Source organism: Acinonyx jubatus, chromosome D4 (assembly GCF_027475565.1).
Source record: "Acinonyx jubatus isolate Ajub_Pintada_27869175 chromosome D4, VMU_Ajub_asm_v1.0, whole genome shotgun sequence".
Taxonomy (NCBI): domain Eukaryota; kingdom Metazoa; phylum Chordata; class Mammalia; order Carnivora; family Felidae; genus Acinonyx; species Acinonyx jubatus.
Window position 1 is genome coordinate 32,179,674 of NC_069391.1, and position 72,089 is coordinate 32,251,762.

Below are 72,089 nucleotides of genomic sequence, written 5' to 3' on the forward strand. Positions count from 1 at the left end.
ATCTATTTAATTGTAAATAGTCACATGTGGCTAGAGGTTGCCATTTGGATCACACCGATCTAGAGTAACTGCAACAAGGGATCCTTTGGGAAAGGGTTTTTGAAGACTGCATTGGAGGATTTACTGAGGCAATGTAATATAATAGAGGGCCTTGAAAACCATGCATTGGCTAATAGGGAGTCATTATAGTGTTCCGAGCTGGAGAGTGACATGATCACAAGTATGTCAGAGTTAAGAAACTATTCTGACTTTGGAGGATGGGAAGAGGAGAAAGTTTAAACCCAGTTGATACCAGGACTGATATATGAGACCTATTAAGTTTTACATACTTTCTAGTCAGTGTTGACATTTTAGGGTGACTTTGTTTCTCTCTGTGCTCTGGGCATAATTAGTATACAGGTATCTCAGATATTCACATAGCCCTTCTGATTGGCTTCTTAGCACTACTGGATACTTCCTGTATCTTTTTTTTAAATATAATTTATTGGCTAACATACAGTGTGTACAGTGTGCTCTTGGTTTGGGGGATAGATTCTGTATAAAATGTATTAGGATCTGGTTTAGAATTTTCCTAGCATTTTTATGCCTTTTCTTTCAAATTTTAACTTAAAGCAAGTGATTGTAAGGGCTATGAGGGCACAGGCCACATTACTCACTCTTGTATTTCCAGTTCCTTGAAAAATAGTTGGCATAGTTTAACTGCTCAATAAGTATTGTATAAGATCATGTCTTATTAGGTTGATGAAGAACCTTGTGGTTCTGTTAAGATTTCCTCATACCTTTCCAAAAGCCCATTGTCAACCACAGTCCCGAACAGACTCTCACACCCCTCCCTCTTATGTAGCCAAATGTTCACCCCCTACAATTGCTTGTCTTTCAGGGTCACACCTTTCAATTGGAATAAGTGGGCCCTCTAGTCTCTTAGTTTTTATCCAGTACTTCAAGGTGACAAGAGAGATATCCGTAGGCTTTTGGATGCTTTATGGATCTATAAACATGTGTAGTAGTTGGTGTATTTGGGAAGTCTTGTCATCTCTGTGACATCTCTTGACCATATACTCCTCACACCCTGTCGATCCAGGCTACCTCCCCCTGACTCAGCAGAGGCAAGTCAACCTTGGGTATGGAATGCTTCTCCTAGGCAGCTATCACTGATATCTTTGTACTGCTAGTACATAAAAATCCTTCTTTTTGGGGGTTGAAAAACTAGTTGACCACTCATTTTGGCACTATTCTATATTATAATTTTATTATTTCCTATGCATATATCTTGTTCTTTCTTCTCTCCTCACTATAGTATAAGTTCCTTAAACACAGATGTAGAAGAAAACAAAGACCACCCAAATGAGAATGAGCAAAGGCTATTTATTCAGAGTTTGCTGTACTAAGGGAGTCAGCCACCATCACTTGGGTTGAGCAGAGATTCAAAGGCAGGCAGCAGAGTGGAAAAGTTTTATTAGTGGGAAATAGGGAATGCTTCAAGTGTGCCCAGATTGGAGGCCATTGGCATAGGGAAGCTGGAGGTAGACTAAAGGCAGAGCATTCTATGTGATTGGTTAGGAGTGTGTATATGGCTTTCTTTGTTTGGTCCTAAATTGGACACCAGAATAAAAAATAGGGAAGCTGTCAGTTATTAGTCAATTTCCACCATGTGGGGCTGATTGCTGTAGAAGTCATTGTTTGGCTTACTTGACTATCGATTATAGATAGTGGATTGCCTTCCTGGATTGATGGCTGCAGACAGTGGGTCAGAGTTCTGTTTTCATATATAGTCTGGCCGTTGTCCCTTTGTATATTCAGTCTCTCACAGGGACCCTGTCTTATGCTTATGTTACACCTGGCCTTCCCCCATGTTCTTCTGGTTCTCTGGTGTTTATTACATGCCCAGACACAAAACAGGTGTATGGCAAACTTTGGTTGAGTGATGGGGCTGCACATCAGGTAGAAATGAACACTGAACTATGAGTTGGCTTGGGTAAGTCACTCAGTTCTATTCCAGTAGATTCCATCGCATTCACATTTATAGTATCCCTGTGATATGTCAACCCCTAAAAGACATGCTGATGGCTCAAAGAAGGATGAGACAAAATCCCTGCCCTCAAGCAGTCCTTGACACATCCCTCTTAAACTTTAGGTTTTCGTCTATAAAATGGCAACAATAATTGCATCAAGCTGTTGGGAGGGTATAATCAGATAAAGTACATGAAGGCATGCAGTACATTGGAAAGGGTTATATACTGTGAGGAAGTTTTGCTATTTTAAATGTCTAACAATTGTCTTTCTGAAAGGACAAAGTAGCTTCAGAAGATGATGCACCTTGGTAAACTTTTCCTCCATTTTCTAGAAGTATAATTTATGATATAACCACTCCATGTACAGAGAACCTCTGCATTTCTTTTTCTAGATTTTTACTGAGGGATCTGGGTATAATTATACCTCTGTCTTTTCGGGGGGTGATACAGTTTCAAAAGCCTGTTTAAAGGATTTCTAGTTGCCAAGCTGTCCTGTGAACTGGCCAATACGATTCCTTGAATCATCGCCCAGTGCGGACCCAATTTATATTTGGAATTTCATGCCATCTTGAAGGAACATCATCCAGTGCCAGGGTCTTCTTTGAGCTAATTGGGCTTTGGCAATGATGTCATTCCACGGTGGGCGTTTGTCGAGACTATGGCAGTGATAACGCAAGTCTCATTTTCGGCAGCGTGTGCCCATGTGTGCAAAAGGCTGCTCCCCTCCCTCACATGCAATCACTCCTCCTGCTGCAGCTTCACTTCTGGTCCCTTTCTGAAGATGAGAGATCAGTAGGCTATTTATACCCCATGGCTAGAAACATTCCTCTCCTTCTAGTCTATGTGCAACTACTTCTCCTGTTATTAGTATGGCTTAAAATGAAATTAGGAAGAGTAACCATCAAACTTACCGAACTTTTGATAAGCAGGAAACAGTCTTAGAATCACAGAGGGAAGTTCTCTCCTAGGGTTAAAATTATAGGTGTTGGAATCAAGCAGCTCTGCTTTGAATGGCTGCCCAGCCACTTGGAGCTGTGTATTGGACAAGGTTGTTAACCTACACTAGCCTCAGTTTCCTCACCAGTAAAAGGAGGGTAATGCTTTTTGTCTCATAGGCTTGTGGGTGAAATGTAAGCCAGATTTATGGTTGTTCCCCTATGTCTGCTGACTTTGCTGACCTCAGACTTTCTTTCTATCCTGTGAAATAATCTTCAGGTCCCATGAACAATGGGGAATAGGGAAGAATTTTCTGGTGATTTTCCAAGGAAGATGGAGAAGGTTTCATTACATGCCTCACTGTGGGTTTTCGCAATCCCTAAGATCCTTCCAGAACACTGTCCTTAGCCTCTACTCTAGTATTTCTGAACAATTCAGTTCTGCCCCAGACTTGCACACCATTGCAGCCCACAGCCATCTTGCTACTCAGTGGTTCAAAACCCTGCCGTTAAGTGAACACCTGACTGTCTGTCAGAAGCAACTTTAGCACTCATCCCTTGTTACTTAAGTATGTCTTTTGGGGTCTCATCTCTCACTCACATCATTTATCAAAATATTCCTTGCAGTAATATTCAAGTTTTCCCCCTCAGAGGCATCCTAAAGGAGAATATAAAAACAACTTCCCTCATTTTGCTGCCTTAGTTGTATATTACATAATGCATACAAAACACTTAATGCCAGGTAGAAGTACTCACAAACACAGTAGTACTCAGTGAACAGAAGTTCATTGTTTAGGCCAAGTGAAAGCAAGGTAGTGACATACACAGCTTTGATATATTTGGAACAACTGCTACATTTAAAAATTATATCTTGTAGTTGTTTCTTAATTATTTACATTCTATTAGAAAAGGTATCAGCGATTCTAATTTGAAATGCCCAAGGCATCAAAGGCAATAAGGGTGTGTCCCTGCAGACTTACAGCTTGGTAAGCCATCATCATCATCTTTTTTTTCCTTGTACAGTCAGGTTAAATGACTTTCCTAAGTTTACATCAGCCTCTAAATTGCAAAGGTATGGGCTATGATGTGGTTTTGTTAAAGAAAATAAATACTTGACTGCCATTCTGTTTTCTCCAACAGGGAAGTTGTATGGACCCCAACCCACAATGTCCCATGGTCTCTCAGTGTCCCTCAGAGAGTACTCACTGATGTTCCCAGCTGCTTTAGTCTCTTCTTTCTGGCTCTTAGCAAGTCTGTTTGGACTTCTTTCTACCACTGTGTGGTTTGTCAGCTGTTCTGCTCTCCTGGTGACTTTTTATCCATTTAACAACAGAATATGTGCTCTGGGCCAGACACTCAGGCAGAGGCTGGGAAAACAGAGGAGAGAAAACACAGCTCTCAGGTGAACCCAACTATGTCACATGGAGTAGTGAGCCATACAGCACTGGATGAGCTAGTGTTCAAAGCAGGGCAGGATGGGAGAGATTCATTTCGCCTAGGAAGCAGGGAACCAGGGAAGGTTTCAGGAGCTCTGATGTTTGATGTTCCTCTAGGCTTTGAGGAACAAGAAGAGATTTTTCTAGGTCATGAAACAGATGATGACCATCATTCCAGACTTTTTGGGTGTAACAGCCAAAATCAAACTTCAAGGGGTAAAGGAAACTCAAGGGAATAGAAGTAAGACCTTTTATTACATCATCTCTTCCCATGTGGAGACCCCGTTCAGCACCAAAGGGCTTTGTATTTTCCTTTAATAAGGAAGACCATTCCCTTATAAATAAAAGGTTTTTTTCCTTTTATACAGAGAGGTTAAATGACTTGTCCAAGTTTGTATACTGAGTAGGTAACAGAATCTAAACCCATGCCTACCGCAGGATTTAATCTCTAGTTTGCGGTCAATAGCCAATATTTATTGCATGAACAATGAATGAATGAATGAATGAATGAATGAATGAATGAAAAAACCCAGGTCTCCTGACTCCCATATAGTATGATTTCTGCTACTTGGCATTTATTGCTGTTGTCATTTGGTTACACACTAGCTGATTATTATCACCATCCCAGCAACATCCCAAGGGATATACCTTGAGATCTTTGTGGTTCCCCAAATTCATGAAAACATCTATAACACATAGATTTTTCTTAATATGAACATTTAACATAGGGCAGGGAATCCACCAAACAGTTTTAAAAATTGCTTTCCATTCTTTCTGCCCCCAGTCTTACTACTACCTTTCAATCTCTCCTGCCTACAGCCATCAGGGGCTTGGCTTAAGTGTACCTTGAACTATACCCCTCATATGCTTTCCATGTGGCCTGTCTGTGGTTCCAGGCCAAAGTGCTTCTCCAGCCCAGGGTTAGAGCCTCCAACCTGCCTTCTCATCCTTTCCTTTTACTTAATTTATTCTTGCATTAATTCGACAAGTATTTATGGAGCTCTTCTTAAGACTCAGACCCTGTGCACTGACAATCCACGGGTAAAGAGAAAAGACACTGTCTCACCTCATGGTGCCCACTATCCAGTGGAAGAAACAGTAGAAAATGAAAGTTGTATTATGTTATGGTTTATATTATGTCATGGCAGTTTCGCTAAGTGCCACAAAAGGGAAGTATAGGGTGGTGAGGTTGTTTAGCAGGGGAATCTAATTTGTTTAGGAGGGTCAGGAGCACCTTCCCTAAGTGCCACCTTTGGGGCGGGGTAGGAAATAGCTCAGCAAAGAGACGGGGGACAGTGGGGGCATTCCTGGCAGAGGGCACAGACTGGGTAAAGGCCCTGAAGTAGAACAGAAGTTGATTTTCCCAAAGAGATTTAGAAAGGGCTGTGTGGCTTGTAACAGCTTGGTTCAGCTACAGCTTTGTGACGGTTTCCTACTACACTGGGAGCAAAATCCAAAGTCCTTATTCTCATAAATCAGACCGCACGTGGCCCAGAACCATACTGCAGCTCAGCTCCCTCTCCCACTGGCTTCATTTTTCTATTCTTCAAAAATGACAAACAGTTCATTCTCTGGGCAACTGAGTTTTTTCTCCCTTCTACCTATACCACACGCATAGCACATATCTTCATAGCTCACTCCCTCATTTCATTTGAGTTTGCACTAAAATGTTATCAAAGGGGCCTTCTCTGCTCCCTCTTCCTGTGACAGTGACCCTCCCTTGCTCTCTGTCCTGTTACTCCGCATGTTATTCCTCATCACACCTACCACCGCCCGGCATATCTTTTTTATCTGTTAATGATCTGCGTCTCTCCCCTAGCTTGTAAGCGTCGTGATGAAAGCTACCTTTTTGGACTACTATATCCTCAGCATCTAGAACAGTGCCTGACTCACAGTTGGCACTCAGTAAATAAATAAATACGTAAAACAGCTGAAGGGGAAGGGTGATACAGGACCAGATTGGTGAGAAAGCCAGGAGCCAGTCCCTTTGACACATACCATATACTTTCATGCCTCTGACTTGCTCATGCTTTTCCCTCTGCCTGCAATGCTCTTCCCCACCCCCTTCCACCATCATCTGCCCCATTGGAAGTCCCGTTGACATAGCCGTTGCCTGAACGTCCACATGGCATTTAATTTCTCTTTGGATTCTAGTGAGTGGGATATATGTTTGACTCCTGTCCTCAAATAGACAGCTCCCTTTGGATAAGACCATATTGGGTTCATGCCTGTCCCTGGTCCAGCATACAGTTTGGCGCAGAGTAGGCACCCAGAAAAGTCTTTGCTTACTTGGATGGCAGGTGGGCAATAATCTAGGAGAGCTAATAATCCAGGTCAGGAATTATAATAAGGTCAGGTTGTTGGGCCAAAGCATGGCCGGATTTGAAGGAACATACAGTTAAAAGTATGAACTCAGAGACTTGGTGCCTTGGGTTTTGAATCTAGCTTTGTCAGTTACTAGTGATTTACTTAAACCCTAAAAGCCTTCATTTTCTTATTTGTAGAATGCGCATAATAAGAGTACCTCTCTCATAAAATCATTACAAAATTGACATTAATCACAGTATGGAAGTATTCAGAACAGTACAAGGAATATAGTGAATACTATATACATGTGTTTTTTAAAAACATAAATAAAAAGCCTAGGATACTGTCTACAGGCAAGAGACCTCAAAATCCAGGGGAGGTCTGACCTTGGTAGAGGGGCGGCATTTGGAGATTTACCTGGGAACCCTGGATGGACAGTTGGAGGCAAGGAGCTCTCGGGAGCCAAAGTCCAATCCACGCCCGTGCTCTAGTCTGTTGTTTTACAGAAGGGGAGACTGAGTCCAGGAAGCGTCTTCCCCAAGCTCCCACTGTGGCACAGGAATGGTGACAACTCAAGTGATCCCCAGTCCAGTGCTCCCCCTTCTACTTCCCCACCATCAGTGGGAGCTAATAACTGGCATCCTAGGTCCCAGTTTATTATTTATTTTCTTGTTTATTTCCTTGCTTGTTTCTCAGAGCACTTGAGGAAGCTTATAGAAAGGACTAGAAGGCAAACTATCAATTAAAAACAAAATTAGGACTAGGAAACATACATTAAAATAAGAGGCCAGAAGGAGGAAAGAGAATGGAATGGTCGGAAGGAGGAAGGAGATGAGGAAGGAGAGAGCGATGATGACAGATTACAAGGGTCTATGCAGTTGTTGTTCTTTTTAAGATTTTTAAAAATCTTTATTTATTTTTGAGAGAGACAGAGACAGAGCGGGGGAGGAGCAGAGAGAGAGGGAGACACAGAATCTAAAGTAGGCTCCAGGCTCCGAGCTGCCAGCACAGAGCCCGATGTGGGGCTCAAACCCATGGACCGTGAGATCATGACCTGAGACAAAGTTGGATGCCCAACCGACAGAGCCACCCAGGCGCCCCAATGCGGTTTTTATTTTTATGTGCAAATTAAGTTCTGAGCTTCCTAACGGCCAATGTGAAAAGAGGCACAGGGTCAGTTATATGGAAAAGAAGACCCAAGTGTTTTCCTAGTTCTTAGCCCTGAGAGAAGTCCCTTATTTATGCCAGGCTTTTTAGGATGATATTGCAAACAAACTTTTTCTTCTGATGATCTCCATTCTTCTGTCCTGGAGCTGTCTTGGCTGATGGGTTGTCCAGATTTCTTCCCTAAGGTGGTTATGAATTCTGAATTTGCTTAAAAAATCTTATATCCTCATTCTGACTCTGCTGTGATTATGGGGTTCCCCTGGTCAGCCAAGAACTACATTTGTGATTCAACCTCTTAGAATTTATGGTTCTTGAAAACCTTAAAGGTCATCAAGTCTAACATCCCCATTCCACTCACCTTCTGATGTTTGAATCTTCTCTGCAACAACTCCATCAAGTGGCCATCCCGATTTTTCTTGAATGCCCCCAGTGGCAGGGAGCTCACTACCTTAAAATGCATCTCATTTCATCTGTCCATGAAGTTTTGTTTCTATTGACTTGACATCTGAATCCTGGCCATACTTACTGAAAGTGACATTTCATTACCGAGGAAAGAAATCAAGTCAAATGGCCAGCAAGAAGAAACTCTGGGAATCCTGAGCTTCCTTAGAAGTAGACTTTTGTTCAAATAAAGTGTTAAAATTAAAGCAGTATATATCTGAGTGGGGCCAATTGGCATTAACTCATCACAGCATATGGTGTGCTTCCTTTTATATGCATGTTTAGCAGCTAGTGGGTACCAAACCTCACACAGCTCTCAATTGCTAGCACTAATGAAGGATCTGTTTGCTTTGGGGGATAAAGATGGTATCACTGATTCACAGTTGTTTTTCCAGGAGTGATGAACAGATTTCGTTTCCTCATCCCCACTCTCTTGCTTGGTCCTTTCTCGTCCCCACTACCGCTACCCTTCTTCAGACCTCACTGTCTCTTGCCAGAACTGTTCACTTGCCTCCGACTGGCCTCCCTGCCTTAGTTCCGGCCCTCTTCGGTCCAAGATCACACTACCAGAGGAATCTTCATCAAGCACAGATTTGCCGTATCACTTCCAGCTTGAAATCCTTCAGTGGCTCCTGTTAGCTCCTTCGCGGAATCCAAGTTTTCTTAGCATATAAGGTAGGCCAGGCAGGGCAGGGGGTCGGCTGAGGCCATAAAATAGGACAAAGTTAACTGTCCCTCGTTCAGGGACACTTGTGCCCCCAAAGTAGTATAAGGCCTTCTGGAACAATAGCTTACATTTGTAGAACTTTACAATATCGACTCTCTTCACTGACAAAAATTAATTTTATCGCCAGTGGGCAGAAGAAGAAACAGATTCTCCCAATGCTACCGGTAGTAGTCGTGCTACTACCGATAGCAATAATAATCGAATATTTTTATGGCTCTTCTTATGTGCCAGGTTCTGCCTCTAAGCACTTTCTTATTTCATTTAGTCCTCACAACAAGACGACAGCACTTGCACAGCCCCTGAGAGTCCGTGTCTCCTTGAATTTTGTGCCCTGGTGCCTCACTTACCTCTCCCCCACCCCCCACCCACTCCCAGCCCTGGTAGGACTCGTGCGTCAGCGACACATGGAACAGGCTTCTGGGGCAGCTGCTGGGGCAAATCTCAGACGGGAAGTTTGGTTTGAGCGGAGGTTCAGCCTCACTGCTGGTGGTCAGGTAAGAAGGCCCAGCCCAGAGCTTTGCAGTCAGGGTCAGAGAGCCATGAGGCCGTTCTCACGGCAAGTAGCATGGTGGAGAGGAAGATGCAGGGCTGGGATCCCACCCATATGTCCCGCTGGTGAGGGCCACACGCAGCATTTTGTTTCTGGACTTCAGTTTCCTCCTCTGCGTGGACAGTGTTAATGTTCCCTGTCTCCTTCCCAGGCTCGGTTTGATCGTGGCAGTCAAGGCGTCTGATTAGCAGTAAAGTGAAGTATGGAAGGCAGTGGGGAATCCAAGTGGGTAAGAGGAGCCCGGGGTCAAGCGTAGCCCCACCACTGACTCACTCAGAGAGTGCAGGACTTCCCCTTTCTGGGGCAAGACTTCATATCTCACTAAGGTAGTCGAAAGATCTCAGCTTGACAAAGGCAGCTGCACTTGGTGTCCACATGCTCAGAACAGCTGCCATCCCGCCATCCTAGCCCCATGGGCAGCGCGGCCAAGAGCGGCCTGGCCTTTCAATCCGAGCCCCAGCTCTGCCCTCTTGGCAGACACTTCTTCCAGCTCAGCCACAGTGAAATGTCTCCTTCCATACAGACCCGGGGCTGTGCCCCTGCCTGCCTGCCTATCCCATCCCCCTCACTTCCTACGTAGCTTAAAACAAGCCACTTCCTCAAGGCTCGGAGGCCCACCTTAGGAAGTGTGAGATCCATGTTGATAACTAGCTAGGAGGCTAATTGAAAATATTTTGGGGTTTGCATGTTAGCTCTGTCAAATCAAGTAAAAAATCATTCTTATCTATCATAACCAGCAGTTATGCAAGTCTGCCAATGGCATTAATTAAAGCACTTTCTTACTTCTCGGAGCATTTATCTTAAATGAGGAACAGGAACATTCAGAGGTCTATTTTATTCTCTCCAGGAGCCATAGCCCCATTTGAATTAATGCCGAATGGGAAGAGTCTATCCCGGGGGGCAGGGGGAATTTGGTTCCTTGCAGGCAGATATTTGAGTTCTGTATTTATAGAGCACTGTATGTTTACCAGGTGTCTGCTTAGATGGGATAGGATGTCCCCCAAGTGACCCTTCCCACTTCCCATATCAACACTTGAGCCTTTGACCCCATGTGGTGGGCAGAGTGAATGCTGTCTGCAGAACAATTTTATATCCATTACCCTTTTTGATCTTCACAACAGTTCTCTGTTCTTGGTTATTATCCCTGTGTTACAGATGAAAAAACTTAAATTTGCTTGCTGTAAGATAGGATCAAACAAAATTTTTGTGAAGGGTCAGATAGTAAATATTTTAGGCCTTGTGGACTGGAAGGTCTCAGTCACAACTCTCAACTTTACCATCGCAGCATGAAAGCAGAGATAGACACTAAATAAACAAAAGCCATGGCTGTGTTCCAATAAAACTTTATTTACAAAAAGAGATGGTGGGCCATACTTTTCTGATCTCTGGTATAAAGCACTCAGGATGTTGGGGGGGGGGGTGGGGAGAAGCCACCTTTGGTCAACAGAAAACCTTGATGAGGATATTTGTTATAAACTCAATAAATATTACTGAGCAGCTACTTTGTGTCCAGCCCTGTAAGGGATACATAGATGAATCACAGGATTTACCTATGAGAAGTTCATGGTATGGTGGGGGAACTCACATCACTATCGTGTACGTCCCAGAATGCTCGGGGCCATTACAGAAGGCAGATGGGATTCAGAATTCACAGCACCAGGAATATCAAGGATCTTTCTGGAGGAAAACATGTTAGCTGGGCTTTGAAGAACAACTTGAGTGGAACCTAAAAGCCTTCTTTATGGGGCTGGGGGAGGCACACTTGTTGGAAGGTCAGCGTGATCATGTTCCCCCTCCTCATTCTGCTCCTTTAACCACTAGAGACCAGCCATGTTCAAAGTCAGTGCCCAAATGAGAGCCCTTGTAGGACAGGTGGGGCGGTAAAGGCCCCTGAAGGTCTGGGCTCAGGATGGTGCTCAAGGGCTATGGGAAGGACAGATCCTAATTAGGCCATGCAAGAGCCAGCTGGAGGGAGGCAGGTAGTTATGGGCAGCAGAGAAAGAGAAGTTGGGGTAGAAGACATCCCATGGCACTGAGTCACAGGGAGGGGCTGAGGCTCTGTGGAAGCTTAGGTTGCAAGTCATAACACTGTGGCTGCATCCCTGACTCCGGGTCCTGTGCCAGGAGGACTTCCCCATGCCACTTACAAGCCAATGACCTCGCTTTGGGCTAGTGCCTGGGGTGCTTTGAGATCACAAGGCACATCCATTGCCATTATCTGCTCATCTTCACAGCAAATCCTACAAGGTTCGTACTACCACTCCCATTTCATAGGTAGAGAAACTGAGGCTCAGAATGATGCATTGCTGTGCCCATGCATTTGAAGCTAGATCTGTGTGACCTTGAAGCCAGTACTTTTCTCAGTGTTCTGTTCTGTGCCATAGTACATGTGCCAGGTGTTAGAGATGGAAGAGTAAGAGAGTGGGAAAATACAGGTCAGAATCCCAACGAGGAAAACCTCTCGAGGGGACTTAGGGCTCAAAAGAGAGCTATGGCAGGAGACAAATTCCCGCCCGACTGCAAGTGCTGGGCTCCCATGGAGCAAGCTTTTATTCTTGCCCAGTCTGCTGGAGGGACAGAGAGTGTTCAGGCCCAGGCTGTCTCCTTCAGCCTCCAAGCACGTCCTCCCCCCGCCTCCCCATCCATGTGGCCGCCAGCTGGTGGGCTTGAGAGTGCTTCCCGGCTCTGCCCCCTTTGCTTCCAGCCTTTACTCAGCCTGGTCTCTCTGGCTTCTAGCTCTTTCTAACCATTGGCTTTGGATTAATTATTTCTTTGGGCGGTTTTTCAGAGTTCAGCTGTCAGAGTATCCACAACCAGGCCTCAGTGTTGATTACTGAGGACCGCCTACCCAGGCCTCACATTTGTGTTGAGCCCCTGGTATCTATTTTTAACCTCATCTCGAATCAGGGTTATGCACAGTCTCTGTGAGGCACCGCCAAGCCTTGGAGAAGACTCACGTCGCGCAACTGAAAATTCTGTCTGTTTCTGAGACTGGATCCCTGATGGCATGGTAAATACATTGATAATTTCTGTGATTGTCTTTGGAGAGTAAACAAACATGCATGGCATTGTTCACGTGGTTGAAAAGCCATAATTTTTTAAAAACAAATATTTCAGAGATACTGCGGCTTATTTGGCCCCATTTTTGCATTTCCTCCTTTTTAGTTAAAGCTCTGAAATCCTTAAAGATGGAAATGCCCTGGAATTCTCTAGACCCGTGAGGAGCCCTGGTGCCCCAACAGCCCAGTTTTTTGGGAATAGGAATCGGATGGAGAATTCTGCCTCTTGCCTTCTGTCCAGATCTTGGTTAACAGAACAGTTCCCAGCTCAGTCTCTAGTCAGTGCTTCTGCCCACACCGCCACTGCCTTCATCTGTCTTCTTCATCTCTCTTGGACTGTTATTTAAACATTCTGGAACATGATCCTTCTGTCACCAGTTTCTTCCCATGCACTCCATTTTCCACACTGCTCTTACAGTGAAATCTCTATAAAAAGCACATCTGATCATGCCCTCCCTGGCTGAGAACCATCAGTACCTTGGTTTTATTCCCAGCTTAGTTGGGGTGGGAGGGGGGGTCTTTGCTGCTGTCATTGCCCAACATGACTTCTCTTACATAGGAATGCCCACAGGGGACAGCACCCTTCAGTCCCAGAGAAGAGAGGCATTCAAGGTCACTCCACTCGGGGTGGGGGGGGGGGCTTCCCCTCCCTTCCCCCTTCCAGTTTCACCAGACCCATCAGCCAGACAGTGGGGTCATTGTATGAGGCTCTTTCCCAGATCCCGGGGGGGGGGGGGGGGGAGGGATGTACAGCATCAAGATACAAAATCCAGATACTTCTTGTTTGATCCCACACAAGAAAAGGCCCGAGGTCCTCCTAGAGAAGATGTCTGACTTTCTGCTGATGGGTTCCTCTCTCTCAGGTTCTCTTTCCCCACCTGGTTTCCTCTTCAGTTCTCTAGTGTGGTGTCCTCACTGCAGACCTTTGCCCAAGGGGCAGTTCTTCCTCTCTGATTTTGCAAACTTGAGTGACACCTCAGGTTTCAGCTTGTCCCAGAGTGATAGATGAGGGTGGCTATCATCCCCCAGGGTAACTGAGCCCCTTCACATTAGTATATGAGCATATATTGAACTTGCCCATTTTGGAAACCTAGATGTCCTCACTATTGTGTCTGGGTTTTGCCGAGCAAGCCTGGCTTTCATTGAAGAGAAGCCAGGCTGGCTGTAAGTGGCTGCTTTCTTTGCAACTCATGAAGGGTAGAATGGCTTGGATCCGTATCTGATAGAAAGGGGAAACAGAAGGGTGACCGGTTTCCCGACACAGTGAACATCTGGCCATCTTTATTAGCTTCTGAGGGTTGCTATGACAAGTTACTGCACACTTGGTGGCTTAAAACACCAGAGACATACTCTCTCACAGTTTGGAAAGCTGGAAGTCTGAAATCAAGGCTGGCAGGGCCATGTTCCCCCTGAGGGCTCTAGGAGAAAACCCTTCCTTGCCTCTTCCAGCTCCTCGTGGCTCCACATGTTCCTCGGGCATGGCAGCATCCCTCGGCCTGCCTCTTCACATGGCCTTCTCCTCTGTGGGGCTTTCCCTTCTCTCCTGTCTCACCTCTCCCTTGGCCTTTCCCTCATAAGGGTACCTGTCATTAATCCCAGGATAATCCAGGACGACCTCATTTGGAGGCCCTTAACTTAATTAAATCGGCAAGGACCGCTTTTCTAAATAAGATCATATTCATGGATTCTACGTGTTAGGATGTGGACGTATAGTTTGAGGTGAGGCACCATTCACGTCCCTTCATAATTGTGCTTTTACTTTGGTATTTGTCCCTCTACCCTTGATCCTCGATGGTCCTTCACAATCATGTTTTCCTCCCTTTGCAAACTCGTTTTGTCCTTAAAGTATGAGCTCAAACATCACCTTGTACGTAAAGCCTGCCTTGACTCCCGAAGGCACCATCGCGTGTTCTGGCCTTGGGAACCCTGGGGCGTGTTGCTCACTTGCCTGGAAGGTAATTTCCAGCCTGAGTCTGGGAAGTGAAGCTTGGCAGGCGAGTGCACACTGCTGGGCAGGAGAGAGCCAGAGTGTGAGGGAGGGTACAGAGGGCAATCAAGGAGATTACTCTACAGGTATCCTCCCCCCCATTTCTAACCCTAGCCAGAGTCTGCTTCGAAAAGGGATCAAATGCACCAGAGAAGGAGGAGGGAGCTGAAGTTGCAGAGGTCATGAAAAAATCCTACCCTGTCTAAATCTCTCCTTCTTTTCATACAAACTCAGAAATTTCTGATATGGAAACAACCCAATTGTCCATCAGGGGGGTGACTGGATAACAAAAATGTGATATATATATAAGCACACACACATTTACACACACATACAGTGGAATATTCCATATTCCAGCCATAGAAAAGAAGGAAATCCTGCCATCTGGGACAAGGATGAACCTGGAGGACATTATGCTAAGTCAAATAAGCCAGGCACAGAGAGACAAACAATGTATGATCTCACTTATATGTGGAATCATAAAAGAAAAGTTGAACTCACAGAAACAGAGACTAGAACGGTGGTGGCCAGGAGCTGGGGATTGTGGAAAACAGGGAGATGGTGGTCGGTGTTGATTTGCAACCTCAGGAGCTGCTCATGAAATTTGAAACTGGGTGCTGTACACTGAGGGCAAGCAGAGGCCAAAGAAAGAGGCAGGCCACTCCAGTTTGGTAGGTGGAAGTTTTAATGAGCAAGGGAACTTACAAATGAGGCTTCACTTGGATGACTATGAGATGAGTAGATCTCTACACTGGCCCACAAGAATCTTAAACGTTGACACAGAGGACTTAACAAGGTTTAATCAGGTATACCATCCAGATGGTCTTAACAACTCATTGCTCTCTTAAGGCTGTGTCCTTGAAAATGGTCAATGTGTGGAAACAGTGGGCAGAATGTACAGTGGGAGGGGTCAAGAGCCTCTGATTACCCGTTACAGGTGGTCATATCTTCTCAATGACTTCCTCCAACAGTCAAAGGGTACAAACTTCCAGTTACAAGGTGATTGAGATCCGGGGATTTAATGTGCACCCTGGTGACTATAGTTAATAATACTGTATGGTATACTTGAAATTTGCTAAGAAAGTAAATCGTAAGTGTTCTTACCACCCATAAAAAAAAAATGGCAACAATGTGAGGTGGTGGATGTGTTAATTAGCTTGATCATGGTAATCATCCCACAACATATACATGTTTCATCTCATCACATTATACTCCTTAAATGTATACAGTTTTATTTGCCAGTTGTTTCTCAATAAAGCAAGGGGAAAATAAGAACTTCCTTTACGAGGAATAAGGTCTTTCCCTTCCCACCAAAGGTAAGCCAGAAGAAATAATGGCCCTGTCTCACGTAGTTTCCATCTGTGCCTTCTCCAGCTAGCTATAAGGGAGGTGGGAGGCAGAAAATGGCTGTGGCAAAGGAGCAGACTACAGACACCAAAGATATCCAGAATGATGGTCAGTCCTGCTCACCCTCAACTCTCAGGGCCAAAGGAAAGAAGCAACTTCCTTTTGTAGAATGGACAGTGAATTAGGCAACACTGGTTTTCATGCCCCAGTTGCCCATGACCTTCCCTTCTCTGGGCTTCTCTTCTATCCCTAGTAAAATGAGATGGTGAATTAGGTGAGCTATGAGAACTCAGTGGTTCTAGGAGGAGCTGTCATCAAGGACTGCTTTGTTCTTTCGGGATTGACCAGAACACTTATACAAAGCTGTCTCAGCACATGAATCTATAAGATCACAACAGCGGAAATCTCCACTGTCCACACATTTTTGGTAATCACTGGAGAGTTAACAAACATTTGATGGATGCAAGGACAGCGCCAGCCTTTGAAAGACACTAAGGACAAAGAGACTACTCTGGCTGTCAAAGGCCTTATGATCTAATTTAAGGGTACATATCTTTAAGAGTTATCATAATACTGGTCAGACAGTGATGTACACTATGATAGAGCAAGCTAAGAGAAATCCAGGCAGACTTCAGGGAGGAGGTGACATTGTAGCTGGGTTTAAGTGTGAGTAGGAAGTGGGCATGCAGCAAAGGAGAAAAGGAAGGAAGGGCATCCGGGCAGAGAGACCAGTCTTGACAGAATTCTGGTGGTTTAAAGTAAATGGGCTGATGCACCTAGCTATGAGTGATGCCAAGAAGTGAGCCCCAAGAGATAGATTCGAGTCAGAATCAATTATAATGCATTTCATTGCCACTAACCAAAATCAGTTCAAACTTGCTTAAACATTAAAAGGGATTTATTCATTTAGGTAACTGGGAAGTCCAGGAGTAGGGCAGATCTCAGAATTGGTTTATTTCAGTGGCCCAAGAATGTGCTTTAAAATCTGTCTTCTTTCTGTCTTTCTCCTCTGCTTCTGCAGGATCAGCTTAATTCCAAGCTGGTGCCTCTCCAGCCAAAAGATGGTTGTCAATGAACTCTTCCCAGGGTTATGTTCTCCCTTGGGGATAAGCCTTCAATCCAGGAATAGAGAGAGAAGATTGTTTCTGGGAGCTCTCTTAGAAGATTAAGGTAGTTTCTTTTACAGAAGCCTCAAGCAAATGTCTAATTTAATTTCACCAACCTGAATTAGGTCATATGTTCATTCCTGAATTTATATCTATGGCTAGAGGTAGGGGCTATGCTCATTGCCATAGGCCAACCAATCACAAGCATGATCCATAGGTTGAGACTAGAGGCAGCATCCTCCAAATCCAGTGTATTACAAGGTTAACAAAAATCAGGGTAGTCCAAAAGAAGGGGAAATAGATGTTGGAAGGTGCCATAGACATTGTAGACTCCTCAGACCGCTTTGCAGTTACCTGTTTTACGTGTGGCTAAGGATCTGCCAACAGGAGGATGAAATGAACAACAGAAGGTGTTGACTGTGTGGACAGATTGGCTCCTCTGACAGGCATGATGCTGGGGGCATCTGCTTCTTCTGGGGCAACTGTGGTGGAACTTCTAGGTCCATTTATACTAGAAACGTCCTAGGAAACATTTGGGAGTTTCTCCTCACAGTGTGGCTCCTGTGTTTGTTATTTCTGATTATAGTGGGATCCAAACCTGGTTCTTGGGCCTTCCTGGAGATTCTGTGAGATACCTAATATCCTTTCACACATCCCTTTCTGCTCATTTGCAACTAAGAATGCAGAATATTATTACTGACTTCCTCTATAGAGTTGGCTGTCAGGAAGTGACTTTTCTGGAAAGGAATGCAGCCTTTACCCTTTAATGTGTAGAACAACCCATCGATGAGTTTCTAATGGGAAAGTAGTAATGATAGGACAAGATCTTATTCCTCTTTTTTTTTTAAATTTTTTAAATATTTATTTATTTTTGAGAGAGACAGAGACAGAATGTGAGTGGGTTAGGGGCAGAGAGAGAGGGAGACACAGAATCTGAAGCAGGCTCCAGGCTCTGAGCTGTCAGCACAGAGCCTGACTTGGGGCTCAATCTCATGAACTGTGAGATCATGACCTGAGCTGAAGTCAAGAGCTGGATGCCCAACCAACTGAGGCACCCAGGTGCCTCCCCTCTTCTTATTTTTAAAGTAAACTGTTAAGCAAAATCTGACACAGTTAATTGCCTCCTTTTTCTTGATTACTTTCTTCTGGCTCATTATGTGACATTTTCCTTGTGTTCCTCCAACCACAACTGCCCACTCTCCCTTACTATTCTTTGCTGGTCTCTCCTCCACCACTGAACCTCTGGACACTGGGAGTGCCCTATGGCTCTTCTCTGCCCTCTTCATCCCTTCTCCTTAGGAATTCCATGGCTTCAAATAACAGGTATATATGTCCATGACACTTAAATTTATATAGTTACCCCCATTTTCTATTTACCTGTGGATATGTGTATCTAGCCATTGACTTGACATTTCACTTACATGTGTAATGGATATTTAACATGTAACATATTCAAAGGAAAATACTTGTTTTTTTCCCAACTTAGTTTCCTTCATTGCCCCCATTCAAAATGGCACTGCCATCCACTCTGTTGCTCAAGCCCCAACCCAAGAATCATCCTTGATTATTTTTTCCTGTTTCCCCATGTCAAATCTATCAGCAAGTACTGTGAGCTCTACCTCCAAAATGTGTCCTGAGCCCACCTGTTTATTCTCTTCTCCCACGACCACACCGGCATGTATTTCACTTCACTTGCCTCAGCTCTGACCACTTTCCACCCTTCCCCCACTTGCCAGCCTCCTGGGCCTTCTTTGTGTTCTTTGAAGAGCCAGGCTCATTCCTACCTTCTGGATCTCTTCTTTCCTTTGTCTGGAATGCTCTTCTCTTGGATCTTGGCACAATTCTTCCCCTCTTGTCTCTCAGACCTTGGTTCAGATGTGATGTTTCCACTGACATATCCCCTCACCCATGTCACTTTCTATCCCAAGACCCATTTTGATGTCTTTCTATGACGAAGCAGTTATCTGAAGTAACCCTGTTTACTTTAGTAATGCTGTCTCCCCTGTCTGGACAAACGCAGATACTTGCCTGTCTTGATCACTTAACCTACCTAGAAAAGTGCCTGGCACTTAATTGCAACTGAATATGTATATGTGGAATAAATGTGTATGTGTTTTGGAAAAAAAAAATCCCTCTGGTGACAGTTTGAAAAATAGACCTGAAGGGAAGAAATCTATGCCAGAAAAGTCCTCTCTGGCTGGAATGTGCAGCATGTATTGGAGTTGGAAACCCCATAGTCTCTTGTAACAACAAACCTTACAGGATGTTAGGTGAGGTGAATTCACCTAGAATTATAGCCTAGAAATGACTTAGGACATTTCTTCATTGGTTCCAACAGGTGGGCTTCTTTTTCTCTGCCATTGCCTTTAAGTTGAGTAGTTAAAATGTGGGCAAAATAGATTTCTGTATTTGGGTTGCTGACACCACAAGTGTGTGAAAGTGGAATTAGATACTTTTCCTGTGGCAGCTCTTGACCCACAAATCATGGACAATCTCTACGGGGACAGAGCTATTCTCTGAGGGTGTCGTCTCGACGCGAAGAAGCGAGGGGAACAGGCCTGCAGCAGAGTGCACTTCGCTCCGCGAGTCAGAGGTCCTTTTGGCTGGCCTAGTGGTGGATAATGTGGGGACAAGTCTTTTCTTTCCATCTCTTCATTAGCGCACAAAAGAGCACACAGACCTTCACAGAAAAGGGGTTAGCCCGGCTCCGTAACTCTGGGATTCTTCTTTCTCTCTTTACCCCAGAGTCTGAGCTCTCTTGCATTTTTTTTTCAAAGCATAGTGGAAACAGAAAGGACGCTTAGAAAAGAGGATAAAAAGAAAACAGAATAGAAATCTCCTCAACCTGCCAAATTCTTTCCCTGAATCCCATGTTATGCACAATTCATATTCAGTAAACATTTTTTTGAAGACAAATAAAAAACCATCCCAATGGCAATTATCCCCTTTCCTTATTATTATTATTATTATTAGTATTATTATTTTAAAAAATAGACTTTATGCAGTGATTCAAATTCTTAGGGCCGCCCTTTCATTGTGCAGACTGAGAAATTGTAAACCTCGTAATTGGGAGAGCTGGGGGATCTGAAAGAGTGGGGAAACCAGACGTGAGGAGCTGGCGGAGTCCCCACAGATCCACATGGAAGCCGAGTTTTGCCAGTTTGCACGGACAGTCCCTTCTAAAAGGCATATGATGTTCTACTTGGCAGCACAACATAGTAGAAAAGTGTGGAATTAGAAGACAGGAAATCTGGCCTGCAGTCCTCACTGTGCGGGTGACCTTGGGCTAGCAATTTAGGATTTCTGAGTCCGGGGTTCCCTGTGATGCATGGGAGCAATGCTACATCCTACTCTGTGTGCAGTGCGCTTCTGAGAATTAAATGCATCTGTGAGAGTGCTCAGGAAATGGGGAAGACCTCTGTGTATCTTAGTCATTATTTTCTAGTTTGTCAAATCAAAGTCTTAATCTAAAATGGATAAATCTATTCACAGTGAATGTTCATTCATTAGACAGGCTGATTGATGATGAGTTGGGATTCTGGATTCAGACCAGAAGACAGAAATAAACCCACTCTTGATGATATGATGATATTTTAGAGTCTCTACAACTTAATATGACTGAATTTGTACATTTAGTATAGAGCTTGAGTATTAGATGGGGCTAAATATGTGGCTATTAAGGTTTAGTGAATATAGATGGTTTTATCCATTCAACATTTACTCAAAAAATATTTTTGGGTGCAGGGTGTTTATAACAGCGCTTGGCACATATCAAGTGTTCAATAAATTACCACTGTTATTGTTGCTGCTATTTGCCAAGTCCTGGACTGAGCTTTGGGGCTACAAATAGGCAAGGCCCTGGTCTCTCCCCTCTAGGAACTCTTGAATCTAGTGGGGGAGACAGATTTATGACTTGAAAATTATAGGAAAATTAAGCAAGTGGGGACAGACTGACTTGAGTCAGCCTGCATGTATTTGAATTCTCCATTATTTATTAACTGTGTGAACTTATTTCCCTCATCTGTAAAATGGGAGAATCATGGCATTGATGTTAAGGGATCACTGAGTGAGTGAAATTAGATAATCATTAATTCATGTATTTATCATATATTTGTTGAGTGTCATGGTTGGCAAAATGACAACCCCTCTGCCCGCCACAGGTATCCATGGTCTAATCCCCAGAACCTGTGAGTATGTTAGGTTACTTCACAAAGAGGAGTTAAGGTTGCAGATGGAATCAAGGTTACTATTCAGCTGATCTTAAAATAGGAAGATTAATGTGGATTAATGGCATAGGCCCAATTTGGTAACCAAAGTCCTCAGAAGAGGAAGAAGGAGGCAGGAGAGGGATCAGAGTCAGAGAGAGATTTGAAGATGCTTTACTTCTGGCTTTGCAGGTGGAGAAACAAGGCCATGAACCAAGGAACGTAGGTGGCTTCTAAAAAATGAAAAATGCAAGGAAACATATTTTTCCCCTAGAGCCTTCAGAAGGAATACAGCCCAGCCTGCTCCTTGATTTTAGCCGTGAGATCCATTTCAAACTTCTGACCTCCAGAGCTGCACAATAATAAATTTGTGCTGTTTAAGCCACTAAATTTATGGTAATTTATTACAGCAGCCATAGGAAACTGATACAAATGTCTGCCATGTGCCACCAGATTCTGTTCTAGATGCTGGGGCCAAGCATTCAGACACACACACACAAGCACTCACTGGTGCACTCAGATATCCCCTGGTCTTCTGGAGCTTAACTTGTAGGACAATAAACAAATAGACAAAAAAATATATATGTCAGAGCCTAATAAATGCTATGAGGAAAAATTAAAGCAGGGTAAGGGAGCTGGAGAACAAAGGGGATGTTGTTTGCATAGGAGTGGCTGGAGGTCCTCTGCAGTGAGATGGCATTTGAACAGAAACATGGATGAATAAGGACTTGACCCATGTGGATATTTATGGGGAAGAGAGACCTGGAGTGAGAGCTCCTTTCTGAGGGCTGTTTCTAAGAAGGGATGCAGCTATGAGCCTTCAGCACCTGGGGGAATCAATACCTCAGTCCTGAAGCAGGGAGGGTCTGACTTGTGCATCACAGCACCCACGATAGGGGCTGTTATAGTAGTCTGTTCCAGAGGTGATGATGATGTGTATGAGGATGCTTGCAGAAGGGAAGGCAAGAAATAATAATTAAAAATTTTTAATGTTTATTTATTTCTGAGAGACAGAGAAACAGAGCATGAGCAGGAGAAGGGCAGAGAGAGAGGAAGACAGAATCCAAAGCAGGCTCCAGGCTTTGAGCTGTCAGCACAGAGCCCGACGTGGGGCTCAAACTCACGAACTGTGAGATTATGACCCAGACTGAAGTTGGACAGTTAATCGACTGAGCCACCCAGGTGCCCTGTAATTATTTTAAAGTAGAGCTCACAGATAGATTTGCTAGAACAGGAAGAGAGAAGTCAAGGCTGACTCTAAGCAGGTGGAATGGGGTTGCCACTTGCTGAAATGGGGAAGACTGGATGAAGGGAAGGTTGAAGGAGAATAATCAAGAGTTTAGTTTGAAATATATTAAATTCAAGATGCTTTAGCATTTCTAAGTAGGGAGATGTTGAGTTCGGAGCAGAGATTGGATGTAACTTGGGGAGAAACCCATGAAACTGACCTTAATCACTTTAGAGAGTGGATGTAGGCAAAGTAGAGAGCCAAGATTGAGCCCTGGGGCACACCATCAATGAAAGATTGGAAAGACAAGGGACGGCTTCTGCAAAAGCACAGGACCTGGCACGTGGTAAGTGCCCAGGGTAGGGTAGCTAGCTGCTATGGACTGACTTGTGTTCCCCTAAAATTCATATGTTAAAGTCCTAACCCACAATGTGACTATGTTTGGAGAAATAGGGTTTTTAGGAGGAAATTAAAGTTAAATGGGGTGATAAAAGCAGGGTCCTGATCTAATAGGGTTGGTGACCTTATAAGAAGAAGAACAGAAATATCTCTCTCTCTCTCCTCTTCGGCCACGTGAGGACTCATGACATGTAACCAAGCCAGGAAGAGGGTTCTCACGGGGAATGACATGATTGGCTGGCGCCTTGATCTTGGATTATCAGTCTCCAGAACTATGAGAAAACGCATTTCCGTTGTTTAAGCCACCCAGCCTATGGTATTGTGTTAGGGCAGCCCGAGCTGGCCAAGATGCTAGCTGTGGAAGTTTGACAAAAGGCAGGGGTGACATAGGCTAGAAAGAACTAAGAAAGCCAGAAAGACATGATTTGTTCCTAACTTTCTGACTGACCCATGTTCATCCACGTTCCTCTCTGGGCCTCAGTTTCCTCCTTTGGGAATTAAGGGCTGCTTTCAGTTCTAGCACTCTATAAACTATGTTTAAGGAATGGAATTGTTAGAAAACACGCGTCATTGGATTCATGTAGATTTAAAATTTTTTTAAATGTTTATTTTTGAGAGAGAGAGAGAGTGAGTAGGGAAGGGGCAGAGAGAAAAGGAGACACAGAATCTGAAGCAGGCTCCAGGCTCTGAACTGTCAGCACAGAGCCAGATGCGGGACCCGAACTCATGAACCGCGAGATCCTGACCTGAGCCAAAGTCGGACGCTTAACTGACTGAGGCACTCAGGCGTCCTGGCTTCATGTGGATTTAAAAAAATTTTTTTTAATGTTACTTTTTATTGTAGTAAAGTATACATAACATAAAATTTATCATTCTAACTCCTATCCCTGTCCAGGACTTCTTCACCTTTCCAACCAAAACTCTGTATGTGTTAAACACTCACTTCCCTCCCCTCCCACAGCCCCTGTCTACTGTCCGTCTGACAACCAGCAGTCTACTGTCCGTCTCTGTGAAGTTGACTCCTCTAGGACCTTGTAGAAGTGGAATCCTGCAGTATTTGTGCTTCTGTGTCTGGCTTATTTCACTTAGCCTAATGTCTTCATTTCGTCCATGTTGTATTGTGTGTCAGCATTTCATTCCTTTTTAAGGCTAAGTAATATCAGTCATGTGGATTTGAAGTCCCAGGACCTGTGTCCAAATTCTAATTTTTCTACTCATGAGCTCATGTGACCTTGAGTGTGCCCTCGGCTTCTCATTTCCTCATCCTTAAATAGTGAAAAATAGTACCTACCTCACAGACGTGTTGGGTGGAGAATTTTATATAATGGATGTAAAACCTCTTTAAAAAGATTGTGATGTGGTGGCTATTTTTAGCTAGAAAGAGGCCACTAGGTTGGCTGCCAGGGGTTGATGCTTTTCTCTTGGCCACCCTAATGACATCTTTCCAAGCAGTTCCTTGGCCCAGCTGCACAGCTGATCCAATTCACTTCTCAAGCGGTCAAATAAATGACTTGGTTGTTTTCCTGTCAGCCTCTAGATGTGTCACATCAGCACAGCAGGAGATAAGAAGTCTCTGTCTCTGACCCAGACGCTTTGGACCTGGGTGCCTCCCTTGTATGCCAGGGAAAGTACAACCCTGAGGGCTGGAGAAAACCCTCTTCCCTTTGGCTTTTTTTTTTTTTTTTTTTTGCGACATTCTAAAGTAACATCAGGCTCCCTGTTTCTGGGCCTGGCTCCGGGAGGTCAATCTACCAGACCATGGGAGGTGAATTAGTGGGAAGTGACATGTGGCAGCATGGCTTGGGAGTCCAGGGCCTGAGGGCCAGGCTGGATGCACTTTGTGACAGGGAGCGACACACTTCCTCAATTAGGGTGGTCACCCTCCTCTGTGTGATGAGGGGTGGGATTTGATGGCCCCCAAGGTCATATCTGGCTCTGGCCTTCTGTGAATCATGAGTTATTTAGGAATGCTGTTCCACTTTTTGTCAATGACTCTTGACCTTTCCTTCACCCCCACTCTTCATGTACTCTGCTTGTCCCCAAGAGCTGCTCATTTCAGGTTCAGATTTAAACTCCATCCTTACCCTTAGCACTGAGCCTGCTGCTTCCCTGCTCCCCTTCATTTCGACTCCTTTCTGGCCCAGTTTTCTGCTGTCTAGAGAAGCTGGCTTTAGAAACCTCTGCTTTTCTAATGCACGTTGAAAGATTAATGGCAGATTGTGGCTTCAATTCTCATTTCATTGGCACTTTGGGAGAAGAGCAATACTTCAACCTCAGAAGGATGGCCCTCTCACAGTACAGTCTAGACTCAGAGTGGGGAGATAGGCTCAAAAAGTAGACAGGGGGCCACATTATGTAGGCTTCCAAAGAGAAGCTAAGAGGTTTGGACTCTATCCAATGGCTGCAGGGGAGCCACTGAGGGTTGTTGAGCTGTATCTGAGCGGTATCTTCTGGAGATCATTCAGGCAGCTCTCTGAAGACTAGATTAAAGTGGAAGAAAGCAGAGGCGGGCAGGAGAGTGAATCCAGCATCTGGGTGAGAGAGGCCAAGAAGAGTGGCAGTGGAGATGGAAAGGAAGAGCCTGGTCTGAGAGGTTACACAAGAATTGACTGGACTTGGCCTCAATGGATGTGGGGATGAGAGAGAGAGGAGTTGAGAATGATACTGAAAAGTGTCTAGACTAAAAGGCTGAGACACAGTTTGTGATAAACAGGAAAACACCTGCCCTGCCATTCTCCTTCAGCTCACCATGCTGCAGCCATGGCCACATCTGCTCCTGCCTCAGGGCTTTTGCACTTGGGGACCTCTGTGCCCAATTTTAGCTTAAATGTCACCTCTTTCAAGAGGCTTCCTTGATTGCCCATTCTAAAGCCGTCTCCATGCCCTCTCATTCCCCACCTTGTGTCTTCATTCCCCTCACTCTTTATCTCCAGCTGATGTGAAGTCATTCATCTATGTGTTTCCTTCCACTACAATTTAAGTTCCACATGCATAGGGGTCTTACTTGTCTTGCACATGGGTGTATCCCTGGCACCTAGAATAGGGCTTGGCTCTTAGCAAGTACTTAGTGATTATAAGAATTTAATGAACTGGAAGGGAGGAAGGGAGGAAGAATGGAAGGGAGGGAGGGAAAGAGGGTGGGAAGGAAGAAAGGGAAGAAGGGAGGGAGGAAGTAGGGAAGGAAGGAAGGAGAAAGACTAGAGTCAGATGTGGCAGGTTATTTCCAAAGATGGCTACAACAAAATCTCCCATCTTACAGGCCTTTTATGATGAGACTTGTTGCTCCTCTCAGCAGGTGGAGTCTGTTTCCTCTCTTTTGAACCTGGGCTGACCCCATGCTGGCTTTGACCTGTAGAATGCTCCTGATGTGGCACTGCATAGCTTCGGAGCCTTGGCTTTAAGAACCTTTGTGGCTTCCATTTTCACCTTCTCATACTGCTTCTTCTCAATAGTGCCATGAGACCACTGTGCCCGAGAAAGTCCCCTGTGGAGGGAAAGGGAGCACTCCAGTCAACAGCTCCAGCTGAGTCCAGCTCTCAGCAGATCTGCTGGCTGAATGTGGCTGTGGGAGTAATCCCATGCAAGAAGAGCCCTCCAGCCATGCCACAGAGTTGTAGAAGCAATACATCATTTTCAACCACTAATTTTCTTTCTCCACGCTGAGCTTTGTGTTTAGGAACTGGAGGACATCCGGATGGAGATGCAACAGCAGGAATTGAATATATATAGTATATGTATGTATATATACACACACATATATACATATATGTATACATATGTGTATATGTGTATAGTTTATGTATTGATATATACACATGCATTTCTGCAGAAGCTGGTTTGATGACCTGTGAACTATATATCTATGAGCCTCTAAGTGAGTAAGAAAATAACTTCTTTGTTTTTTGACTGGACTGTAAAGAAAATTGTAACAATGGTGTGCTTTCGTACTCCCACTCTGAATGATGGTGAACGAGGGCAGGTATAGCCAGATAAAGGAAAGGTTTCTTACCATGTATGGTTTGAGAAGTATTCGCTCTGGACCCTGCCCGCCGGAAGCTTCTGTCCCGCTGTATTCTACATCCTGAAGCCATTCTTCTGCCCTACTGTCACTCCTTCAGCCAAGAGTTAAGACAGTAAATGCAGAAGCAGCAATTTTAGGCCACCCTAGCATCAATAAACATGCATCTGGTGCTTTTCTTACCTTATAAAGCAATCTCCCATCATCATCTCATTTAATCTCATAGTAATTCTGTGGCACAGGTTCTGATTTTTTCAAAATGGGGAAACAGAGGATCAAACTGAGTCATATAGTGCATAGGCAGCAGAGTGAGGAGGAATCCAGCAGACTCCATACTCCTGGGTCAGTACCATCACCCTCAGCCCAGTGGAACATTCTATGAGCTTCTTGGAAACTACCTAACAAAGAGAACAACCTTGGTCTTGAAAGCCATTCATTGTCTGTCACAGGAGACAGGGAGATATCATCTTTGGGCAAGGTCTTCACCCATCTCGTAATTTAAGTAAAACTTTCATGCTAATGTTAGTGTTAGTCCTGGCTCCTGGGAAAGGAAAGGAAGTGCTTTCACACTGTATAGACAACCTTGGCTTCAATCACATCATTTGCTCCATTTTTTTTTTCTCCTGCAAAATATGAAAAAGCAGAAGTACAGGCTTCTCTGTTTCTCTTTAAAGGAAGAAGATAATAGTTGTTTTGCACATTTTAATTTAACATCTTTAAAAAGATTGAGAGTTGATTTTTTTAATTGCAGGATTTATTTTGGATAAAAATTAATGTAGGATGAACTAAGAATACTTTTTTTTTTTTTTTTGGAGTATTGGGAGACAAGGAGAAGGCTCTGGAGATTTGTTTGCAAACCTTTGTGGTGTCCTTTGTGGTGTCCTTTGTGGTGTCCCTGAGACCACTCCCTGAAAGTGGGGTGGGGGGTATCTTCTAACCAGACTTCCTATCTCAACAATTTTTTATCACAGAAGAAAGGCCACATGTGACTACTCTCCTTTCCCTTGTTAGTGTCCCATTAATTTCTTGGCTAATGCAAGCTGCTTCTCACTACTGCCTTCCCCACCCCTCTCCACTGTGCCCCTGGATCACTGCTTCATGCTGAGCCACTCCTCACTCACCTTGCTTATTGCTGAGATCTGGATTGCCCTATGTGGACTTCCCCACTGGAAGCTATTCATTCTTCCACTTTCCATGCACCATGGTGCTGGGAAAGGAGTTGACATTTTCTTGGATCTCCTCTTATGTTTACAGACATTACACTTTCACCCTAGTTAAAAATTGCAATGTGTTTTGAGTTTTATTCTATCCGGCTATATGATCCACTGTCTTTTCTATATTACTGTCATCTACTAGCCTTCCAGGCACTGTGGTTGGTTTATTGAAGGCTTTGGCACCTGATTCATGACCTTTCTCTCCATCTCAACTCCTGCCATCATCATCCTAGGACATTTCAATGACAAGAATTGGACCATCCACCATCCTAGTCTCATAACTCTGGTACTCCTTCTTTCTGGAGACCATTACCTTGCCTCAATTTCAGTCACATACTCAACCCCCAGAAGAGTTTCCTTTTTGAAGTCTTCATGTCCCTTCTGGTAGCCTCATGCCTTTGTCAGACCCTTAATTTTCTCTCCATCAGTTGGCCCTCTCCCAACTTTTATTCTTTTATTTTCCTTTTTGGGGTCCATGGTTGATTACCCTTTCCTTCTCTGCAACTCTCTGAACACTTACCACTCTCCTTGAGTTCCATACATAACCCTGCAAACCACACTCTACATTCCTAGCAGAATGTCATGTCTCATACTGCACTGACGAAATTGATCCTTCTAGTCTTGATCCATCTCTCTCAACGTTCAGCAGCTTCCCATCCATTGCTTCTTTTTCTCTCTACCTCAGAGGATTGCATCCTTGATGCCACTTTCTCTCCCTGCACCTTGCTGTGCAGTCATCAACTCTCTATGAAACCTTTTCCCTTCTATGAAATCCTTTCCCTCGGGATATAAAAATGGTCACATTTTTCCTATCCAAACAAACAAACAAACAAACAAACAAACAAACCATAATTGCTTCTACCCCATGTTTACCTCTAACTCAGTAACATCTTATTCAGCTATCTCAAAAGAGTTGCCTATACTCACTACCTCCAGTTTCCCATCTTCCATTCACTCCCCATCCTGTTTCAGTCTGGCTTCTTGCCCCTGTCATTCCACTGAAACAGCTGTTCACTAAACTTAACACTAACTCTCAAATTGCTAAATCCAGTATGTGTCTTTCCAGTCTTTATCCTACTGAGAACTACTTTCCAATATTTAATATTGTTAATCATTCTTTTGCTTCTTGAGACTCTGGATTTCCTTGCATCCAGAGTATGCATCCTTCCAGTTTTCATAGTGGCTGAAAATTCTGTCTCTGGTTCTTCAGGGCTCCTCTTCCTCTTACATATTGGAAATTGTGGAATTGTCCACTGTCTCACACCCTCCCTAAATGATCTCTTTCATGCTTATGACTTCTATTAACACCTGTAAGTTCACTAACCCCTAAGTATTCTTTTTCATTCATACCTTCCCTGAGTCAGGAATTCAACTATCTTCTCGATAGCTCTAGGTGACCTGTCATACCTAGCATGCCCCCAAACCAGCTCCTTCTCCTAAATTCTACAATTCACTCATCCTTGCCTAGGCACCTGGTTAAAACTTGGAAAACACCCTTAACATCTCTTTCTCCTTTGTCAGCCGCATCATACCAGTGGGCATATCCTGCCAAATTAAAACTTCCCCTTTTGCTGTCTCCTGGATTGGTGCAATGGCCTTCATGCAAGGCTCCCTGCTTCCATCTTGTTCCCTTCTGGTCTATTCTCATGCCATAGTCAGCACCATCTAATGAAATATGAATCTGACCAGGCAAGCCCGCCCATGCTTAAAGCATTAAAATAAGCAGGATGTCCAGGGGAATGTCAATGTCCGAGCTCTTCCCATACGAAGGCTTTCTTGATCGAACATCCACAGATGTCTTCAGCTCCACTGATCAACCCTCCCTCCATGATCCTTTTTGCCTCAGTAGCAGTTCACTACTCAGAGTCCATACCTGACACCATCCCAACCAGGCAGGCCTTTGCTTGTGTTCTTCCCTTGCCTGGAATTCCTCATTATTCTCGACCTCTCCTTTGCCTGGCTGAGCTGCATTTATTCTTTAAGACTCAGCTCACAAGTCCTTCCTGAGCCCTTGGCTAATACATGAGCCTTTCCTCAGAGCTTCCAGAACACCTTGTGCATACCTCCATCAAGTTGCTTTATACCACCTTCTATGTATATCCTTCCACTACAATGTAAGCTTCTTGAAGACTCTTTGAGCCTTCTGTCCCTTTTGCCCAATCCAGGGCCAGGTATCTAGAAGATGCTTGGAAAAAGCTTTGGGTGTGGAATTAAGAGCCAGGATTCAAATCCTTTCTTTTTCCATCCATTTTCCCTGTGACAGGTATAGGTCACTTTCCTTGTCTGAGCCATGCTTCCTTATCTACAATTATTCTATTTACCTTTCAAGAAAACATAAATATTCCTTGTAAACTGCAAAGTACTATGAAAATGTTTTATTACATAGGATATGCAGAAACACACAGAGGGGAAAAAAAGATCTATCACAACATTATGGATCCTGTACAAATTTTAATGAGACTTCATATTCATTCAAAAATCTGCATAAGCATTTTTATATCAGTATGGTGCTCTGTAAAGTGCAGCAAGGGGTCATGAGAGCTGCACTTGTGAAAATAATCAGCTGATGTTACTTAATAGCCGTGACAGGAGCACTAATCCAGTTTCCACATTAGAAGCACACGAATCTACAGAGAATCTTCAGGAATTTATGGCGGTTCATCTTCTTCGCTGGTGCCTTTGGACTGCCCCTTCTACCCAGCTCTTCCAGCGGGGACATTTTATATACCTCTCAGTTCTGTGTGAAAATCAGGCCATGGAGAGGGGAGAATTCAGATAAGATTTCACAAACCAACCCAATTTACCTTAAGTGAACACACGTCATTCATCTAATTCTTTCTCTTTTGCCTGGCAAGAAAGGAGGAAAAGCAGTTCTACTCTGAAGGGACAACTCCCAGTTCAGATAAGTGGAATTAGAAATAAATGAACAAGCAATGAATGGGAGTGACCTGCTTTAACGAGTCAAATCTTTATAGAAAATTGGAGCCAGAAAACTCCTAGTTCCAGGTTGTACAACAGAACACTCCAAGGAACTAAAAGCATGGTGCGAAAGGAGCACGCGCATTTCCTCTTCATGGGGAGGAGGGGGCAGTGCAAGTGCTCCCAGAACAGGAGCAGTTGTGGGGGGAGGGCAGAGGCCCACACCTGGGTTTTGGATGACCTTTGGCAGGTTATTTTATCTTTTTGGACCTGATGTCACATGGGGATTAATCATAAAACATGTCTCATAAAGTGGTTGAGAGAGAGAGAGAGAGAAAAAAAACACCCAGCCTATATTCAATAAATAGTGGATATCATTTTAATCAAAGTTAATTTGAAGAAAAGTGAAAATTTCGGGGAACTAAAAAAATTATTATAAAGATATGCTGGGGCAGATTATGCAGCTCTTGAATTCCAGTTTACAAAGTCCAGATTTTGTTTAGACAAGGGGGAGCCTCTGAAGGTTTTGAGCAGGAGTGTGACACAATGACAGATGTGCTTTTTGAAGTTGATCTGGAAGTGCTGTGTGGAGGGAGCTTAAAGGGAAATATCAGGAGGCAGAAGAGCCAGCTGGGAAGCTATCATTTGGTCCAGTGAGACCTGAGGATGTCTGACCTAGGGCAGTGGTAATGGGGTTGAAGAAGAGGGATGTTATTGGGATAGAACTGGCAAGAGGTTGTTAAAGATGGTTTCTGTGTGTTTTTACCTTTGTGGCTGGGAGGATGGTAGTGCTTATTATTTCTTCAAGGAAGAGACAACCGTCATTTGGGCATGATAAGTCTCTAACTAAGCATTCTGTCTGTGATCAAATTCTGGTATACTTCACTGGACTGTTGGTTCTTATATCAAAAGAATTTATGTCTAATTTTTTTTTAAATGCGATCAGTAAGAATGTAGGATTCACCAATAAGAAACACCCCCCACAGTAGACCTAGCTGGAATGCATCTCTTCTATTAAGTGACTCCTTAAGACTTCCCAGCCCACTGCAGTGCTACGCAGGTTAACCACATTTGTTTGCTGTTAGGAAGATGTTTGAATGCAGGCAAGATCCTGTGCCAACTCCTCTGACTCTTCTTCCTAGAGTGTTTGTGTTCTACTCCCCACCCAAACTGGCTGAAAACATGAGCAAATCCGATCCCAGTACAACCATGTTGAACACTCTATTCCTTCATTCTCCTTATCAAAGAACTCAGCCTGGCCGCAGAGGCACAGCCTCCCCAGGGAAAGCCATGCTGAGACCTAGTATCACATCCACCTTATCTATGTTGTACTATTCTGTCCTTCTTTAAACTCCTCATCTGTTGTCCTGATACCGAGGTGAGGCTTAATGGTCTGTAATCCCCAGGTTCCCAGGGATGCCTCTGAAAAAGATTGAGCCCCACATTAACAACTTCTCAGTTTTTGGCAACAGTGTCTTTTGTAACCCCATTTCTCTGGTGACCATTTCATACTTCACATCTATCCATACTCCAGACAAGGGGGTGAGGGTCCCACTGTCCTTGCAGGTCATATCCAGCCGGTCATATCCAGCTCCCAAGGGTATATATATATATACACACACACACACACACACACACACACACACACACACACATATATATATATATATATATATATATTATTTATTTATTTATTTATTTTTGAGAGAGAGAGAGAGCAAGCAGGGGAGGGGCAGAGAGAGAAGGAGTCACAAAACCTGAAGCAGGCTCCAGACTCTGAGCTGTCAGCACAGAGCCTGACATGGGGCTCAAACTCACAACCTGTGAGATCATGACCTGAGCTGAAGTCAGACATTTAACCGACTGAGGCACCCAGGCACCCCACCCAAATATATATTTTTTGAAAGAGACTTTGATGTATTAATTTATTTTAAAATGTGTATTTAGGTTTATTGTATGCAAATTATTGAATAGACAGCTCTGGGGGCCTCTTCAAGATGAAAGAGACATATAGTCTTTGTTTTCAAATGAGGTTGGAATCCAGTGGGGAGATTGACATATACACAAATGAGACCAGTGAGGCTGTGTAGGGGTGGGCTTGAGGAGGAGGAGGGTGGAAAGCTAAGCAGGAGTTAAATCTGTGTCTTCTTAGCTACACGACTGAACTTTTATATTGAGGATAGGGTACTTATAAAACCCTTTCTCTGCAGAATGGCTGATGGTAGGATCCAAGAAGGCTCTGGCGACAAGTGGAGGGCCCATCTCAGTGCCATCTCTGAGGCCTATTAAATGTAGAGTGTCCATTTTGGCCAGAAGTGGGGCCCAGAGTTGTGGTTGAAGGGGCCATTTTGTTTATGTGAAAACAGAAAATACATAAAAAGTAGCCAAAATACCATCTTTAATGATATATAAAGGATATCAAGACAGTGTGCTGCATAAGTAATTATGGTTTTGGTTTAAATCTAGAACTCAAGCAAGGCTTCTGCTAATTAGTTAATTAATTTTTTGCACTTTGATTGTTTTCAGACTAAGGACCTCATTAACACAGCCTCTAATGGAAGACACATTTTATGTAGCATTCCATGTGTGCAGAAATCATACAAATTTATTGCACATGTAGTTTATATTTTTCCATTTGATCCTCATACCAGCACTGTAAACAGCACTTGTCTAGTTCAAAAAAAAATTGTGGGACTTGCTTCAGTTTCTCCCTAACCAGAGAATAATTTTCTGGAAGTCAAGGAGCACCTTGTGTCTCCAAGGCCAGAAAAGAACTGAACTGGAGAGTCTGAGATAGAGCTGTGGCAAAACCTTACAAGTTTCCTCAGTTCTGTGCTTTTATTAAAGAACAGAGTAACAGCCAATGTTGGGTAACCTGGATCAGCTGGGACCACATCCAAAGGAACATCTTTAATGCTGGAGACATTGCTGGAACCCTAAGGTGCTGAGGGCAAGTTTCAGCAAGATCAGAAATTCAGGAATTGTTGGGTTAACACAAAAGGATAAAGACTTAAGTCCACAGGTCCAGGGCTAGTAGGGTCAATGGATTCATAGCTATGAGACCACACGTGTGTGCTCTTCTTTCAAAGGATGTCTTCAGCCTCACCTGCTTTTATCTTTAGATTTCTATTGCCTCTCTCATTGTCCTAATGGGCAAGGATTCAGGGACCTTATGGTGGCCTCAAGCAGTTAAAACATACCTCGATCTCTAAAGCAGAGACACACCTTTATCATTGTCCATGTCCTTAGTTAAGCCGCGGCTTGATCCTTTAGTGGGACTTGAGGTTCTGTGATAGGGACAATATCCACAGCAATCCTGGTATACTGTATTTCCAAGGTGGCAGTGTGGATTATAATAGAAACATTCTCTTGGGAAGAGTTTTTCTTCTCCAAGGCAGGGTCAGAAAATGTGGCCTCCTATTAATTAAATTTAAGGATGCTAATGTAACACTTAGGGGACACTCGTTTTTAAATCATAGAATGAGACAAAGCAGTGGTACATGAAGCCTGTGATAATCATGGAGTATGATTATCACTCTAATATTTTGGCTTAGGACCCAGGACCCAGGAGAACATAAATTCTGTCTTTGCTTAACCTCTTCTTTTCTTTACGTATTTACAAGTATATGCATTAACAAAGAACAAAGGCAAAGAAAGTTACATTCACATTTTATTGTCCACTGGAATTGAGACCCAGTCCAGCACAGAGAACTTTGGCAGGCTGGGATGGAGTTATGGAGAACTCAAAAGCTTTAGCCAAGGGTCAATTTAACATGCTCGTTAACACAAGGGCAAAAATACACAGAGAAAAAGAGACTCATCTAGGTGCCAAGTTGGCTTAAACTGCCCAGGCAGTAGCCTCAGGACTATTGTTGTTAAATTTATCAGTTTTTTATTTTATGTTTAATGCCTTTTGTGTCCTGAGTAAAAATTCTTTGTCAACTTCAAAGTCTCAAAGATTTCTCTTATGTTTTCCTCTAGGGGGTTTATAGTTTTAGTTTTCTGTTTTGTTCAATAGTCTATGTCAGGTTAATTTTTGTGTATGATGTGAGGTAAGGTTAAGTTCACCTTTTCCCATACAGATATCCAGTGATTCCTGCAACATTTATTGAAGACTTCCCTTTCCTCATTGAATAACTTTGTCACCTTTGTTGAAAATATATATGTGTGAATTCTCTAATCTGCTTTGTTGATCCATTTGTCTATCCTTATACCAATACCACACTGTCTTGATTACTATAATTTATACTAAGTCTTGAAGTCAGGTAAGTCCTCCAACTTTTTGCTCCTTTTTCAAAATTGTTTTGGATGTTCTCAATCATTTGCAATTCCATATATATTTTAGAATCAGTGTGTCAATTTCTACCAAAAAAGACTGCGGGGGTTTTGATAGGGATAACATTGAATCTATAAATAAATTTATATCTTAACAATATTGAGATTCAATCTATAAATAAATTTATATCTTAACAATATTGAGACTTGAAATTCATGAACATATGTATATCTCTTTCTTTTTTTATATCTTTCAATTTATTTAGTTATTCTCAATTTATCACAGCAACATTTTGTAGTTTACAGTGTACAGGTCTTGCATATATGTGTTAAACATATTCCTAAATGTTTCGTTTTTTATGTTACTGTAATTGGTACTGTTTCTTTGATTTCATTTTCTAATTTTTCACAGATAGTCTATGAAAATGTAATTTATTTTATATAATTACCTTGTAACCCGTGACTTTGCTAAATTCACCTATTAGTTCTTTTTTATGTAGATTTCTTAGGATTTTCTGCATATATAATTATGTTTTATTTCACATGACTTTTTTTTTAATTTTACATGCCATTTATTTATTTATTTATTTATTTTTTTTTTTTTAACGTTTATTTATTTTTGAGACAGAGAGAGACAGAGCATGAATGGGGGAGGAGCAGAGAGAGAGGGAGACACAGAATCGAAAGCAGGCTCCAGGCTCTGGGCCATCAGCCCAGAGCTGGACGCGGGGCTCAAACTCACGGACCATGAGATCGTGACCTGAGCTGAAGGCGGCCGCTTAACCGACTGAGCCACCCAGGCGCCCCTTTACATGCCTTTTAAAAACAGTGATACTGTCTGCTTGAAAAAGTGGCTCAATTCTTGTCTTGGGAACTGACCAATACAATCACTATTTCCTCATCTTTGGCAAAGTCATGGAAGACACTGTCCATCGATGATGCCATGTTGATTATACAGAAATCAGTAACCAGCAATCACTGGAAGACTTCCCTGACTGAGTAGGATAGGAAAGAGGTTGATAAATGCCTCTTGGTATTCCTTCTTAAGAAAGAGGTAGATGGAATGGGAGAAAAAAGGTCAGAGAAAACCAAGGAGTAAAGGATTTCAAAGGACCATGAGTTGGGCCAGTCATCCAATCAGGAAAGGACTGACTTTTTGGAGCAGCTGTCTGGGCTGTGGCAGAGTCTGCTAAGATATCCCACTCTTAACGAATCATTTGTGTGGGCAAATGTTATCAGTATCTCCAGGGATTCTAATATGCTCAACAGGACACTGCAGTCCTGGCATGGGTACTGGCATGGCTTTCCTCTGTGTTTCCTTGGGTCATTATTTGGAAGGTGACTTAGAAGAAATAAGGTTATCTGGGAAGTTAATGGCTGCCAAAGTCACATGTCTAAGAATGGAATTTGGATTTGGAGATCAAGGTGTTAGAAACTGAAATTATGAGCTCCTAGGTAAGACACTAATTTAAGTATCTAGAATTTAAGACACTGGAATTTTGAGAAAAACAAAAACTTTGGAGTTAGACAAACCAGGGTTCAAATCTCAGTTCTTCATTTTCCTCCAGACCCACTTTCCACCATTCTTCATCTTGTTTTGTGTGCTGAGGGCTGATCTAAGATGTGCTCTCTTGCATCCTGTTGGGTTTAGGCAATGGGAGGCATAGGCAGGTAATCAGAGGTGAGAAGGGAGGTCAGGATATTTATTTTCCCAGCTCCCTCTCAGTTGGGTTGCAGTTTGGCCATGGCTTCTCCTGACAGTTGGCCCTTTCCTACAGCTTTCTCTCCAGGTTCAAGTAACCACTGGCTTTTCTTGCCCCTTCATGCCCAAGGATAATAAAAGCTTTCTGCTGTTTCTATTAATGGGCCCCTTTATACCTCTTGCAGGTTTTCTGTAACTCTGAATACCTTACAGTGTCCCCTTCATTCAACTTTCTTCAGTCATCTCTTTTGAGGATGTCATCTGGACCCTGTTAGACCAGCCCATCTGCCTACTAGCTTTGGAATTTTGAGCAAGTTATTTCTGTAATTGAGTCTCAGTTTTTTAATCTATGAAGTGGAAATAAAGATATCCCTTGCAAATATAAGGGATAATAGATGTGAACAGCTCATAGTAACTACCCAATAAGTGGTACTTATCATCATCATTACTAGTAACTATTATCACATGAGGACTGGCAAGATCATAGTGTCCTCGGTGACTATTCAGAAAAAAATTGTAGAGCTGGTTGCTAGTTATCCAGAAGCATAAGACTGGGGCTGGGGGCAGGGAGAATCTCAGATAATGGAAAGTGAAAACTAGGCAAGGGGTTGGAAAGATTTACTAGTACTGTGAAATAGAATAATTTTGATATTTTCATATAAAGAAGGGAGATACAGCTTTAGAAGTCTCAGACACATGATGGGAGGATCCTAAATATGGTAATGGAGGTGTTCACTTTGTTAGGAAAAAGCAGGTATGGTAGTGCTACATATCACAAGACAAATCCTTGAACAGAAACACATTGATATATGAGTCAAATCTTGAGAAAGGCAAAAATATAAAAGAAGAGAAGTTATTATTGACATAAGGGCATCCTGAAGATCATCCAGCCAGATGGAAAAAATGAATCCCTGACTCATATTACAGGTCTGGTAAGGAAGCAAGGTGTCTACATATTGTATCTTGATTGTCCCCAGCTTGCTTCTATACCAGCACTTAATACCCACTGCTACTCTGGCTGGCTGGTCCTTTCCCTCCTTCATATCTCAGTTTCTTAGAGGAACCCACAACCAGTTTGGTGGAAACCTCTTTTAGTTCACTCACTGCTGCCTTCTTTCCAGGGCACACATGTCTTTTTGGATGGAGGAGTCGGAGTAGGTTCAAGCAAAAGCTCCCCATCATGGTTCTTGCAACATCTCTCCCCATAGACTCTCAGGCTTTGTCACTGAGTCTAACTAGTCATGCAGAACCGCTCATCTTTGGATGTAATTTATGTCCAAGGGATTCTGCAGGTCCTCTTGCAATTTACTTTCTGTTGAATGCCCCTACCTTATCATTTCCTCTCCTATGCCATATATATCTGAGTTCTTTTCCCAGGAGGCTTCCTAACTTCCCCCAAAATTCAAAGAATAAAGCTGGAAACCAGAAGGTGTCAGACCTAAGCAAATTTCAGATTCTGCACAGCTTCTAATAAATCCTTACTTGCCACACGATTTATTTTTTCCCAGCAGGTAGATGAAGTGATGAGATCGTCGCCTGTACTTAATTGTAATAGAAAGAAGAGGAAGCTAGAGAGAAAGAGCTTGCATGAGCCAAGGGGAAAAAAGAAACCCAGAGAAAAGATTGAGTTAGTTTGAAATTCTAGAATGGTAGGTGTCTCAACAGGGGTTGGGAAGGTCCCCATGTGGATATTCTGTCTATGAAATTGCATACAATTCTGATGACAAAAAAACAGAGGTGGTCTCTAAATAGAAGGAATCCTTTGGCTTCTTAGAGATCTCCATGTGAGCTCAGCTCTTCAAAGGACATTACTGGAAACCAAAGAATGAAAACAAAGAATGGTGAAGATTTGTGCAAATGACGTCAGAAAAGCAAGAGCTCAGGATAAATCCTGACTTGTGAACAATGTTCAGGACATAATAAAAGACACAGAATGCTATTTGGAGCAAGTTGAAGAGTGAACAAGGCAAAAGCAAATGTCTTGGGTAAATGCTTTCAAAGCCATTCCAAAACACTTGGCCTTCGTTTGTTCTGCCAAGGCGAATGACCTTATGAATGGAAAGGGTAGAACAATCAAGGGGGGCATAAAAAAGATCAGCAAAGTCCAGACTGGTGAAGAGACTGTGAGTGAGCACAAAGCTTCCAGCCTCCTGCCCAGGAACATTGTATTCTAGGGAACTGTGAGACCTTGCAAATGAGATTACTGGGCCACTTCTGGTTATCTCAGAGGAGCTGTGAAAAATGGGGGATGTGTCAGAAGACTGGAATCAGCTAAGAATAGTCATGATTTTCTAAAAGGGGAAAAAGTGGGTTATATACAAGGATTGTAAACTTAAACATTTTACGGAGACCAGAAAATAGCTAGAGTCAAGTAGGGCAGATAGAGACCCTAGTGAGCTGGAAAAGGAGGCTCCTTCTTAAAAGGGCAGCTGTTACTGAGCTCCAGCTCTGGTGGTAGCCATGCCCAGAATGGTTGGAGCTTCAACATTTTTAAGTTAAATTTTAAAATTTTCAACGTTAAAAAAAAATTAAAAAAAAAGGGGGGCGCCTGGGTGGCTCAGTCGGTTAAGCGGCCAACTTCGGCTCAGGTCATGATCTTACGGTCCATGAGTTCGAGCCCCGCGTCGGGCTCTGTGCTGACAGCTCAGAGCCTAGAGCCTGTTTCAGATTCTGTGTCCCCCTCTCTCTGACCCTCCCCCGTTCATGCTCTGTCTCTCTCTGTCTCAAAAATAAATAAACGTTAAAAAAAATTTTTTTTTAAAAATAAATAAAATTTTCAAATGGGGATCAAAATTTAAATGTTTTTTTTTTTTAAATATTATACAGGCTGAATTAAATAGGTTTGTAGATGGATAGGGCTAATAGGCCACCAGTATTTGACTTCTCCCCATAGATTTGCCATCTTGTAGCTCAAAAGCTAGGACAGTCTATTAAATGATCATCTGGTAAATATTTTAAAGGACTGATAATCCTTGGGAACTTCACGGGTTCACTAAGGACCAATACTGATATGCCACACTCTAACCTCTCTCAGTTCTTGGATTCTGTGGTAGACTTGGTGGTGTGATTTCAGCAAAATGATGACAAGGATAGCCATGTTCTCCTGGGGGACCAGATGGAGAAGTCCAAATGGAATATGAATACTTCTAGGTAGATTCTTAGCTGAACTGAAAAACCATGTTCAAAGTTGATGGATTAATAAACCAATATTGTCTAATAGGTTGGTAGATTAATAAACCAATATTGACCAATAGGAAAATCTCTATTCTCTTGTCTCTGATCAACTATACTTTTAGAGCCCAGAAATAAGCAAGAATTAGCTTATGGCTTGACTATTGCAGAGTGCAGTGAGAATATCAACTCCTTGATCTTGGTGTGCGTTTTGTAGCCGAGGGGTCAGCAAACTGACCCAGTTTGTATAACTAAAGTTTTATTGGAACATAGCCACACCCATTCTTCTACACTTTGTCTCTGATTGATTTTGATAGATAGAGACAGAGTTGAGTAATTGCAACAGAGACTGTATGGCCCGCAAATTCTAAAATATTTACTACCTGTCCCTTCACTAAACAACTTTGCCAACTTTCTGATGTGACTAAACATTATCCTAGTACTCTTAGTGACCTTATTAGACTGTTGACTAATATTAGATTTGTCAATAATGGTCAATAAAAGCCCAATATCTGTTTCATATGAACTGATATCAAGCGATGTCTTGAATCCTAGATGGAAACAATTGATTTAATGACTAAAACAGCAGAGCTCTAAATTTATTCCTGACAAAATTTCGCTTATTGTTTTATAATTCCTTGCCCAATGTCTTGATAATGCCTTTGGCTTTTTGTCCAATGCATCCCACTTTTGAGGTAGGCTGGGATGGGCTCTCATGGTGAGGTAGGATTCAGAGGCCTGGTCAGAAGTAGATCTAATTTGGGGGCAAGTTCAGCATGAAGACCCAGGAAAAGAGTTAAGGTCAAAGAAGCCATGCCCATCATTACCCTGATGGACAAAGGCAGAGCGAGAGGTTGGGGGTGAGTAAATGCAGAAACAGGACTAGAAGTGAGCTGAATGTAAGAGTAAAGCCAAGAGAGTTCTGGATTTTGTCTTTTAATGGGGAAAGGGTGTCTCTTCTTTGATGCCTACTACAAGAGTCATTAGATAAATTCAAGAGGGTGGGGCCCCATGATGGGATTAGTATCTTTATAAGAAGAGGAAAAAACTAGAGCTTACTCTCTTTGCCTTGTGAGGACACTGCAAGAAGGTGGTCATCTGCAAGCCAGGAAGAGGGATTTTACCAGGAAGGTAATCTTATGGCCCCTTAATCTTAGACTTCTCAGCTTCCAGAACTGTGGGAAATAAATCTGTTGCCCAAGCCCCCCAGTCTGTGGTACTTTGTTATAGCAGCCCGAGCTGACTAAGACAGATGTCATCAATTTTACCCTTTAAAAAAAATTCTGGCTAAAAACGCATAACATAAAATGTGTCATCTTAACCATTTTTAAGTGTATGGTACAGTAGCATTAAGTTCATTTACGTTGTTGTGCAACAGATCTCCAGATCTTTTCATCTTTCAAAACTGAAACTCTATACCCACTAAACAAGAACTCTCCATTTCCCCTCAATTTGACTTTTTAAAACAAAAAGTTATCAAAGCAGCTAAGGAGAAACACTACCAGATATTTAAAAGTGTACTTCAAAAGCAAAATAATAAAGAAAAGTAGATGCAATCTGGTATATTTTCACTGCTTGCTAATTAGTATCCTCTTTTCCACTTAATGTCTTCAAAGGGAAAAAAAATGTAATTCCTTCTCCCGTTTACCTCCTTGAGCATCGAGAGCTTTGAGGGCCAGGACCCAGGTTTTTGACTCTTGGTAGAAAAATCCTGGTTAGTGTTCTTCACAGCTTTGACTGGCCTGTGGAAGAAACCTTGAAGGAGGACATGCCTCCTCTCTGCTGGCATGCCCCAAAGGCTTATTTTTAAAAAACCAGTTCCCAGTGCTGCTTTACTTCTTGCTACTGAAGAAATTCCCTAGGGTTTTAGAATTCCTTCTCTCTAGAGTTCTCTTTTTTCATACTTCTTCCATACAGCTTGACCAAAGCCCAAAGAGATTATAACCACATGCGTTCCACTTTTGTTTTGGTATGAAACATGGTAATTTTCTCTACCCTGATGAGAAAGAGCTTTCCAGTGCCTAAAAATGCATTCTCCAGCTTACTTATTAAATAATTTCCCCCTAAATGCAACTGTCCTGCAAATGTTAGTGGCAAGTTTTTCTTTAAATACAGATCACTATTTGAAAGTGTCAGGAGTAATTCATCATTATACAACACAATTTTTTAAAAAATGGAAGTATCTTTACATTTTCTGAAAGTACACGATTGTTATAATACAAAGGTTAGAATGAAAATGAAAGCGCTCTTGTAGTCACACCCTAAGAGATTACCAATCATGTCTTAAAAAAGAAAACAACAAAATTTAAACAAAATTGCACAAGAGCTTTAACTTATCAGTTCAAAAGAGGCTGTCCTAATCACATCCGAGAGCTGACGCAGAGTGTGGCATCAACACTGAGGTTGTGTGGTCAAGGGTCAGGATTCCAGAGTCAGAGAGACCTGGGCTTGACCATGGTCACTACCAACATACTAGCTGTGTACCCTTGAGTAACTCACTTTATTTCTCGAAACCTCTGTTTTCTCATCTTCAGTGTAGGAATAGTAATCATCTTTAAAGTAGGGATAGCTACCCCTAGGCTTGGGAGATGATGTGACATAGAACATGTATAGTGCCTAGCATCAGTGCCTGGGACGTCGTAGGTCCTCAGTAACAGTAGTATTATAACTATTAGGTTTTTTAAAATTATCTTTAATGTGCTAAAATACACATGACAAAATTTTAACAGCTTAACAATTTTGTAAGTTACAGTTCAGTGGTATTAAGAACATTCACATTGTTGAATAACCATCCCCACCATCTACCACTATATTAATTATTAATATGGCTCTAATGCCCTGTCCTGGAAAAAAAAAAAAAGAGTGAATTTACCTCTCTCCTGTGTGAGGCTGTGTCAGAATAGACTCCTTCCTCGTCTCAAAATCTTTCAATCTGGTCATATGTTTGTGGCTAGATTTTGAAAACCCCTTCGTATGAAGTGTTCAAGGCATCAGACTGCTTCTAGTGTTATCTGGTGTTCATAGCTGTAGAGTTGGGGGCTCAACAGACCTGCACAGCTACTCTAGGGTAAAATTAATTCCCAGACGCCCTTGCTGACACTTTGCAGTGTCTTCCTCAGCAGACGTTTCTGCCGGCTGCCGGCCCGGGCTCTGCTAATGGAGGTTTATAAAGGCCTTCACGATTCCTATGGTAACCCAGGAGAAAGGCTGTTGCCATGGGGACTAGTCAAGCCTGTATAAACCTTCCATCTCTATCAGACAGATGAGAACGATATGAGAATGAATCTTTTACTAGTTCACCTTCTGAAATTGCTAACAATTATCTCTGTTTTTGGACAAGGGTTCATCATTTCTTTCAGGTGGAAACTCATTCATGTTTTCAGCTTTAAATAAATATTATTTCAAACCTTGCCTGATAATCTTGGTGTCAACCAAAATCACCCAGAGACTGAAATGGCTGGTGATGGAACCATTTTCAAATTTCTCCAGTGTTACCAGCCGCTAAATAACATTTATCACAAGCATGTGAACTTCGTTTTGTTTTGAAAGAAGCATAGGTTTCCTTGAAATGCATTAGCCCTAAGCACGTGCCTATTAAGGAGCCTTTACATTGTTTTACGTTAACTCAAGGAGAATCTGAGCTCTGTGCAGGAAGGGTCTATGTCCTATTTACCTCCATATCTCCAGCATCTAGTCCACTGCAATATTAGGGATTCAGTAAATGAATCAATCAGTGAATCAACACCCATATGTTGATGATGGCAGATAACAGTATTGGTGTCCAGATGTGTAATAAGTAGAAGTTACCTCTAAAACATTTATTCATTTATTCATTTATTAAAAGACAATTTTTTAATGCCTACCAGCTTCATTCCTTTAGTGATAGCGCAGTTCCTACTTTTAATTCATGGAGCCAGTCTTTAGGTAATAAAACTGAACAGTACAAGGTCCACATCTTCCTGGAGCTCTTGATCTGTAGCTGAGACAGACAAATACGTCTGCCAGAGTAACATAAGATTGGTATTAGAGTAGAAGTATAGCCTCCCAAGCCATATTTGGTTCTGACTGGGGCTCAGGGAGAGATAAGATGAAGTTTGAGCGGGGCATTGACAGATGAGTAGGAGTTCCACAGGCAGGTGAAAGTCGGTGGTGTGGAGAAGAGGAAATGAGGCATTTAAGGCAGCAGGAACAGCATGTGTCATAGAACATAGTGAACCGAGGGCATGGTAAATATTCTCGGGTGGCTGAAATACAGGTTTTTCTGAAGGCTGAGAAAGGAGGCAGACCTGTGGCCAGATTACTATGTGGAGTAGAGAGGGAGAGCGTCCACAGAATGCTTCCAGGATGTGAAAGCAGGGCCATGCCCAGAGCTACAGCCTGAGGAGGCCCGCCATTGAAAGGGTCAGGCAGTGAGAGGACCAGATCTGCCTTTAGGACAGCCAGAGGGCATGGCAGTGTTAGGGAAGGTGGCCAGGAGGTCAGGCTGATATGTAGATGCAGATCTTTTAGAAGGTGTTTAGAATTTTATTGTTTGAATTCCAAACATGGGAATTTTTGAGTCATCTTTTTGTGACTGATAGCTAACTTAATCCCACTGTGGTCAGAAAACATACCTTAAATGATTTCAATTCTTTGAGATTCGTTAAGGCTCACTTTATGATCTAGCATATGTCAAATTTAGTAACCACTTTTCATGCACTTGAAAAGAACATGTATTTCCTCTTCATCTGCGGTGTTCTATGTGTATCAATTAGGTTAAATTCATTAATTGCATTGTTTAGGTCTTCTTTGTTCTTACTGATTTTTTCCTGTTTATTCTATTTGTTACTATGAGAAGTATGGTCAATTTTTTTTAAATGATGCACATTTAACTATCTCATTTTGTCCTGTAAAATTTTTCTTCATATATTTTGAAACTGTTATTGGAGGAATACAAATTTAGAAACTGTTTTATCTTCCTGGTGAATTGAACCTTTTGTTATTATCAAAAGTATCTCTGTTTCTAGCAATGGTTTTTATCTTAAATTTTACTTTGTCTGATGTTATATGGCTATATCAACTTTCTTTTGGTTAGTGTTTGTATGTATACCTTTTCTACCTTTTTACTTTGAATCTTTTCATGTTCCTATATTTAAGACTCTTACAAGCGCCTCTGACTAGGTTTTATGTTTTGTTTTTATTCAGCTTGACAATCTTTGTCTTTTAATGGGAGTATTTAGTATTTATATTTATGTAAATGATTTATTTATATACTTTACTGTGCTTATAATTTAATTTTTTTGTTTGTTCCACCTGTTTTTTTATTTGCTTTTTCTTCTTTCTTCCCTTCTTTTGGGTAAATGAAGTTCTTTTATTGTTACTATTCCATTTTCCCTATTTGCTTGTAGTTATATATATACATACATATCTATGTACATATATATTTCTATGTCTTTAATGGCTAGCCCCGCAATTAGAGGATGCTAACTTGAGTTATTAGTGTCTAATATAAGTTAGTACTTTTATCACTTCACTGACAATGCTAGGGCCTTAAAACTTAACTTCTACATATTCCCCCAACCACCACCCATTTTGTGTTATTCTACGCATCCTTTAGACCACACAATATAATATCATTGTTATACTCAGTATTCGTGTACATTTAGCCACACTTTTACTTTTTCCATTGTTATTCATTCTTTTTTATATTTCAGTGTTTTAGAGGAACTATTTTCCTTCTGTCTGAGGAACTTCCTTTAGTATCTTTCAGTGTGGGCTTATTTGGGATTAATTCTCTCAGGGTCATTTTGTCTAAAAATCTTTTCACTGTCCTCATTTTTTAGAAAAAACATCTTTTTAATTGATTTTCAAACTTATGGATATTTTCTCTTTTTTTAAGTTTATTATTTATTTTGAGAGAGAGACAAGAGTGCATGAGCAGGGGAGGGCAGAGAGAGAGGGAAAGAGGGAGAGAATCCCAAGCAGGCTTCACACTGCCAGCACAGAGACCGATATGGGGCTCGAACCCACAGACCATGAGATCATGACCTGAGCCGAAGTCAAGAGCCAGAAACTTTACTGACTGAGCCACCCAGGGGCCCCAAGTGCAGATATTTTCAACAATAGTACAAAGAGATCCCATATACCCTCACCCAGATTCCCCAATTATTCACATTTTGCCACTTTTGCCTCTCTCTATTAATACATACTTTTTTCCTGAATCATTTGAGAGTAAATTGTAGACAGGATCCCTCATTATTCTTTAATATTTCCGTGTATATTTCCTAAAACACAAACAGAACTCTCCTACATACCCACAAAATAAATATCAAAATCTATCGATGCCATCAGCAATTTTCTAATTGTTCCAATAATGCCTTTTGCAGATCCAGGATACAATCCAGGGTCATGTGTTGCATTTACTCATGGCGCCACTTTAGCCTGGAAGAGTTCTATACTTTTTTCTTACCTTCCATGACATTGATATTTTTGAAGAGTGTAATTCCATAACTTTGTAGAAAGTCTCTCCATTTGGATTTGTCTATAGTTTCCTAATGATCGGATTCAGTTTATGTATATTTGTCAGGAAAACCACAGAAGCGATTATGTGCTCTTTTCAGGGCACCCTGTCAGGTGGTACATGATGTTCACTATGTGCTGGCATTTGGTTAAGACGGTGTCTTGGAAGGTTATCCGCTCTAAGATTAATAGCTATTTTCTACGTAGGAATGAATAAATATTTTGTATTTATTAATAAGCATTTTGGGGATGATACATTGGGATGTAAATATCCCGTTCCCCATCAAACTTTCACCCATTAATTTTAGCATTCATTGACTTTGCCTGAATCAGTTGTTGTGACAGTTGCCAAATACAACTGATGTTAGCATTTATTGTGTATTTATTAGCTGGTCTTCTATTTTAAGGTGTAGCTTTTCCCTCTATTAAATTCCCTTTTAAATTCATTTATTTGTGTGTGTGTGTGTGTGTCTGTGTGTGCATGTGTGTGTGTGTGTGTGTCAGTATGGATTTACAGAATTGGAATTTTATTTAATGGGTTATAATCTATGATCATCATTACTTATTTTGATGCTCAGATTTCCCCTGATTTGGGTGAGCATGGGTATGGGTGTTTGGGAGACCAGATACAGGTGGAGGGAGGGAGTCATTTCCAGCTGCCCTTATGTAATTTAGGCATGTTCTCAAAATTTTAGAGCACTTCTTTACTTTCAAGAACCACAAGATGTTCCTGGCTTGTCTTATATATTCATTGTCCCCACCCTGGAGTCCTCCACCTTTCCAATGGATTTTTTGTTCCTTTTAGTGGAAAAAGGCATTTAATAAACCAAGATCTGGGTTACGAGGTGTGATCATTGCTACAGGTATATCATGGATTCTAGACCTTCTTGGTCTTGGTAGAAAGAGCTAGGCAATATTATCCATATACACATTCCACATACCCACATAAATTGTATCTGCCTATGTTAAAAAGCCATGAGTTTACACTGACAGCTCCAGTTCCAGCCCAGCACCCTTTCCATGCTCAAAACTCCTTTGACAATGAGAAATCTGGGTCTCATTATCCTCAATATATTCACTTATTTATTTAAGCCCCCTGTATGTGACCACCACTAGGCCATATAGTATCTTTGTATGAAATAGAAAAAGCTATCTCTTCTGAGTGAATCCCACCCTGTCCCAGGAAGCACAGCTTTCTGAGTCAGAGGCTGGATTTCAGGCCCCACTAACCCCTCAGCTGGCTGCCTTTGTGCAGAGAACAACATTCATAACCTGCAGCAGCCCTGTCAGTTTCACTCTGTGCTCCTGACAGTTATTCCATAATTCTTCTTTTAGTATAATTAAAATTTATGTGTGACACTGACAGAAATGGCACAAATAAAAAACATTTTGGGTCGAATAAGCCATTTCATTTTATTTTTGCCTAACTAAAGTCTTGTGTGGCTTCTTCAAAGTCAATCATATTCTTGGGAATCGAAAGCTCAAGGAAAATTTGGTGTGTTAGTCTGCTCTGCTAAGCCTCGGTGTTACTGTGGCTGGCACATGGCATGCCTTTGGCTCAGAAAGTTTAGAAAAGACAAAGTTAGGGGGAAAGCTCCGAAGGATAAAAGGTATAGCAGTAAGGTGGGGAAGATGTGACCTACAGGGAGAGAGAAAGAACTAAAGATACCTGTCTGAGAACTACAGAAGGAAGTTGCGAGGGCCCTGGTTGGCCTATAAAGAATTTTAAGAGGATTGTGTAATTCCTTAATTTCCCTCTTTCTAATTTTCTGATAAGTGCTAAATAGGGAGGGAGGCATTTTTTAATTGCTAATGTCATTGCCTTCATGGAAGTTTCCCTAATGTCTACTATGGCATGTCTATAGCCCCAACTCCAATTCATGGTAGAAATTTGTGTAAGAGGTGACACAAACTTGAGCCAGAGTAGAGAAGAAGGAAAGAGTCATCTAGGGCTAGAGAAGGCACAGTGACAAAAATAATAGCATCTACTGAGTATTGGGCACTTACTCTGTGCCAAGCACTGTTCTACATGTTCCCACGGTGTTCACTCATTTTAGCTCACGACTGCAGAATGAGGAAGGCATTATTACTGCTGCATAGACAAGATAATAGGCTCAGAGAAGTTGAGTAACTTGCCCAGGGTCAGATGTTTATTGAGTGGTCACACAGTCATTCTACAGCCAGGAGGCGAACCTGGGTAGCTGGACTCTGTAGACTCAACCAGTGTTCTGTGTCACCTCTGATGGTGGGAAGGGGGATTGAGGCTCCTAATTGAGCCTTTCCCCCTAGGAATTTCTGATTGTCTAGAAGCAAAGTTGGCTTTCAGAGGCTGACCAAGCATGGGTATCCGTGTTTGGGGGACCAGAGGCAGGTAACAGGTGGCTGTTTGTAATGGCAGAGCCAGGGATAGAGATATGTGGGCACTTTTGAAAAGAAAAATCTCTCAAGATTTGTTCAGTATTTTAGTAGGTTCAGGAGAAACTGATTTTCTAGTAATAAAAATGGTGTGCCTCTTTCTTTATGTTAAAAATAAAGAATTTATTATGTCTACTTAATGTATCATAACACTTTACTTAGAAGTGTTGATGAGGGGCGCCTGGGTGGCGCTATCGGTTAAGCGTCCGACTTCAGCCAGGTCACGATCTTGCAGTCCCTGAGTTCGAGCCCCGCGTCAGGCTCTGGGCTGATGGCTCGGAGCCTGGAGCCTGTTTCCGATTCTGTGTCTCCCTCTCTCTCTGCCCCTCCCCCGTTCATGCTCTGTATCTCTCTGTCCCCCCAAAAAAAAACAAAAACAAAAAAAAACATTAAAAAAAAAGTGTTGATGAAATTTGAAACTTTTTCAAAGTTTATTTATTTATTTTGAGAGAGAGAGAACACACACGTGCATGGGAGAGGGGCAGAGACAGAGGGAGAGAGAGAAAGAGAGAGAATCCCAAGCAGGCTCCCCATTGCCAGCATGAAGCCTGATATGGAACTCAAACTCATGAACCATGAGATCATGACCTGAGCTGAACTCAAGAGTCAGACACCTAATCAACTGAGCCACCCAGGCACCCCAAAAATTGTTGAGGAATTTTGATTTTTCAGATAAAGATAGCTTTGGGGGGATATAATATTAAAGGATTTAAAATTTAAATAATAAAAAGGATCACTCATTCCTTTAAAAAAATTTTTTTTTAATGTTTATTTATTTTTGAGGGAGAGAGACAGAGCATGAGTGGGGGAGGGGAAGAGACAGAGAGGGAGACACAGAATCTGAAGCAGGCTTCAGGCTCTGAGCTGTTAGCACAGAGCCCGATGTGGGGCTTGAACTCGGGCACCATGAGATCATGACCTGAGCCAAAGTTGGACGCTCAACCGACTGAGCCACCCAGGCACCCCTAGATCACTCATTACTAATGAGCAGCCCTATCCTATGTCCTATTTGGTTTTAGAATATTAGCTGGCTAGTCTCAGAGTTGGTGGTATATCCAGGATTTGCACTATACACTTTGCATATGTAAAGAATTAAATACTCACCTTGCATTGGTTAGTGCCAGCTGAGAATATTTTTAAAATTTCTATTCCAATGTGCTATGTCAGTTTCAGCAGGTCCAATTTATATTTTGGTAGTTATCTGAAGGAGTTGTGTGGAAATCTGGGTTAGCAGACACCATATTCTTATTTATTCCAATAATGTCTTATCATCCCTTATAGAGCAGGTTACAGCAGGCTGCAATCCCTTTCTAACAGACTCATGAAAGTTTGAATTCTTTCCTTAAAGTGATCAGTAGGGTGGGGGTGCCTGGGTGGCTCAGCCGATTATGCATCCAACTTCAGCTCAGGTCATGATCTCGCAGTTCGTGAGTTTGGGCCCTGCATCGGGCTCTATGCCAACAACTCAGAGTCTGGAGCCTGCTTTGGCTTTGGTGTCTCCCTCTCTCTCTGCTCCTCCTCCACTCATGGTCTCTGTCTCTCTCTCTCAAAAATAAGTAAACCTTAAAAAAAGTTTTAAGTAAAAAAAAGTGATCAGTAGGATGGGCAACCTTAGTAGCTATGGTGAGCAGTGAAGGGAAACACTTCATGAGAGTTTGATGTTATTGACATGTTGTGTCTCTCCTAAACATTGGTGGGTAAATCTGTGTCTGTGTGTGGTTGCTCCAGAGCCAGAAGAAAGTGCCCCAGGGAAGTTTCTACACCTAGTTCAGTTTCTGAAGTACAGTGATCACATGATGAACCCAAAGAGCTGAGAAAAAGAGATGAGCCGGGTAAGCAGTCCCACCTTCGTGGAGGTTGCAATGTATTTCGTAAGTATGTGGGTGTCACAGGCAAAAAGTAGGGAAGGGGATCTCTTCCCAAGGAGTTGCTCTAGAAAGACTGCCCTGTACTTCAATACAAGTACCCTGTAATTCTTGAGATCAATCTTCATTCAGCCCTCATCTTCATCTCCCCATCATCCCCAGCCCCATCACCACCACCATCATGAAAAGAACTGGCCATTTTGGAGACTTCTAATTTTCCAGCTTCTGCTTTAATTTCTGTGATTCCTTTCTTTGATTTTTTCATACCTGGGGATTTATCTTTCTTTTGAGGCCAGATATGTATTTTTTTAATGTCTATTTATATATTACCCAACATATATGTGTTGAGAGTGGAGAAGAATCTGCTAATTCCAGTTCAGTCTGCCATGCTGCTGGCAAATACATAGTGATTGACTGCTAATGTAGTGGATACTGCTGTAGGTGTTAGGGATAAAGCAAACAAAAATCCTGGCATTCATGACAATTCCACTCCTGTGGAAATCTACTCAGGACTTACCAGGTGCAGAGTACTATTCTAGGCTATAAATATATTAACTCATTGAACTGTCACAACTACCCTGTGAGAGAGGTGTCATTATTATATCCATTTTATAGATGAGGAAACTGAGACATATGGAGGTTAAGTGACTTGCCCAAGGTCACTCTGGTAGTAAGCAGAGGAGCTAGGATGCGAACCCTGGAAGCATAGATGCCCTGTCCATGGTTTAACCAACACACCATATGGCCTTTCTGTATGCGAATCTATGCCTGGAACATGGCTCTTGATAGTTATTTGTTGAATGATTAAATGAAATGAATGAATGATCACTCTGTCCTATATCATCTGCTGTTCCATGCTATCATCTACCCTCTCCTTGAGGATAAGAACAATGTCTTCTTTGACTTTATAGTGCCAAGAACAGGGCCTGCATGGAGTACCTGCTCAGTAGAATGCTGACCACTGGAATAGATGAACTGCCAGATGGTTCCTAGAATGACAGTGCTTTTCAACTTTAACATGCATGAGTCACCTGGGAGTCTGGGAAAATGGAAACTGCAGAATTGAACCCTCAGGTCTTGGAATCTTCATTTTTAACAGGTGCCACAATGGTCTGTGCACCTCCCTCTGGCCACATTCTGTAGGGGCTGTCAGGGAATAACTAAGAGCCATAGGGCACCAGACGTTGCTGGTAGGTCAGAGATCTTGACAGTTTGGGAGTTTTGAAGCCATATTTTATTTTATTTTATTTTATTTTATTTTATTTTATTATTTTTTAAATATTTATTTTTGAGAGAGAGACAGAGACAGAGAGAGAGGGAGGCAGAATCTCAAGCAGGTGCTGTACTGTCAGTGGGGCTCGAACTCACAAACCATGAAATCATGACCTGAGCCAAAAATCAAGAGGCAGATGCTTAACTGACTGAGCCATCCAGGTGCCCCTGAAGCCCCACTTTAGAGAAAACCCTGGAAACTCAGCAAGGAGCAATTTGCTCCCCAGGGAACCCCAGGAAATTGCCTTCCATACATAGAATGACTCAGACCTGTAGCTTCTCAAGGTTATCGTCTCAGATTTGATGTTCCACAGATTGTCATAAAGAGCTACATTCTACCATCTACCATTGCTGAGCAAGGCACCTATGGGCTTATCTGAACATATCCCGGTTCCTGTTATAACTGATGGTTTGAACAGCAGCATTGACTTTTGGAAGTCTTAGTATAGGTGTTTACATGAAAGCACTTCAGACACAAGAAGTTAAGAAAGTAGAAGGCTATTATATAATAATATGGACATTGGGTAAAGAACCTGTCCTCTTAACTGGTCCCCAGTGTTCTTACCTGCTAAGTGAGAAGACTGGAGATGTCCTCCAGTCTTTCCATAATACTTGTAATAACATCTATCATTTATTGCATGCCTACTGTGTACCAAGCAATAGTTGAAACTACCTTTATTGTGTCTGGTAGCTAATTCTCAGAATAATGTGACAGTATGGTCATTATGCTCCCAGAGAGATGTGTTATTTATTTATCTAATATATATCGATAGCTTGCTGTGTGCCAGGCATCAAGATGGACACTGAGTACTTTGTCAGGCACTGGGGCATAAGTTGCCCAAAGTCTCAAAGCTAGTAAGTGGTAGGACAGGAATCAACCTCAGGTATGTTAAACTGATGTCTGAACTCTTTCTTCTTCCTCTCCCACATTTCTTCTAAGATTCTATGTCTAAAAAGTATGTGTGAGGTCATTGACATTTTTTCCTAATTTCTATACCAGTGATTCCCGTTTGCACGTTAGAATCATTTATTAAGACTCTACTTCAAACTAATTAGATAAGTATTTCTAGGGAGGATTAGGGGAAAGGAGAGGCAGGAATCAATGTTTTGTTTTAATAATTGCCCAGGTGATTCAAATAGGTTGCCAGAATTCAAATAGGTTGCCAAACGCCAAAATCCTCTAGATTCTAATTTAAAAAAAAAATTGTTTCTACTTGTGGTGAAGTCCATACAACATAAAATTTACCATCTTAACGATTTTTGAAGTATACTGTTTGGTAGTGTTAAGGATATTCACACTGTTGTGCAACCAATCCCCAGAGTTCTCTTCATCTTCCCAAATGGAAGCCCTGAACCCATTAAACAATAATTCCTCACTTCCTCCTCCCCACAGTCCTCAGCAACCACCATCCTATGGTTCTATTTTCAGTCTTTATGAATTTGCCTATTGTAGGTACCTGATATAAGTGGAATTATACAGTATTTGTCTTTTTGCGACTGGCTTATTTTACTTACCGTAATGTCCTCCAGGTTCATCCATGTTGTAGCATGTGTAAGAATTTATTTCCTTTCTGAGACTGAATAATACCACGTTGTGTGTATATTCCACATTTTATTTATCCATTCATTCATCAATGGACACTTCCAACTTGTGGCCATTGTGAATAATACTGCTGTGAACATAGGCATACAAATATCTGTTCAAAACCCTGCTTTCAGTTCTTTGGAGTACATACCCAGAAATGAAACTGCTGGATCCTATGATAATTCTATTTTTAATTTTTTGGAGAACTGCCATGCTGTTTTCCATAGCAACTGCACCATTTTATATTCCCAACAGTGCAAAAGGGTTCCAGTTTCTCCACATCCTCACCAACACTTGTTATTTTCTGTTTTTTGACAGTAGCCATCCTAATGGGTAGGCCGTTGTAGATTATAAATTTTAAATCCAATTATATTTGTGTGTGCGAGTCTATTTTATCACATAGTTTTAGTTATTTGTCTGCGACTCTTTTCATGATTTCGCTTTCATCTTGCATTATTTTTCTTCCCTCATTTGGAGAATCTCTGCAGATTCAGTATTGATCACTCTTCTCAGAATTATGGGGAGGGGTTGGTGTTGAGGAGGTGTTGGAAAGCACCTCTGCTTTCAAGTTGCTTATGGTTTCTGGCTGGAAGCTTGCTTACAGTCTTGATGGATTTGTGCCCTGGTTCAGGTCATACCCGCTCCTATCTCATGGCTTACTAGTTTGTTCAAGGCCTTGAGAGATGGAGATTGCTAAATATACACTGTAGCCAAGGGAAGAGTGAGTAGGAATTCACGTAGAAAGAATAAGTGGACCGCGGAGCTGGGAATGGTCATGGTGTTTTGGAAAGAAGACTGGTTTGATTCAAACTAAAGTTCCTGTTGGAAAACGGTGGGAAAGGATGTCACATTGGTCAAAGCCAGATTTGGGAGGAATTTGAAAGTCAGGTTCAGAAGTGTCAGGGCAGGCTGTAGGGCTGTCCATCAGGGCAGCGCACGGCAGGCCATCGGCAGTGTTTGCGTTGGTGGGATGGGGAAGAGATGCTCTTCCAGGTGAGCAGCCCTCAAGAGAGGAACACCTTCAAGGACATTAGACTGAAAGATGAATCTAAAATGTATCTTTAAGTAGGGGCGCCTGGGTGGCGCAGTCGGTTAAGCGTCCGACTTCAGCCAGGTCACGATCTCGCGGTCCGGGAGTTCGAGCCCCGCGTCAGGCTCTGGGCTGTTGGCTCAGAGCCTGGAGCCTGTTTCCAATTCTGTGTCTCCCTCTCTCTCTGCCCCTCCCCCGTTCATGCTCTGTCTCTCTCTGTCCCAAAAATAAATAAACGTTGAAAAAAAAAATTTTTAATGTATCTTTAAGTGAGAAATTGTAAGCTTTAGGGACAGACGGAATATGAGCACTCTGAGAGGGAGAAGAAGCTCCTTTCAAAACTATGCAGTATTCTGGAGATGAAGCAGTTGTCTCTTCGAAAGAGACTGTAGCTGTGGGGAAAACAGAGCCCCAGTATTGGTATTAGTTAGAGTTACATTTGATTGTAATGTACAGAAAAACCCAAAATAACAATGGCTTAAACCAGATGGAAGTTTATATTTCTGTCACTTAAACAAAGTCTAGAAATGAGCAGACCAAAATTCAGGTAACTGGCCAGGGTTCCTGTGGTCACATTGGCCTTAGTGTTGCCCAGACCCTACTTATCCCCCTGCCTTCCTTTGCCCTGTCCTTCGTTCTTCATGGACAATCCAGGCTTTATCCCTTTTTGGTTTCCCACCATCACCCAGGAGCAAATGCCATTGTACATCTGCCGTGTGTCTTTGACCTGCTCGTCACTCGGCCCTTCCTGCTGCAGCCCGGGCCTCAGCTCTCCCTTTTGAACTTTTACCACAACTTTCTCAAATGTCTTCCCGTCTCTTGTCTAATCCACCCTTTTCATGGCTGCCAAGTTAGACTTTCTAGAGAGTGCATCACTTCTGACTCACAGCCCTCTGATGATTTCTCCTATAGCCTCTAAAATGGTTAGGACTCTTCAGCTTGACATTCAAGGCTCTCAGTCAGTTAACTAAAATCTTGCCACCTAAAGCGATTGCTTGATTTCATTTTAACATCCCCATTTTAATCTCATCTAATTTTCAAAGCATTTTAAGGGAGATGACTTTTAGGTAAATTTCTCTTCGGGAGAGTTAACAACAAGGAGAAACCACTTTAGTTGAAGTGTTTTCACTTTCAAGGCCAAACAACAAGCTTACTGTATTCTACCATTTCAAATGTAGTCCAGTTTTGTCTTATTAAATCAAGACTCAAGGATCCGTGAGTGTTTGGATTCTCTGTTAGACCCACAAGCCAGAGTTAGAAGTTCGATCTGAGAAGGGTTGACCTGACACCCGGAAACCTCTTTGTTCACAGGAGGGGGTGAAGGGCAGGCCATGGGAAGGGTGTTGGGTTCTTTGGGAGCAACCCCCTGGACCTGACTTAAAATGGGTATGGATTAATCTCAACTCTAAAGCCTGCTTTCACATGACGTTGGCATTTTGCTTGATCTCTCTGGCTTCGGTGGCCTCACCCATGAAATGGAGACTAATCACAGAATTCCCCACCATCCCTGGGCTATTATCAAGATCAAAGGTGCTAGACTTGAAACACTTTCTAGCTTTATCTAGGCTGTGGGAATTTTAATACCTCTTGCATATTTGTTTTCTGGAGCTGCCGTAACAAATTGCCACACACTGGGTGGCTTATAACAACAGCAATTTATTGTCTCACGCTTCTGGAGGCTAGAAATCCAAAATCAAGGTGTCCACAGACCCATATTCTCTCCAAAGGCTCTAGGGAGCCGTCTTTCCTTGCCTCTTCCTAGCTTCTGGTGTTTGCCAGCAACCCTTGGTGTTCCTTAGCTTATAGATGTATTATTCCAGTCTCTGCCTCTGTGGTCATAGGTGTTCTCTCAGCATGTCTGTGTCTCAGTTTTCTCTTCTTACAAGGACACCAGTCATTGCATCAGGGCTCTCCCCAATCCAGTATGACCTCATCTTAACTAATTACACCTACAAAAGTCCAATTTCCAAATAAGGCCACATTCTGAGGTTGCAGGTGGACATGAATTTTGTGGGAACATTATTTAACAGAGGCTACCACCTTATTAAGAACTAACTTAGATCCCACAGGCTAAAGGCTTAGCATGTACTGCTAGAGAAAGTGTGGTGATTGGGTTGCACCCTTTGCTCTTCCTCCTTTACACCCCCCCTTTCCCTGTGCCTACCTCAGCTCCACAGACTTGGGCTATAATCTGCTAGACTCTTCTGTCCCTGGATCTGGTAACAATGAATCTGAAATTCTCTTCTGTAGGTGAAAGGTGTATTTACTTTTTTAGGATGAGAATAAGAGGAGATCCTGACAAGGTGCCTCATTAAAATAACCAATGAATGGAAAATTGGAGAAGTATTAAGGGTCAGGCTGGCCTGTGAAAAAATATTTCTGGGCCTCTAACAACCAAACATGCAACTAAATTCGTATTTAACAAACACTTCAGCTGGCACCTTCTTGTATCAGTATTCTGTGCAGTGAAGGTGGAGAATGGTTTCAAGATGGGTAGAAGGAACTATCTAGGAGCGTGGAAATTGACTCGAGACACAGAAGGGAGGCAACACAAAAGAGATGGGTGGAAAGGACACCAGATACACAAGGTTCCAGACCTGGCCCTGGCTCAGACTCCATGTTTGATTTTGGGCATGTCCCTTCCATTTTCTGAGCCATGGTTATAAAATGAAGGGTTAGGTCCTGAGACCTTGGAGACCACAGCCCCTAAAGGAGCTTAGAGAGGAGCAAGGGATAAAGGGAGCCACAAGAGAGCCCTTCTGTAGGGCTTAAGGAAAGTCACCTGCTTCTCATACTGCTTATAAAAATTGGACATTCATGGTAACATGCTGCATGATAAATAAATATCTCTCATCTATTTTTCACATGTGGTCTTTGCAACAATGCTGTAAGTTAGGTGAATTTGGTGTTTGTATTCCTTTTTGCAGATGGGGAAGCTGAGGTTTGAAGCAGGGTACCCTGGCTGCAAACAGTGCTGTTTCTAACATACCACAATGGCAGCTGCCTCAGATCAGCGTCAGCTCAATCTGGGAGTGGAGGTGACATTCTGGACTCCACATCACCCAACACAATACCACCCACTGTGCATGCTCTGTGGATAGCTTCTGGTGGTGGGTGATTCAGACCTTGTGGAGGAAAGGAAGGAGGTCATGACTAGGGTGTGGTTCGGCCAACACATATTTGTCCAGCATCTACTACCTTGTGCTGGGCACTGCCTTAGGCTCTGCAGTCTCAGTAGTGAACAAAACAGACAGGGTCCCCATCCTCCTGGAGTTCAGAGTCTCTAGGGAAGATAGGTGCTTAACCAATAAGTTCGGGAGTTTAATGGAACAAGGACAAGTGTGCGATACCCTGCAGAGGCAGAGTTCTGGGGGTAGGGGGGAGGGCAGAGAGGTGGGGACAAGACCCTTTGGGGAACCAGGGAGGGCTTCCCTGAGGAGGTGAGGCTACAGCTGACACCTGTCCAAAGAAAGGAGGTGGGGCTGGTGCTGGCACTGAGGCTGGACCCAAGGATTACAGGAAAGCTGGAAAGAAGACCAAAATAAAGGTTCTGTTTTACTTCCTTTGTTTTAGCTCTAAGTTCCTCAAAGGCACCTTGAAAAAAAAAGAGAAAATGGTTTCAGGAGTTGTTATGTTTTACCTCCTTGCCCTCAAAGCTGGGCTGAGTGGAGGAAGTTTAATGTGCAAATTTTTAAAAAATTTATCTAAATTCGAGTTAGTTAACATACAGTGTAGTCTTGATTTCAGGAGTAGAACCCAGTGATTCATCTCTTACATATAGCCCCCAGTGCTCATACTGAAAAGTGCCCTCCTTAATGCCCGTCACCCATTTAGCCCATCCCCTACCCACTGCACCTCCAGCAACCCTCTGTTTGTTCTCGGTATTTAAGAGTCTCTTATGGTGTGCCTCCCCCTCTGTTTTCTTTTTTCTTATTTTTTCTTCCTTTCCCTGTGTTCATCTGTTGTGTTTCTTAAATTCCACACGAGTGAAATCATATGATATTTGTCTTTTCTCTGACTGACGTATTTCGCTTAGCATAATACCCTTTAGTTCCATCCACGTTGTTGCAAATGGCAAGATTTCATTCCTTTTGATAGCTGAGTTATATTCCATTATATATATATACCATATCTTCTTTATCCATTCATCAGTCGATGGACATTTGGGCTCTTTCCATAATTTGGCTATTATTGCTGTACAACTTTTAATGCACTGTGTGTTAATGAACTCACAGTGTATTAAATGTAAAATGCGTTTAATGTTAAAGTGAAGGCTTCAGAATCATCTGGTCCCTTAGGTGGATTCCAGGCCTTTCTGAGGCACATCCATTTGCAATGTCCTCAGAGGCTTGGGATCTGGCCCTGCCCTCACCTTAGGAGCCACACGGTGTAGCTGAGTGGTTAAGAGCGGGAGTAGGCTTGTGTGTTGGGGTGGGTAAACAGTAACCCCACTGCCATTCTTTTCCCTCCCTCCTCACCGTGCCTGGACTCCTTACAGATGTGAGCTCCACTCCCCATCACTCTTTTTCCTTCTTTGTTGAGGCCGCCTCAGGAAATCATGGTATAGACAGGCACTAAAAACATAATCTGAAAAATCTTACTGTCTCAGTTCTTTTCCTTATGAATTCATGGCCACAGTTTCTTCACTTGTGACATGGGGATGATAATGCCTCCTTCCTAAGGTTAGCCCTTTGAATTTTCCAGGTTTTGCATTTTAGAGATAATAGCAGCAGGGCTCAGAAATTTAGGTAGTTTGTGCAAAGTTACTCAGCTAGTAGCCACGGTCAGGAATGCAACCCAGGTCTGTCCCTAAATCCAGTGCTCTTTCCACCAGCAAAGCTTCAACCCATGCGCCATGGCTTATCAGTGTGCCACCAGTGGGTCCTCAGTATGCCAAAATGCCAATCCCCTGGGGTGAGCGAGGAAGAAAAAGCACTCAGAAACCCTGCATATAGGGCATGATAATAATAATTTAAAAAACTCCAACCCCTCAGACATGCTAGTTTTGCTATTATGTGGCATCACTGGTCATAGCTTTAATTTTTCCTATTGTTTTTGTGCCAAGTCATTGATTGGATGCAGAATTCTCTATTAGAATATTGGCCTAGGAGTGTCACTTGCTTTGCATATTAAATAACACAGACTACGTCTGTGACACGGTCAGATCTCTACTTCCCTTTGTGCCAGGCAGCAGAAGGTCATGTATCCCTGATAACCCTGGACTCATGAAGTCTCTGTGCAGTCACACTGGCCAGCCTCATGTCAGCCCTAGATTATGACATGGTCTCAAGGAGTCCCTGCCATCTTTCTTATTTCCACTGGCCCCGATTCCACATTTATCAGGAATGGCCACTTGGCTTCTTCTGTCCTTCTGTGGACTTGTTCTGTTTCATGGGATTTTAGGCCACACTCTCTGTGGTTAGAAAACATGGGTAAGTGAATAGGTATATTCTTTTCTTTTTCCCCTTCACTGTTAATTCCCTTAAAAAAAAAAAAAAGGAAGGATGGAGAACTTTAAGTATTTTGAAAGAGACAGTTAATCAATACACATTATTCTCCAAACATTCTAGGAAATTCAAGGAAATTATAAAGTGCCTGCTAAAGACCTCTTCAGATATCTGTATGCCTGCCCTTCAGAAGGAAAGTTTCCTCTTGGCACATAAAGAAGTCAAATTAGGCCCAGAAGAGACGATCCTTGTTGGAGCGTGAATGTCAAAGACACAATCTTCAGCAAAATAGCTTTCTCTCTCAGCATGCTCTGGAGAGAATAACTTTGGTTATTGGTAGTGCCTGTGCAGAGCATAGTGAGAGTGTTTGGGGGATCATAAGAACATATACTTGTATGAGATCTGAATGTCTCACTGAGGATTTTCACTTATTCCCTCTTTGGTAATGACAATGCACTTCAGGATGCTCTAGGGTTTGCAAGCAGCGTAAAGGACAGCACCCAGCCTCTCACAAGAGAGGAGAGAAGTGCCTTTATCAAGGCTTAGTGATGCCTGCTTGAAGACATCTCCTTCCTTAGACATGGGTCTGTCTCCTCTGCCAACCTCAGAGGACCTGGTAAGCTTCTGGGGTCAGGATGTTGTCTCAAGGACAGGGCCCTGGAAGGACATTTTCCTGGTGACCCACTTTCATAGCTGAGAGATTTCAAGAGAATTAGAGAAAGAGGCAGTCCCTGGGAACTGAAACCCCAAGAGTTTCACAATCATGAAACAAGTTAAAGTGCACCTTTTCTGTGGGTGAGTCCCATGATGCCAACTCAGGCTGGGCCAAGAAGTCGGAATCTCCTTTTGGAGACCCACCCAAGGCCTGAGAAGAGGCTGCCCCTGTCATGGTCTCCTGAGTGTCCGAGGCAGCAGCCACCAGAGCTTCCTGGAATGGCCATTGTGATCCAGGTTCAATGTCTCTGTTTATCAGCTCTGGAGATTCTATGGTATCCGTTCACACTGCAGGAACTGATCACCTCCTTATTCCTCAGCTTCAGGCAGAACACCTTGGTTGATACATGGTCCTCTCTATACCCTTAATCATACCATTCACCAAACTGGATAAGTATGCCCCCAACTGAAAGACAACTCGGGTCTCCTGATGGGCTCAAGGATGCATCAGACAGCCTCTTAAAGCATCTACAATGGACCCGTTTAATTTAAATGCTGGAGATCTGTTGATAAATGAAAAAGACCAATGAATGCCCTTGCGGGGCTTATATTCCCGTGGGGAGACAAAATAAACATGATGTGCTTTGAAGACAGAGTGACAGTACTGGGGGCTGGACTGGATACTGATGGAGAGCGAATGAAATGGAAGAGTAGAAGATGACCCCTACTCTTGTGACCTGAGCTACTGGATGAATGGAGTTGCTATTTACCGAAATTCGAGGAAATGGTACAGAGCAGGCTGGAGAGGTTAGAGATCAAGGGTCACTCTTGAGATAACAGTCAGACATCTGGATTAGTTGCTGTGTGGCCTTTTGCATATTAAGAGTGCTGGGAAGACCAGTAGAAAGCCTTGATTTCCTGTCAGGGATTCAGCAAACACTCTCAGGTCTGAGATCACAGAACTGAAGCCTTGGAGTGGGGGGCGCCCGCAGAAGGCACCTGAATGTTTATTCTTAGTAGAGGCACAGAAAGAGTGTGGCTGAGGCTGGGGCTGCTCAAAGTTAGACTGAATTAGTGATGAATAATATTTGAGCACACAGAGATGTTCAACTCTGTATTGGGATTTGAGTTTTTGTGTAAATAGAAAAGGAAAACTTGGATTCATATACTGTTTTACAATTTAATAAGCACTGTCAAATCTGTCATATTTATCCTGTGAGGTAGGAATTATTATCTTTATTTTGGAGACGAGGAAATGGAAGTTCAGAGAAGTTCAGGGTCTTGCCCAAGGTCACACAATGAACAGGTGAGGGAATTCTCAAATCCAGGTTTTCTGAACCTAAAATCATTTTCATTTAATGGCGCTATTTACATTTTATCGTGGTTATTTTAGAGTAGTCCCATATTAATTCTGCCGGTTTTTTAAAAAATAATAGTACCTAAAATGGGTGTAAAAATGTCCTCTGTGTTCCTTATTGACTGCAAATGACCCCGTGTGCTTGGTGCCTGCCCCCCAGGCATTCTGCCCCAACCCGACTGGGGCTTTTCTGGCAGCTTTGCTTCCTTGGCAACCAAATGGCTAATGAGCTTCACCCCCCAACTCCTGTCTCTCTTAACAAATTCTTTTTTATCAATGGCTCATTTGCATTGAAAGAGGTTTTCATGCCAAGCAATATTTTTGGGAACATTTTACAACTCCTGTTGCTAAAGTTCTGAGAGAAGCTGCTTCGAAAAGGCCCCAAAACCCTTTCCCCACATTGGATCATTTCAGAACACAATGAGAAGACAAGAGTTTTTCAGTGAGCGTTAGAGTCTTCCCTGGAAAATATTGCTTAGGCTTGACCTAAGTTGTGTCTACATGGTGCTAAACATCTGGATGAAAAATAAAAATTGAGATGCATTGGGGTGTTAACAGTGAGTCAAAAGCCAGCTTTAATGTCCTCCGACATTATGAGTGGTTGCCCGTGGGTCACCCAAACCTCCTTCGGGTCTCATCTCAATCATGCCAGTGTATGAGGGAGTAGGCAGGGCACTGGACTTGAGGAAAGAAAATTGGGGTGCCATTTTGGACTTTGGCATTTCCAGATGTGTGACCTCATCTAGCCTCAGCTTCCTCAACTGTGAAATGGACATGGCTTATGCCTGCACAGCTTCCTAAGACACTTATAGAGAATAAATAAAGCAAATTTTGAACTATACAGGGTCATGTTGTATTTATCTTTGCATCTTCAGTGCCAAAACCAGGTGCACAGTAGGGACTGGATGCATCTTTTTTGAATAATTTACAAATGAGTATAATACAGGCGGTTCTATAGCTCTAGCACCTATTATTCATATAGCTCTATTCACATTGCCAATTTCCTCTGGTACTTGAGCAAATTTACCATTCCTAGAAATGAGGGCACATAACCCAGAAAAAAATATTTACTGAAAGCATAAAACGTACTGTACTAGGTGTAAATAATTTTTTCCCCAGTTAGCCCAAATGGTGAATAACCCCAGCTTTTGTTCTGTTTGGAGCACCTGTTTGTAATCCATGTCATAAATATTTTTGTGACTATTGCTTAGTAGTCAATGAGTTTCTTTGTTGGCACAGAATTTAAGATATTTCCCTAATAAGGACACCCAGTGTTAAAGCAATGAATTTCTATAGCTATGCAGTTCAGAGAGTTACCTAGGAGATGAAAAGCTAATCTGTCTGGAATTTCTGCCCTTGAGACCAGAGATACTATAAATTTGCTCGGGAGGAAAATAATCATGGTAAGCATCTTAATTTCTTCCATCTCGTTTCCAAGCAGATGTCGCTGTGTTTTAGCCTGGAATTCATCATCTCTCTGATACATCAACATTGACATATTACATCTTCATCTCTTATTATAGAAAATGGAAATGAAACCAGAATGTGAGCATGTTGAATGAATTGGACTCCCCAGAGATTTGGGGGAGAAGAAAACCTCCCACTCGCCTTTGACTTTTGGATTTCTTGTTTCCTTCATGTTTGGATTGCACTTTGAGAAGTCCATCTGGAAGTTCACTTTTTATATTTTGCAAATGCAAGTAGAGCTTGTTATCAAAAGACAAACCCCTACAGGAAGAAAAACAGTGGATGGGGGCGGGGGGGATGCCAGAGAATCACCTTACAAACCCAATGATGGTATTTAAGGTTAAACTCCAGAGATTAAATTCCATTTATTTCCGGGCTTGACTTTGCCAGTCTGCCATTTGGGGTGAATGCATGGATATGTTTAGTTGCTTGCTTCTATCTATTAAGCTCTCCATTTAGGGGATGAGTTTGGGTAGGTGTCAACACCTGCAAATGTCATCAGTCTTGTAATACCTTTGTAGCCCTGAGTTATCAAAGTAGCACCACACAGTCTGCCTGAGACTTCAGTCACCCCACAGTGGGCACCAGTACACTTCTTTCCTTTTTCTGGCCTCAGGAAAACATTCTTAGGATTTCAGGATCCTATTATATGTTGAGTGAATTGCGTTCTTCTTGAATTCCTTACGAAGTCACTCTGGTCCTTGGAGATTAGAAGTTTAAACTTTGAAGGCCATACCTCATCGAGTTGTCTTCACCTTGGCTCCCCAGCCGTTTCTGTCACAGTCAGACTTAATCCTCTTCAGATATATCAAGCCAACCATCAGTCAAGGTGGTCTTTATTTCCTTCCACATGCTACAGAGATTAAGGCTGCCTGATTTTCTCATCTATTCCCTGGCACCCTGACCACAGACTCAGCTGCTGTCTAAGGTTGATGTAAATAATGTTTATAACTTGGCCCAAACTTGTTGGCCATTTGCGGGAAGAATCTATCTTATGCTAGAGTCACAAAGGCTAATGCCATCGTGGTCATAACAGGATCGCTGCATAGAGCATTAACACCCCAGAATCTATTTGTTTGTAAATTTATGGGCCAGGAAAGATAAAGAGCAGTTTGCTTCCATAGGTCTGAATACAACTTTCAGCATTAGGCAGAGAGGCCCATGAAAATAGCTTTGGATTTAGTGTTAGGATCTAAGTTAGAGTTAGCTGTACTAACCTCTAGCTATGTGGCCATCGATAAGTAACTTAATCTCCCTGGGCCCATGTTCTCATTGGAAAGATGGAAAAACTATCATCTGCCCTGTACATATCACTGGATGATCAGGATAAGGGATATAAGAGTTTCTTGAAAACAATGAGGTGCCATTACAGTGAAAGCTACCACCATTGTCACCCATGTCACATTGTAGGTTGTCTGACAAACATTTGTTACAAGCTTTATGACAAGTCCTCAAATACGTCAGGAAGTTTTTACCTGCCTCTCTGAGCCTCAGGTTTCTTGTTGTAAAATTAGTTGACTTTTAGCTCATAGATTCAGTGAGATGATGGGTGTGAGTGGTCCTGTAATGTGCAGGATGGTGGTGTTACCTCCGTATCTCTTGGCACTAGCCTGAGCCCTGGTAGAGTAGCTGTACATTACATATTTTTGAATCCACGTCTCCCATAATACCTTCCTAAAACCTCTGGCGATATAGTCAATGACCTTGGAGCTCCACTGCTGAGGCCATCCAAGAACTTAGCAAACACTGAAGCAGAGAGAACTCCTGCCTGTCTCCTTGCCCCCAAATGTGTATTGTCCCTCTGTCTGTCCTGTCATGGCATGTGCTATCATGACTGGGTGGTTCTATGCATTCCATTTCACTAGGAACACTTGAGAGAGCGTAGTCAGAGGAGAGAGACCTAAGTAGAGAAGAGACTGGAAAAAAAAAACAAACAAAGGAGGCACATTCAAGGGGACTGGGATATTGAATGTGGAGAAGAGAAGGCATAGGGCTCCATGACACAGCCATCTTAAATTATCTGAAGGAATTGGTGTTTCTCAAACTTGTCAGTACAACCCACAGTAAATACATTTTATATCACAACCTAATACACATATTCATAAATCTTAAAACAACTAAAACAAAACTTTGAAAAATAAAACTTGTCTTTCTCACATGCTATGAACTCTGATCTATTCTATTCTATTCTATTCTATTCTTCTATCCTATCCTAATTTCATTAAACATAATGCAGAATGTAACCACAAAATTGATTTTATGACCTATTAATGAAAAATATTGATGTGGGAGACATCTACAATCCCAGAGTATGGAATTAGGATTTTGAGGTGAAAATTAAAGCATCTTTCAGCTCAAGACAAGGAAGAAATTACTAGTATTTAGACCCACTCAAATATAGAATGAACCTCTCAAGGTAGTGAGACCCCTGCCCTTGGAGATTTTCAAGATTAGACCTAATTTATTATTTTAAAAAAATGTTTACTTATTTTGAGAGAGAGAGAGAGAAAGAGAAAGCGTGAGCATGTGAGCAGGGGAGGGGGAGAGAGAGAGAGGGAGAAAGAGAACCCCAACAGACTCTGCACTGACAGCTGACAGTGCACAGCCCTACACAGGGCTTGATATCACAAACCATGAGATCATGACCTGAGCCGAATTCAAAAGTCTGATGCTCAATGGACTGAGCCACCCAGGAGCCCCTAGACCTAATTTATATGCTGTGTCTGTGGACCAAGGGCTCTCCCAGTTCAAAGAGTCCAAAGTCTACAATCCACACACAGCTAAAAGACAAACTCTAGAACATAAAGGGAAGATTTGGGTTCAAAATAACTAAAGAGGCAGGGGGGATAGGTGGGAGAGTTTGGGAGACTGTCTCTGTTTAGCTTCTGTCCAGTTAAACAGAAAACATTCTCTAACTTACATATGTGTTCCCTACTGAATGATCTCCCTCCCTCAGAAACATTCTTATTGTCTTGAAGGTAGCAAATTTTAAAGCGGTTGCTGCTAAGCTGCTGGAAAGTTCCTTCTGCAAATTTTATGGTCCCTTTAAGCCTTCATCACAGCTTAGGCAGTTGCCTTTTGAATGATCTCACGGTCTGTGTGCCCCTGTACCCTGTGCTTAGCAATGTCAGATGTAGAGTCAGTACCAATAATTGCCTGTTGCACAAATGAATAAATGTGTACATGAATGAATAAAGACTCTACTAACATTTAAAAGAAGCGTCTTTGAGTCACTGGTGCATATCTTTTTTTTTAAATATACTTTGAGTTCAAGCTCATTTTTTTTTTAATTTTAGAGAGAGAGAGAGAATGAGCAGGGGAGAGGGGCAGAGAGAGAGAGAGAGAGAGAGAGAGTATCTTAAGCAGGCCCCATACTCAGTGTGGAGCCCAATGTGGGGCTCGATCCCCTGACTGTGTGATCATGCACAAATAAATAAATGTATGCATGAATGAATAAAGACTCTACTAACATTTAAAAGATGCATCTTTGAGTCACTGATGCATATCTTTTTTTTAATATACTTTGAATTCAAGCTCATTTTTGTTTTTAATTTGAGAGAGAGAGAGAGAGAGAATGAGCAGGGGAGAGGGGCAGAGAGAGAGAGAGAGAGAGAGAGAGAGAGAGATAGAATCTTAAGCAGGCCTCACACTCAGTGTGCAGCCCAATGTGGGGCTCAATCCCATGACTCTGTGATCATGACCCACATTGAAATCAAGAGTTGGATGCTTAGTCAATGGAGCCACTCCGGCATCCCACTGGTGCATATCTTGATGGGAAAGTAGTGTGTTTACGAACCAGTGAGAATGGTAATGGTTGTTGAAATGTTGACCAGCAGATGATATTTAAGCATTCTGGACATTTTTAGACACTTTTGAGAATCTCGTGAAAGTAATGGCTTTTCTCCTCAGCAAAACAAACATATACATATTTATACAAAATTATGCATACAGTTTCAGGGGTGCAGTTACCTACCCTCTGGCCTAAGATTGAGCTTAACAATTGAATCTGACTCACATGCAAATTTTTGTAAGCAAGTAAGATTATGGAGAGATTGGAAAGGTGCTAACACGAAAGTATCCTTACTATGTACCAGACAGGTGTTCAGTATTTTATTTACATTAGTTCATTTACTTTTTATAATAATTACGTGGGGTAGGTACAGTTACTATCTCCATTATACACACACACAGACACACCACCACCACCACCACCACCCATTTATCCAGTGGGAAATAAAGAGGATCAGTGGGACACTGAGAGGGAGCAACCAGAGTTAAGGTAGGAGGAGAACCAAAAGAGAACATTGTCAAAAGCTAAGGGAGGGGGATTTCAAGAAGCATGGGAAGGTGAGCAATTATTATGCCACGAAGGGAGAAAGTAGGATAAAGTCTGAAATAAGCCAAGGACTTGGTTATCAGGAGTTCGTTGGTGATGTTAGCAAGACCAGTTGCTTGAAATGTTGAGGTGGAAATCAGCATTGTAGGTCATGGAGTAAATGGGAGGTGAAACAGTTGAGAACTGAAATATGTGCCAGTGACTCCCAAATGCTGGACCATGAACTCAGCTACATCAGAATCACTTATGAGGCATTAGGGAACATGAATTCCTGGCCTCTATCCCACGTTTTCCGATTCAGTAAGTCAAGGGTGTGTCCTGAGGATCCATATTTCTAAGAAGCCAGGTTTGGGAACCACTAGAATGTAAAGTCCATGAGAGCAGAGACCTTCCCTGTCTTGTCCATCACTGCACCTGGAGGACCCAGAACAGCCTCTGCCCAGACTAGTTTCTCAGTTACTACGTAGGATAGCCGCTCCCTGAACCAAATCACTGCTATCAGCTACTTTTTATAGTGTGGTATTAATAGTGAAGCATTAACCATGTAAATCAGTAAGGATACCTATATTAGGCCAATGGCTTGAAGTACAGTCAATCAGAAGTTGGGAGGATAAAATGATAACTAAGCTTAAAAATGATTCCTTCAGTTTCATTACTTCAGCACCGGTAAGTATGACAAAAACCTCTGATTGATATGGGGCAGCTATTAGCAAATCAGAACTGATTCATTGGAAGTGTTCATTTTAACAGAAAAGGTGGTTTCTATGGTTGATAACAAGACTTAGTGGAAGACAGTATGCTATAATAGAAAGGACACTTGGCACCTGTTAGAGTTAGTAGTATCTCACACCTGGCTTGTGCAGTGATTACATCTATGAGTTCTAGATCCCCATAGGCTGATGTAGTTCATTCTGAGAAGGTGATGCATAGACATGAAGTCATTTTCCACCAACCATTGTCTGAAGACCAAATAAATAACATATCTCCAACAATACATGTTAACATTTTCCCAGGGAACACATATGCTAATATGATTCATAAAATGCAACTTAATCGCAAATTGTCAGCAGATATCTGAGAACTCCCAGAGGTAGTAAATTTGGTTGAATCATATGAGATTACTATTTTTGTGGGTCACAAATCATCAAATATAGGCAATTTCATGTAGTTTAATTTTTTTTTTTCAATAAACACATGATACAAAAATTATGATCTTGATTTTGTGAGAGTCAACAAAGATTTTGGAATGATAAAGAAGCCCTATGGCCGCCAGCCTCCAAAATGGCTTTCACGATCCTCATCAGACAGTATTCACATCTTTGTGTAATCCTCTCCCCTTGAATATGAGCTGGACTCAGTGACATGTTTCTAATGACTAGTGGACTGCAGAAGTGACGGTATATCACCCTTAAGATTAGGTTATAAAACACTTCAGCTCTGTCTTGGGTGTACTTTCTCTGTCTCTCTCTTCCTCTTGGATCTCTCAGTTTGAGGGAAGCCAGCTGTCCCATAATGATGACACTCAGGCAGCCTATGGGGAGACTTCCATGGGGAGGAGTAGAGGTCTCCAGCCAACAGGCAGTGAGACACTGCCACCAACCACAGGCAAGAACCTGCAGGAGGGTTCTGGCCCCAGTCAAGTACTGAAATGGTTGCAGCCCTAGCTGACAGCTTGACTGCAACTTGGTGAGGGCCTCCGAGCCACAGTCTCCCAGCTAAGTTGCCCCCATATTCCCGAGCTGAGACTCTGTGAGGGCATAAGTGTTTGTTGTTATAAGCTACTAAATTTGGGGGTGGTTTATTCCCCAGCAATGGATAACTAATACAGACCCTCATTTTCAAAATGTCAGGAACCAATAGTTGAGCAGTTTCTAGTTCAAGCATACTTTAACATATACTCTATACATCTTGCGAGACAAGGTTTAATTGTTTCATCACTGAAGAATTTCAGCAATATATATTGGTGGAGAAAATATGATACTTGGAACCAGAACATGCCACTTACTGGTTGGGTAACCTTGCAAATAGCTTAGTTTCTCTGAGCTCCTATTTCCTCTTCACCAGAATGCAGATTAGCACAATGTGTAACCTGTCTTAATGTATATTGTAAGGCTTTGAGTGTGAATACAGTTGATTGATCCTAAAGTACTATTGGAATGCTAAGTTTCGTTGATGATACGATTAATGTCTTTCAACAATGATGATTTGACCAAGGTCACAAAGCTAGTTGGTTACAGAACAGGAATTCACACCAAAGTCACCTAATGCTAAGACCAGGGCTTACATAATTTGGGGTAAGTCACTTTTACTATGTGAGCCTCAATTTCTCCATATGTAAAAGGAATAGATTAGACTAGGTGATGCGGGGTCTTTTTAAGCTTTAAACAGGCACTGATCAGAATCCAAGGAAAGGATTCTTGTCTAGGTGACTGAGTTTCCAGAAAGGCAGGGAGAGGTGTGTATCTGACAACCATGGGATTTCAGAGGCCGGCCAGGCTGAGAGCCTCCTCTGGGGCGGGGGTACTTTGTGATGTGCTTGGTGTAGGCAGCAGTCACAGTGTCATGCAGAGGCTGTCGATGCTGCTGCTGGCTCTGTGCTGCCAGCCCCCACAAACCCCTGCAATAACATCCTATCATTTGTCACTTCAAACCACATGCACTTCAGATTTGTGCCGGGGCCAGGAGAATTCATAATGAATTCACTTTCCCATTCATGCAGGAAAGAAAGTAAAACTTGGGGGGAAAAAAAAATCTGAAAACACTGCCTTAGAGTTTCTATAGATGATGAACATTGTGCATTTTGATTATGGCTAAGAGAGTCATGGTTTTGTTTGGAATAGTACAAACCTGATATTAGCATTGTTAGCTAGTGTTTTTGTATAGCGCTCAACAGTTCATAATACACATTTACATATATTTTCTCATTTAAAGCTAATTCTGCTTATTTTCAGATGAGAAAACTGAACCTCAGGGCGTCGAGTAATCTGTGGCTTGAACTTTTGTCTTCATTTTCCAAATTGCATGCTCTTTCCGCCGGGCTATTTAGGCTCTTACTGTAGTAAGGTTCTTGTTTCTGACAGTAGTGATTTTGTTGTTATTTCTGGTCTTGTCCTCCAAGAGTGAGAACTTGTCAAAAGCAGACTAAAAAGAAAGATATGATTGTGCTCACACATCAGGACAGAGGAGATTTATAATCAGAGATAGCTGGTGACCAAGTATCTACAGAGTATGGCAGGCAGATTTGAGCTCTATCTATATACAACTAAACAACTCCATGAGTGTGGAAAACTAGAGCTTGACCTGCAAATACATGGCTTGTGGTAGGAAGGAGAATCAAGGGCCCGTTTGTTGGAGCCAGAGAAACAGGGTTTGCTCTTTCCCTGTTAATGCTAATATGACCATGGTAGCCCCTGGCCTTGGTGGGGGCAGTGTAGAGCAGGCTGAGGAAGGAGAGGAGGTCTGGGAATAGGTTCAGGTTGAGAAAGAGTTGGCCCAGGGCTGAGATCACTGACTGGGGAAGTGGCTGGCTACAGCAGACTTTGCTTGGAGGCTCGGAGTCAGACAGATCTGGTCAGAATCCCAGGTCCACCCTTGCAGCTGGAAGACTCCTGGTGGGGGGAGGTAGCCTCATTCTCTCTTCCCAGGTCAACTTCTGCTTTCCCTTCTCTGGCTACTCAAGCACCTCTGAGCTTGTCTTTCCTAGACTGTACCAAGAAGGCCAAAGTGACCCCATCACTCCTCAAGAATTATCCCCATTGTCCTCAGGATAAACTTAAAAGACTCTCAGAGCTTTAAGACCTGGGTCTTCCCCAGCCCTATGTACCTCTTACTGGCTCAAATCCCCATAGCCTGCTCTTCACATTTCCTTACCTTTGCATGTGCTGCGTCATCCTTGGGAATATTCTCCCCCATCTGGTATATCTTCTTTAAAAAAAAGGCTGAATGGCCTTGGGCAAGT

General features: G+C 42.5%; 1 long non-coding RNA gene across 1 annotated transcript; it reads right to left on the bottom strand.

Moving 5' to 3' along the window:
• Nucleotides 1–23,529: 23,529 nt before the first annotated feature.
• On the bottom strand, nt 23,530–43,377 carry LOC128312160 (uncharacterized). Its single transcript, XR_008291076.1, has 3 exons — nt 43,078–43,377; nt 26,164–26,390; nt 23,530–23,701 (listed from the first exon to the last, which is right to left on the bottom strand). It is a non-coding gene; the product is annotated as an uncharacterized LOC128312160 (long non-coding RNA).
• Nucleotides 43,378–72,089: the final 28,712 nt, after the last annotated feature.